This window comes from Antennarius striatus, chromosome 11 (assembly GCF_040054535.1).
Source record: "Antennarius striatus isolate MH-2024 chromosome 11, ASM4005453v1, whole genome shotgun sequence".
In the NCBI taxonomy this organism is placed as follows: Eukaryota; Metazoa; Chordata; class Actinopteri; order Lophiiformes; family Antennariidae; genus Antennarius; species Antennarius striatus.
The window spans coordinates 22,439,520-22,500,371 of record NC_090786.1 but is presented as its reverse complement, the minus strand read 5'-3'; the positions used below and the strand labels follow the sequence as shown (position 1 = coordinate 22,500,371).

General features: G+C 42.8%; 2 protein-coding genes across 3 annotated transcripts; one reads left to right on the top strand and one right to left on the bottom strand.

Annotated features, from left to right (window-relative positions):
* Nucleotides 1-11,210: 11,210 nt before the first annotated feature.
* pop4 (POP4 homolog, ribonuclease P/MRP subunit) lies at nt 11,211-19,438 on the bottom strand. The gene is made up of 7 exons (XM_068327545.1): nt 19,408-19,438; nt 14,558-14,613; nt 13,253-13,479; nt 13,077-13,154; nt 12,709-12,770; nt 12,468-12,569; nt 11,211-12,342 (listed from the first exon to the last, which is right to left on the bottom strand). Exons 1-7 carry the CDS (start codon nt 19,412-19,414, stop codon nt 12,206-12,208), a joined length of 669 nt encoding a protein of 222 aa, XP_068183646.1. The 5' UTR covers nt 19,415-19,438; the 3' UTR covers nt 11,211-12,205.
* A 1,499-nt stretch (nt 19,439-20,937) lies between these two features.
* On the top strand, nt 20,938-47,201 carry kif20ba (kinesin family member 20Ba). Of its 2 annotated transcripts, XM_068328345.1 has the most exons (32): nt 20,938-21,017; nt 22,627-22,723; nt 22,825-22,914; nt 22,996-23,118; nt 23,316-23,454; nt 23,559-23,743; nt 25,155-25,209; nt 25,365-25,571; nt 25,839-25,950; nt 26,762-26,833; nt 27,058-27,204; nt 27,812-27,974; nt 28,191-28,343; nt 28,434-28,544; nt 29,012-29,151; nt 29,232-29,352; nt 29,537-30,684; nt 30,831-30,969; nt 31,712-31,834; nt 31,958-32,015; nt 32,141-32,266; nt 32,511-32,632; nt 33,025-33,180; nt 33,426-33,602; nt 34,016-34,141; nt 35,165-35,269; nt 35,583-35,789; nt 39,965-40,006; nt 41,172-41,243; nt 41,471-41,588; nt 45,150-45,295; nt 46,258-47,201. In XM_068328345.1, the coding sequence occupies exons 2-32, from the start codon at nt 22,631-22,633 to the stop codon at nt 46,336-46,338; spliced, it is 4,857 nt and encodes a 1,618-aa protein (XP_068184446.1). In that variant the 5' UTR covers nt 20,938-21,017; nt 22,627-22,630; the 3' UTR covers nt 46,339-47,201. The 2 variants fall into 2 exon arrangements, with proteins under 2 accessions (XP_068184446.1, XP_068184447.1); XM_068328346.1 differs by lacking the exon at nt 39,965-40,006.
* Nucleotides 47,202-60,852: the final 13,651 nt, after the last annotated feature.

Genomic DNA, 60,852 nt, shown 5'->3' with positions numbered 1-60,852 from the left:
CACTGTCCTATTTTAAAACCCACCTCTTTTCCCTGGCGTCTGACACCCTTTAGAGTGTTTTGTGTATTATTTCACATTATTTTAATTGTGTTTTATCTGTTTTTAAACTTTTTATTTCTGCTTTTAACTTATTTTAAATTGTTTTACTGGATTTTTATTTGATATTTAACTGCATTATGTTCATGGTTTTATGGCGCGTCTCTTCTGTTTTTATCTAGTTACTGTGCAGAACGTAAAAAACTTTGTGTTCATTTAAATTATGTGATATAAATAAAGTGTGTTGGATTGGATCAATTTAGATCTCTTAATATTAATGACTTTAACCGACCGCAGCTGAATCATTTAGTCGGTCAAAGCTTAAAATTAGTTGGTTTGTCTAAAATAAGTGGAATGCTTTTATAAAATAGTAAATAAAGAGATCAACAAGAAATTTAATCTCACGTTTCAAGAGGTTCTAAGACTTAAATGTCGGCTGATACAGAACAATTTGCAGCGCTACTAAACCACAGAGACACAGTCACCCACAATGTAGGAGTGAGCCCCAAAGAGACGCCCTGACAGCATCCCATCATTACTGCAGAGATAAGAACAAACTCTGAGCGACTCCTGGTTTTGTGTTGTGTGAGTCTTGTCTGTCCGTCTCGTCTTACAGTAAAATTAAGACTGTGTATACTGGATCCCCAAGATCAATAACCTTTCCTATTGATCATTAGTGCTTGACTGCCATCATGTTGCAATGTGGCGATGGACAGTATATTTTAACAAGTATAGTATTTTCCGTACTATAAGACGCACCTTCAGCGAATGGCCTATTTTAAACCCTTTCCATATTTAAGGCGCACTGGATTTAAGGCACACTGTCGGTTCTTGAGGAAACTAAAGGCGTTTAAGTGCAGCTTATAGTGTGGAAAATAGTGTGTTCACCAAGAAATGAAGGCATCAACTGTACCCGGGTGTGAAGGAGTGAGATGGAACCTGGTGACAAACTGAGGGTGCGTCACGGCCCTCACACCCCCCCCAACACCAACACTTCACCCAGACTGCAGGCTGCCCAGATTCCTATCACGTTCCCTCTCATATCTGATCCCCAGCGCTGAGTGTCCACACTGTTCTTAGTGTCCACACGGGATCTTAGTCCATCTGACAGGTTGCCGTAGCAACAACTGCAGAGTGGAGGCGTTATCCATGCTTTGTAACGATCAGTGTGTTTGGAGCTGTTCAGACTGCAGTTTAACACTGCTGAGTTAAACTGCTGTGTTTAGTTAAACTGTGTTTAGTTAAACTGTGTTTAGCTAAACTGTGTTTAGTTAAACTGTGTTTAGTTAAACTGTGTTTAGTTAAACTGTGTTTAGTTAAACTATGTTTAGTTAAACTGTGTTTAGTTAAACTGTGTTTAGTTAAACTGTGTTTAGTTAAACTGCTGTGTTTAGTTAAACTATGTTTAGTTAAACTGTGTTTAGTTAAACTGTGTTTAGTTAAGCTGCTGTGTTTAGTTAAACTATGTTTAGTTAAACTGTGTTTAGTTAAACTGTGTTTAGTTAAACTGCTGTGTTTAGTTAAACTGTGTTTAGTTAACCTGTGTTTAGTTAAGCTGCTGTGTTTAGTTAACCTGTGTTTAGTTAAGCTGCTGTGTTTAGTTAAGCTGCTGTGTTTAGTTAAGCTGCTGTGTTTAGTTAACCTGTGTTTAGTTAACCTGTGTTTAGTTAAGCTGCTGTGTTTAGTTAAGCTGTGTTTAGTTAAGCTGCTGTGTTTAGTTAAACTGTGTTTAGTTAACCTGTGTTTAGTTAACCTGTGTTTAGTTAAGCTGCTGTGTTTAGTTAATCTGTGTTTAGTTAAGCTGCTGTGTTTAGTTAAGCTGTGTTTAGTTAAGCTGCTGTGCGTTGACTGTACACGTGGAGGACGGCAGAGATTCCCTTCTGGTTTGTAGTTTATTTTATTACTAACATCCCATCATCTGTTCATCACAACCATCCGGTCACTGGTGGATCTGCAGGCTGTGATTGGCTGCATCACTAGAGCGATTCCACACGGGGACACGTCCTCCTCCACTTCCTCCACTTCCTTCTCCTGGAGATTCTTTGTTTCACATTTACCTCATGAGTACAGTGAGGGACAGTCCATTGGTATTTCCTGTGACTGAGCCAGACTGATCATTTGTAGTTATATAAAGGTGCACCTTTACATTTACCGTGTTATTTAGATTTTGTTCAAGTAGAGCCCAGCTAGTCTGATTAGCGTCCCAGAAACCTGCTGTCGACCCTAAAACGAGAAGAGATCCCTCTGGATGGAGGTGGATGAACGTTCACCCACAAAGAAGCTGAATAAGGTAGAAATAATAATAATAATAATAACTGTTTTTGAGTTGAAATTTTATGTTTGACCTTAATGCTGCAATTGTGGCAGTACAAGGAAACCACAGCGACTCCATCAGACAGAACACAAGTGTTTTGAGTGTACAACACGTCATGAGAAAGATAATCCAGTGGCAGGTTAGGAGCCAAAACCCAACAATTACCTGTGCTTCAAACATGCTGTTCCCTTTGAGTCTGTTTGAGTCACTGACTAACTCCAGAAACTCTGACTCATCACAACCTGCTAGCAGCCCAGAGCAGCTTCTGCCAACCGGGTGAAGCCATGAAAAGTCCTTCTGAAATCATTGTGAACCTTCAGGTTACATCATTCACAGAAACACATCTTTACATTACAACCTCTTCTTTCACAGAAACCAGATCGCTTTGATCGAATGGTTGAAAACCCAAATGCGCTGAATCAGCAGCTGTTCAGCAAGTTGCACAAATGTTAGCGGATCAACAACGTAAAAACGTTTTACTGATGACATCAACCTGTTCTGGGGCCACATCAGCATCACAGCTGTCCTCAAAGGGCCAGATGTAACTAATAAATGTAACTAAATGTAACTACTCCTTAATGTAACTAATAAATGTAACTAAATGTAACTCAGTGTAATGTAACTAAATGTAACTACTCCTTTATGTAACTAATAAATGTAACTAAATGTAACTCAGTGTAATGTAACTAAATGTAACTACTCCTTAATGTAACTAATAAATGTAACTAAATGTAACTCAGTGTAATGTAACTAAATGTAACTACTCCTTAATGTAACTAATAAATGTAACTAAATGTAACTCAGTGTAATGTAACTAAATGTAACTACTCCTTAATGTAACTAATAAATGTAACTAAATGTAACTCAGTGTAATGTAACTAAATGTAACTACTCCTTAATGTAACTAATAAATGTAACTAAATGTAACTCAGTGTAATGTAACTAAATGTAACTACTCCTTAATGTAACTAATAAATGTAACTAAATGTAACTCAGTGTAATGTAACTAAATGTAACTACTCCTTAATGTAACTAATAAATGTAACTAAATGTAACTCAGTGTAATGTAACTAAATGTAACTACTCCTTTATGTAACTAATAAATGTAACTAAATGTAACTCAGTGTAATGTAACTAAATGTAACTACTCCTTAATGTAACTAATAAATGTAACTAAATGTAACTCAGTGTAATGTAACTAAATGTAACTACTCCTTAATGTAACTAATAAATGTAACTAAATGTAACTCAGTGTAATGTAACTAAATGTAACTACTCCTTAATGTAACTAATAAATGTAACTAAATGTAACTCAGTGTAATGTAACTAAATGTAACTACTCCTTAATGTAACTACTAAATGTAACTAAATGTAACTCAGTGTAATGTAACTACATGTAACTACTCCTTAATGTAACTACTAAATGTAACTAAATGTAACTCAGTGTAATGTAACTACATGTAACTACTCCTTAATGTAACTAATAAATGTAACTAAATGTAACTAAATGTAATGTAACTAAATGTAACTACTCCTTAATGTAACTACTAAATGTAACTAAATGTAACTCAGTGTAATGTAACTACATGTAACTACTCCTTAATGTAACTAATAAATGTAACTAAATGTAACTAAATGTAATGTAACTAAATGTAACTACTCCTTAATGTAACTACTAAATGTAACTAAATGTAACTCAGTGTAATGTAACTACATGTAACTACTCCTTAATGTAACTAATAATGTAACTAAATGTAACTAAATGTAACTACATGTAACTACTCCTTAATGTAACTAATAATGTAACTAAATGTAACTCAGTGTAATGTAACTAAATGTAACTACTCCTTAATGTAACTAATAAATGTAACTAAATGTAACTCAGTTTAATGTAACTAAATGTAACTACTCCTTAATGTAACTAATAATGTAACTAAATGTAACTCAGTGTAATGTAACTAAATGTAACTACTCCTTAATGTAACTACTAAATGTAACTAAATGTAACTCAGTGTAATGTAACTACATGTAACTACTCCTTAATGTAACTACTAAATGTAACTAAATGTAACTCAGTGTAATGTAACTACATGTAACTACTCCTTAATGTAACTAATAATGTAACTAAATGTAACTCAGTGTAATGTAACTAAATGTAACTACTCCTTAATGTAACTACTAAATGTAACTAAATGTAACTCAGTGTAATGTAACTACATGTAACTACTCCTTAATGTAACTACTAAATGTAACTAAATGTAACTCAGTGTAATGTAACTACATGTAACTACTCCTTAATGTAACTAATAATGTAACTAAATGTAACTACTCCTTAATGTAACTAATAATGTAACTAAATGTAACTCAATGTAATGTAACTAAATGTAACTACTCCTTAATGTAACTAATAAATGTAACTAAATGTAACTCAGTGTAATGTAACTAAATGTAACTACTCCTTAATGTAACTAATAAATGTAACTAAATGTAACTAAATGTAATGTAACTACATGTAACTACTCCTTAATGTAACTACTAAATGTAACTAAATGTAACTCAGTGTAATGTAACTAAATGTAACTACTCCTTAATGTAACTAAAAATGTAACTAAATGTAACTAAATGTAACTAAATGTAACTACTCCTTAATGTAACTAATAATGTAACTAAATGTAACTCAGTGTAATGTAACTAAATGTAACGACTCCTTAATGTAACTACTAAATGTAACTAAATGTAACTCAGTGTAATGTAACTACATGTAACTACTCCTTAATGTAACTAATAATGTAACTAAATGTAACTAAATGTAACTAAATGTAACTACTCCTTAATGTAACTAATAATGTAACTAAATGTAACTCAGTGTAATGTAACTAAATGTAACTACTCCTTAATGTAACTAATAAATGTAACTAATAATGTAACTAAATGTAATATAACTAAATGTAACTACTCCTTAATGTAACTAATAATGTAACTAAATGTAACTCAGTGTAATGTAACTAAATGTAACTACTCCTTAATGTAACTAATAAATGTAACTAATAATGTAACTAAATGTAATGTAACTAAATGTAACTACTCCTTAATGTTAAGTAACTGAATTCATTACTTATTCAAGTTACAAACATTACAGTTAGACAGAAAATCAGTAAAATGGGCTGAATTACTGCATTGTGGGAAATGAATTTTTTCCTCAAAGCCCACGTTTGACATTTATTTTTAGTCGCTCTCCTTTTATTCTCTCGCGGGCCACATTAAATGGTGTGGCGGGCCACATGTGGCCCCCGGGCCTTGAGTTTGACACATGTGCTCTGGACGGACTTAGGTGGAGAACAGATTTCAGTCAGGAAACAGGATTTATTTATTCACCTGTGCAGTGACAGAGATAGGGAGAAATGGGGGGAGGGGGGAGGAGAGGAGAGATGGGGGGGGGGGTGTTTGACTGCAGAGAAAACAACCTGAGCTCAGGTATCCTCCTTTGGTCCAGACTTCATGTCTGACATCTCTTGATAATCCCTGACTGACTTTAGGTCCCCTGAAGCTGAGAGCTCTTCCATCATTTAGAACTCATGTTATTAAGAATAACAAAACACATAGAGCTAAAATTAACCAACAGATTTATTAAAAAAGTTAACGAGTTTGAAAATATACCCAGTTACTGTTTGTTTTTAATACTTTGCATCCAGAAGACAAGGTCAGTCTAAAAGAATTGTTTTCTAGCTGCAGGTTATGTTCATATTATTTATATTTATTTTTTACAGTTCTGACAACTTCCTCTTTGTAGAACATTCTACCAACTTCTCTAGTCTCCTCTATGTCCAGAACAGACCTTCCATCTTGAAGCCTCTCCATCTGACGTTGGTCGTGTCATCAGCAGCCCCCCCCCAGATGAAGGAAGAACCTTCAAGTGGGACGTGTCAGCAGCTCCAGCCACCTGTTCCCTCCACATCATTGTCCAGACATGAGTGTGATGAGGCGGCTGCAGCGGGTTTGTTTGCTCCTTCTTGACGTGTGGACGTGTGACAGATGGTAGACGACCATAGAGACAGGATAAACAGAAGTCATGTGACCACAGAGACGTTTGATTGTTTCCCTCAAAATCACATGTGTCAAACTCAAGGCCCGGGGGCCAAATGTGGTCCTCAACATCATGATATGTGGCCCGCGAGAGAATAAAAGGTCAAAAGTGTGCTTTGACTAAAAACTACATTTCCCATAATACAGTAATCCTATTTTGAACAGTCAGCGTCCTAGCTTGTGTTATTATTTGTCTTTATGCTCTTGGATAGTTTGATCCTTGATTGATGGAGTTCTGTGGGTTTAATAACCTGACAGATTAAAAGGATTGATGTTAGAACAGAGAAACAAACAAACATGTTTTTTCTGTCTAACTGTAATGTTTGGAACTAGAATCAGTCAGAAATTCAGTTATTTAACATTAAGGAGTAGTTACATTTAGTTACATTACACTGAGTTACATTTAGTTACATTTATTAGTTACATTAAGGAGTAGTTACATTTAGTTACATTACACTGAGTTACATTTAGTTACATTTATTAGTTACATTAAGGAGTAGTTACATTTAGTTACATTACACTGAGTTACATTTAGTTACATTTATTAGTTACATTAAGGAGTAGTTACATTTAGTTACATTAAACTGAGTTACATTTAGTTACATTTATTAGTTACATTAAGGAGTAGTTACATTTAGTTACATTACACTGAGTTACATTTAGTTACATTTATTAGTTACATTAAGGAGTAGTTACATTTAGTTACATTACACTGAGTTACATTTAGTTACATTTATAAGTTACATTAAGGAGTAGTTACATTTAGTTACATTACACTGAGTTACATTTAGTTACATTTAGTTACATTAAGGAGTAGTTACATTTAGTTACATTACACTGAGTTACATTTAGTTACATTTAGTTACATTACACGGAGTTACATTTAGTTACATTACACTGAGTTACATTTAGTTACATTTAGTTACATTAAGGAGTAGTTACATTTAGTTACATTACACTGAGTTACATTTAGTTACATTTATTAGTTACATTAAGGAGTCGTTACATTTAGTTACATTACACTGAGTTACATTTAGTTACATTTATAAGTTACATTAAGGAGTAGTTACATTTAGTTACATTACACTGAGTTACATTTATCAGTTACATCTGGCCCTTTGAGGAAAGCTGTAATTCTGATGTGGGGTGTCACCCCTGATTTAAATAATTCAGTATCTGCTTGTCACCTATTGATTATCCAAAAAAGGGAATAAAGCTCATGAATAAAACAGTTTCAACTTTATTAGAAACTTTATCTTATGGAAACAATATTAACCAATAATCTCATAAATGTTTTACTAAGTGTCCTGGAAACAACCATAGAATGCTGACATGAATATATAAATTACAGAGCACTGGGGGCCAAACGTCTACCAGTGTAAACGATGCAGAATCTTGCAGAAAGGCTGAAACAGAGCATAACCTATAACATTATATAACCTATGCATTACATAACATGACATGACACATATAGTATAAGTCTATGTCATTTAATTATCTTGTGTCAGATCATATTTCCATCATCATGAGTGTCATAATCTCCTGGTTGGTAAAAATATAATCTGGACCCCAGTTGTTCTGTTTCCCCTCATTGACAGTTTCAGTGTTCAGCTTCAGGTGACAGAAGCGCTCCTGCTGTAACCTTCATCTGACACATGCCACAGCAGAGCTGTTGACTGAAACTCCTCCGTGTTCTCAGCGTCCCTCCGGGGTTTTTTCCATCACAAAGCCATAATGTCAAGGTTTCAACATCGCACATGGAAATACCCACCGTGTGTGCAGCTCTGCTTATGGAATACATGTGTGTATTCTGGCTCATCACGTCGGTCCTGGAGTCAGTTTCATTCAACCTGCAGCCGTGATCAGCCTGGTGTAACGCGAGGCACGGAATTCCAAAGAAGAAAACACTATTTTCACTTGAAAGTTAATGGAAATTCACATTATGTATGAAGGCAATCACTTTCTTTTATGCATTTGATGGAAATACACACACACACACACACACACACACAGACACACACACACACACACACACACACACACACACACACACACACACACACACACACATACACACAGGACTACACACTCCTGTGACCACACATAAGCTGGTCATGCTCCCTGCTGCTGCGCTGGTTCAGCGGCCGGTCAGGAGAACTCAGGTGTATCAGGACTGGGACGCTGCCAGTCTGCGATGGGGGGTCCCAGTCTGTTCAGCAAAGCTAAATATCATCCATACATGGACGTAAAGAGCCATGCTGTCAATGCATCTGGTGTAGAATAGGTGATAGTGACCCTGGATGTGAGGCCCCTGTGCACACACAGGTAAACGTATATCGCTTCTTGATCACGGAGCGTTGCATAACAGCCTGGAGAGCCTCCGTCCTGCCCCACATGGGGCTGTCTGAGCTTGTGTGTGCATGCAGGTTTACCAGACGCCCTTTATCACCATGAACAAAGTGCCATTAGCCACACTCGTGCTTCTGCATTTAGATTATGGTTCATGCATTCCCCTGACCACGATAACATCTCCCCTGAACGTGTGTTTGTGTCTGCACCAGAGGCCGGGCTCACGTACGCCACGCCGGGCTCGCCGAGCAAACGTGTGTGAGTTTCATCCTCAAACGTGTGAATATGAAGGAATAATCGGCGTGCACGGGGTCCACGAGCGCCTCAGCCACCCACACAGATGAAGACGAGCCCTGTCGTGCGAGGCCTCTCACGGCTCACACGACAGTTCCACGCAGACATCACTTCCTTCTTCACATCAGAGGGGAATTCCACCTCTCTGCTCTCGGTCGCTCACGTCTCTTTCATGTTTAAGGCCAATGGGAGACGGTTTGGGAGCTCCTTTTCTGCGAGTGTTTAAACACACACACACACACACACACACACACACACACTCCTCTGTACATGCAGGAGACAGGTGATCACCACTGCTGCCTCCGAATCCTGAAGTCAGCGCTCTTCACTCTCAGACGACCTGAGAGGACGGCTCTGGGCTCTGATTGGCTGAGCTGCAGCAGCAGACCTGCACGCTCTCGCGTGTGAACCTCTGGCTCACTGCCAGGAGACAGAACCAGTTAAAGGACAGGTTCATGAGAATCTGTGTGATTTAGTGTGTGTGTGTGTGTGTGTCAGGACTCTCTCACACACACACACACACACACACACACACACACACACCCACACACACACACACACAGATTAGAAGTACGGTAGGACTGAACCGGATGTCCTCATTTCATACACACACTGTGAACAGACTTGGTCCAGATTTAGAGTGTTATCTGGATTAACTGTGGTTAGGACTAGTTAATTTAATCAGACCTACAGTGTTATCTGGATTAACTGTGGTTAGGACTAGTTAATTTTATCCTAACCTACAGTGTTATCTGGATTAACTGTGGTTAGGACTAGTTAATTTAATCCTAACCTACAGTGTTATCTGGATTAACTGTGGTTAGGACTAGTTAATTTAATCCTAACCTACAGTGTTATCTGGATTAACTGTGGTTAGGACTAGTTAATTTAATCCTAACCTACAGTGTTATCTGGATTAACTGTGGTTAGGACTAGTTAATTTAATCCTAACCTACAGTGTTATCTGGATTAATTGTGGTTAGGACTAGTTAATTTAATCCTAACCTACAGTGTTATCTGGATTAACTGTGGTTAGGACTAGTTAATTTAATCCTAACCTACAGTGTTATCTTGATTAACTGTGGTTAGGACCACTGGTTAATTTAATCCTAACCTACAGTGTTATCTGGATTAACTGTGGTTAGGACCACTGGTTAATTTAATCCTAACCTACAGTGTTATCTGGATTAACTGTGGTTAGGACCACTGGTTAATTTAATCCTAACCCACAGAGTGTTATCTGGATTAACTGTGGTTAGGACCACTGGTTAATTTAATCCTAACCCACAGAGTGTTATCTGGATTAACTGTGGTTAGGACCACTGGTTAATTTAATCCTAACCCACAGAGTGTTATCTGGATTAACTGTGGTTAGGACCACTGGTTAATTTAATCCTAACCTACAGTGTTATCTGGATTAACTGTGGTTAGGACCACTGGTTAATTTAATCCTAACCCACAGAGTGTTATCTGGATTAACTGTGGTTAGGACCACTGGTTAATTTAATCCTAACCTACAGTGTTATCTGGATTAACTGTGGTTAGGACCACTGGTTAATTTAATCCTAACCTACAGTGTTATCTGGATTAACTGTGGTTAGGACCACTAGTTAATTTAATCCTAACCTACAGTGTTATCTGGATTAACTGTGGTTAGGACCACTGGTTAATTTAATCCTAACCTACAGTGTTATCTGGATTAACTGTGGTTAGGACCACTAGTTAATTTAATCCTAACCTACAGTGTTATCTGGATTAACTGTGGTTAGGACCACTAGTTAATTTAATCCTAACCTACAGTGTTATCTGGATTAACTGTGGTTAGGACCACTAGTTAATTTAATCCTAACCCACAGAGTGTTATCTGGATTAACTGTGGTTAGGACCACTGGTTAATTTAATCCTAACCCACAGAGTGTTATCTGGATTAACTGTGGTTAGGACCACTGGTTAATTTAATCCTAATCCTAACCTAAAGAGTGTTATCTGGATTAGCTGTGGTTAGGTTCCTTGTTGCCATTTCATCTGGTAAGCGTACTCGTTTTAATTGAGTCAGAATACTTTGTCAGTCATGTCCTTTCAGAAGAAATACATTATGTTTAGCAGAGCCAATGATAATCAAGCCGCTGTGGGTACATTAACTTTATTCTGGAGCTTTTGTCATTTTAAAAAATTGATGTTCCTCCTAACGTGAACTCTTTTTTTGTCATGAATCTGGAGCTTCTTTTATTGTTCTTTACTCGAGGGACGACAGAGTGACTTATATACATCAGATGGTCGGAGTGATTTCAGGGATCATCTCCTCGGTGAAGACGATCTTCATGGGACAGCAGAACATTAGTCTGAAATCCAACTTTTTATTTAGTGGCGCCACCTTGAGGACACAATTTGCACATGTAGTTTAAAGGAAAGTACATCTCCCATGATGCATTTCACCTGTTACTACACCTGTGTTCATGTGTAACGCCGCTTTTCATTCAACATAAATGGTGAATTAATATTTCATAAAACACCAAAAAAGGATCTAAATGGTAACAGGAGCACAAATAAAAATGTTAATATAAATTTATTCCACAATAGTCCAGGAGCACATGACAATCTATAAATAGAACAGGAGGAGAGCTGGTAGCTGATTCAAGCCCACACGGGTCTCAAACCGGCCCCCAGCCCAGGACTGAGTGGACTGGGCAACAGTTTTCTCTTCAGGAAATTGTTCTAATGTGGAAACGTCAGAGGAGCAATAACAATCTTTACTTTAAATTAAATAGTTCTAGATTTACAGAGATACAAAAGTTTTTTTAGTGAATGTGGAGAAAAGAAAGAAATCCACAGATTGAGCGTTCTGTGATCATGTGTTCCAGGAGGAAGTGGGCGTTGACTCTCTCTGTTCCAGGTTCCCATTGATTTGGGAACAGGACACATTCAATGTCTTTACGTGTCAGGATAAAAATGTCCAACATGTATGAACCTTCACCCGTCATCAGCTGCTGTCCACCTTCACTGAGAACTAAAACACAACAAACCACAGCAGAAGTCTGAGTTCACCTCTAGTGAAATGTCGACCAATCCTGAGAGAGAAGAACGGTTCACGCTCAAACCGAAGCGAGGACGGGCGCCTCGGAGGCCACGTCACAGATCGATGGTTCCCTTCACTTTGAACTTCTTGGCTGAGCGTTCGCTGGATCGCTGCTCAAACTTGCTTCCATAGATGAAGGAGGTGAAGCCGCCGAGCTCCACAGAGAACACGCTGTTCCTCTTGGGGATCACTGCCAGGAGACACGAGGAGCAGGCGGTGAAACACTCCCAATACTAACAGGAGCATTAAATACAACAAGTTTAACAGCGTTGGTCTGAGTCCCCTCAGGGGTCGTGACCCTGATCCGTGTCTAACCTTTGAGTTTGTCCTCTTTGGTGATGATTTTAAAGACATGTCTGAACTCCTGGATCAGAATCCCCGTCGTCCCCACGTATGATGGGCAGACAGACCGAACCACTGCATCGGTGAAACACACACACACACACACACACACACACACACACACACACACACACACACCTCTGGTCATCAGGTAGGGAGGCCTGTATTGACGGGGGCTGAAACGACCCCTACAGCCTGATGAGACTAAACCGACCTGTGATGATGGCGCCGTGGAAGTCGGCTTTAAGGAGCTTCTGCTGCACAAACTGTGGGCAGCTGTAAACATACAGGACACCACCCAGGTTAGCTAACGCTGGCTAACGTCCGTTGTGTGAACGTCTGTTTTAGATCTTTTTTTTTTGCCTTGTTTGATGAAACTGTCATTTACACTTATACTTATAACACAATTACTTTCAGGACACAACAGAGATTAAATGAAACAGAAAAAGTGGATGGGAAGAGGATGGGGCAAACTCTTAACAGTTGCCCTGTCAATGTGTGGGAACCATGAGGACGGATGGAAGTGAGAGAATTCATGAGGAAGGTCCAGCTGGACGTGTGTCGACCCCCAGCCCGACCCACCTGGTTGGTTTCAGTCCGCTGCACAGATCAGTGATGTACTGTTTCCACAGGCCATGCAGAGGCAGGAACAGCTCGTATCTATGACAACAACGATGAAGACAGTGATGCCGAGGGAGTGGAAGATAACACCACATCCCAGTTTTTCCTCCTCATGGGGTGTCACACTACAAACCAACCTCTGGTGCTCGGGTTTGACCTGGAAGAGCTTCATCGCTCGTTTCTGCCGAGCGTTCAGCCCTTTGGTTCTCCTCGTCTTCCTCTTTGACCATCGCTCCTTCTTGGGGTAGTTGAGTATGACAGCCTTGTGTCTCAACATGCTGCTCACATCATGGTGCTGCTGCTGCTGCATGCTGTTGCTCAGGAACGCCTGGGTGAAGGTCTCTGCTTTAGATCTACCCTGAGACTGAGGACGAAGACAGAACATTTACACATGTGATCTGAAAGCCGGTCCAGACAGAGGTGTGGTCTGAAGAGCATCTATCTGCTGGGTGGCTTTTTTTAAAAACTTTTAATAATAATACTTTGGAATCATTTAGAATCTGATGTAGAACATTTGGGACAGGATTGTGTTTCCTTCTGTGTTCATGACCTTTTCTTGGGAAAAAACTTTGAAGTATTGAGTAATGAGTTCAGCTCACCAATGTGCAGGTTACCATCAGCACTAATGCACTAAACCTTTGATTAGCCGTAAAGCTCACCGTACAGATCAGGGGAATTCAATTAAAAGTCCAGTTATGAAAATTTCTTCTTAGTAAAAGATCTGAAACCAAGTTTGTGTCTTACAGCCGGCTCCTATGTCCACATTTTCATTTATTATCAATTTTCAATGCACTTCCAGGTGTGTTGAACATGCAGGTAAACAAACAATCTGATTGGCTGAACTGAGTGGAGCTATTACCATATTAACTGGAGGAACAGCGCCTGCCGTCTACGGCCACCACAGTCGGTAAAAATGCGCAAAGAAAATCTACTCTAGTGAACATAGAGTGGTCACGGGTCCGGACAGAACCGTCACTCGGTCTGGATCCGGACCGCGGTCCGCTGTTTGTTAACGCCTGGTAAAGTCAAGTATGACTTACAGAAAAAAAGTAACACATGTAAAGACTTGAGTTACTAAAGCAGACACTAAAGTCAACGTTTCGTCACTGACAACTTTTCTGAAATACTGTATTGTATACTCAATAGCAAAATGGGCACGGCAAAACATATTTTTTGTGCTATTTTCAATCAAATATAGGGTTCATATATTTTATCAACAGTGAAAAACGGTTGTACTGATTGTGTGACAAGGTATGAAATTGTGTTGCAATCAGTCAGTAAACTAACGTCTAAAGATTCTTACCCGCTACCTACTACTGATGGGTTCACCTTACAGAAAACCAATGAATAAATAATTACCAAACTAGTTACTTTAAGCTCATCATGTTACTGTGTGACACAGGTCACAGGTACATCACTCTGAACCTGTTGTGTCTGCTCACCTCCACACCCAGGACCTCCACCAGATCACGAGGAATCGTGGCTCGAACAAGTTCTTCTGTTGGAAACAGAAACAGAAGCAGTGAAGACCAGAGGCCTGTACCCTAAAGCTGGATTACTGCTTAGCCAGATAACTTCAGGCTTAACCCTGGCTTTTTGGTACCACAAAGGTGTCTGACTTTCTATCGCGCTACATTGTCGCGGTAACCTATGCTCAACACTTAACCTGCTCTGGAGCAGGATAAGTTCAGGATAAGAGTTCGGCAGGTATAACAGCCCCACCTACTGACCAATCAGAGCTCAGCAGGTATAACAGCCCCACCTACTGACCAATCAGAGCTCAGCAGGTATAACAGCCCCACCTACTGACCAATCAGAGCTCAGCAGGTATAACAGCCCCACCTACTGACCAATCAGAGCTCAGCGGGTATAACAGCCCCACCTACTGACCAATCAGAGCTCAGCAGGTATAACAGCCCCACCTACTGACCAATCAGAGCTCAGCGGGTATAACAGCCCCACCTACTGACCAATCAGAGCTCAGCAGGTATAACAGCCCCACCTACTGACCAATCAGAGCTCAGTGGGTGTAACAGCCCCACCTACTGACCAATCAGAGCTCAGCAGGTATAACAGCCCCACCTACTGACCAATCAGAGCTCAGGGGGTGTAACAGCCCCACCTACTGACCAATCAGAGCTCAGCAGGTATAACAGCCCCACCTACTGACCAATCAGAGCTCAGCGGGTATAACAGCCCCACCTACTGACCAATCAGAGCTCAGCGGGTATAACAGCCCCACCTACTGACCAATCAGAGCTCAGCAGGTATAACAGCCCCACCTACTGACCAATCAGAGCTCAGCAGGTATAACAGCCCCACCTACTGACCAATCAGAGCTCAGCAGGTATAACAGCCCCACCTACTGACCAATCAGAGCTCAGTGGGTGTAACAGCCCCACCTACTGACCAATCAGAGCTCAGCAGGTATAACAGCCCCACCTACTGACCAATCAGTTCTCCTGAAAACGGGCCGTCCGTTCCCTGAGAACCCGGTGGATCTCGGGTCACAGCTTGTGTGCAGAGCGCTCAGGCAGAGAGAATATTTAGGGATGGCTGTAATCCGGTGGGATTGGCTGAACAATGACTGTAGAAAGGTAGAGGTTTTGGGGGGAGGGGTTACATTACATCTGTCAGCTGCTGGAGCCTCACATCAGGAATGGAACGCACCCCAACCCCGCGCTGACAGCCCCACACAGTGTGCATTGACCTGAGGGTCTTTGAGACAGTTAATATATTTCTGAGTGATGTTGGTCATTATTATGATGTCCTGAAATCCCTCGTTGGACGGGTTACAAGCAAGACACAGATAGAATGTCATTGATCAATGATTTCTTTCAGTAAATCATGGATTGATTGATTGATTGATTGATCGGTACTTTTATGTAGTGATGGCAGTTCGACACTGAAGCTTCGTTACACGTTTCAAACCCTAGAACTACAATTCAATAGAACCACTGCTTCGGAGCTTGCTTTGGGGCGGAAGACAGTCACGTGACAATGACGTCCAAAGCAGCAACTGCTTCGTTTCCCGAGGGAACCACCTGACTGGTTCGCGGTCCAAGGATGTCATTCACTGACACGCCTCCTCACCTGTGACAGTTTTGAATGTTAGCGCCAAAAGTCCTTTATATACGCTCTGGAAAATGCACCGTTTGTGGGTTTTTGTCGGAGAGTTGTTGTTGTGGTTGTTATTGCATTGCGTTGCTTTTTTGGATCATTTGATCATTATGGAGCCAGTCAGGAAGAGAGGTCGTTCTGAAATGTGGGAACACTTCATTCTGATCTCTGCTGGTAAGGTAGGTGTAATGTCACATCTGTAATGAAGGAAGTTACATGTCTAACAGTAACTAGCTATAGCTATGGTCTACCATCCGTGTATATTGATTAATGATAATAAATTATGCTGTTAATGTGACAGCTTTATAGAGTCAAACTGTATTATTATTAACAAATAACTTTCTGTCCAGGTCCAGTTCTTGGTGTGTTCTGCTGAGCTGAAGTATCATGGGATACTTCCTCCATGATTAGGCACTTCACTGCCAAACATGGAGCTGCTGGAAATCAGGGGACCACAAATCAAGGTTGGCTATATTATTATATTATTAGACACACTAACACAATGTGGTCTGGCTGTGTTTCATGAGTCGTAGGCCAGCTTAACTTAAGTGTAGTTTCACATTAATCTTCTGGTATCATTTTAATCATTTACTTTTTATTTCTGTCTATTTGTCCTAGTCGACCGGAAGCGAGAGCTGGATGAAGCTCTGGTAAATCTGGTGGTGAAAGACTCGCAGCCTTTTTCCATCGTGGATGACTGTGGCTTCAAGGAGTTTGTGGGACTGCTTGATCCCTCATACGTTCTTCCATCCAGGCGAGCTCTCAAGAGCATGGTGCTTCAGAGATATGAGGAGGAGAACACCAAGGCCAAGGCTGTAATGGTGAGGGTGGAGGCTGTGAGTCTCACTGCTGATATGTGGACATCCATTAACATGGAGGCCTATCTTGCAGTGACCTGCCACTACATGGAGGACCCCATGAAGCTGGACACAGTGCTCCTGGGAGTGGTGCCGTTCCCTGAAGCACATACTGCAGCTAACATCAGTGCAGCCACAAGATCTCTGATGGAGGAATGGAGCCTTGAGGGAAAAGTGACCTCAATTGTGACTGACGCAGGAGCCAATATGCTTGCTTCTGTCAGAATGCTTAACTTGAGACATGCACTCTGTTTTGCACATTCTTTGAATCTGGTCGTTAAAAAGTCTTTGGATGCAACCCCTGGCCTCAACGAACTACGCACAAGGGCACGGAAGGTGGTGTCTTTCTTTAGAGCCAGCACAACAGCCAAAGAAAAGCTGAAAGAAGTTCAAGAGCAGATGGTCATTCCTGTCAAAAAACTCATTCAAGAGGTGGACACACGCTGGAACAGCACCTTCCTCATGCTGCAACGCTTATACGAAGAGAGACAGTCTGTGGGTGCAGCTCTCAACACTAAAAACTGATGTCATCTTCTGATGAGGATGACACGACAGCAACATGCCTCCAATTACTTTCCCCCTTTCACCAGGCAACGGTCGAACTCTCTGAGGAAAAGAGAGTGTCAGTGTCCAAAGTGATCCCAATGGTAAAAATGCTTATGTTGTATTTGTTTGACACTACGGGAAAAACAACCCATGAAACAGCGAAACAACTGGGACAAAACTTAGTGTGTATGATGCAAAATAAATTTGAGACCGCGGAAAGCCAAACGGCCCTGACAATGTCGACGCTGCTGGATCCAAGATTTAAAACTATTGGATTCTACAATCAAGGACAGGACCAGGCAGCAGTGAGGCGACTGACAGCACAGTGCTTCGAATGTATAAGGAACAAAACCACCCTCCCCACAGTCTCTGAGGAACAGCCCTCCACATCGGCTCAACCAGCAACTGCTGAAACTCTAACATCAACAAGTAATATTATGAATAGTATTTTTTTTCTAATAAGTTAAAATGCTGATGATTGTTGTCGTGTTTGTCTTTCAGATAGGAACTTTTGGGAAACGCTGGATCGAGATGCTTCGGATGCAAGGAGGGCAAGGAATGCGACTGCAGACGCAACTGTGGAGGTGCAGCGGTACTTTACCGAACCACCACTGGCCAGGTCAGAAGACCCAGTGGATTACTGGAAGAACCACCAGAGTGTATACCCAAATTTGTTTAAACTGGCGAAAAAAATTTTATGCACACCTGCTTCATCTGTTCCATGTGAACGAGTCTTCTCCAAATGTGGAGAAATTGTCACCAAGAAAAGAAACAGACTTAACCCAAATACTGTTGAAAAAATTATGTATCTCAATAAAAATCTTTGACCACCCTCATCCCAAATTATCAGCCCTTCCATAGTTGCACAAGCACACCAAACCAATACCAGATTTTCCCTGCATTCTCTACTCAACAACAATCCACACATTTGTCAATTATTATAAGTGCATAGAATATAATATTTAGTCTAGGGTATATCAACATTTAAAATGAAAGATACTTTAAGTGCAAGCAAAAAGGAGGTGATTTTGCATGTGTGTAGCTGAAAGCTTCTTGTCAAACGAACTTGCAGTGCAGGGTTTGAACTTTGCCAGGAGAGGTCACTATAACTGAAGCTTTGAGTAATGAACCCATTTTCAAACCAGTTGGCTCAAATGATTCAGGGCTTCACAAAAGCTTCATTTGCCCATCACTACTTTAATGTATTCTGTTGGCGATGCTGAAAACCTGTGAAGAACACAGTACGTAGAGCTGTTCATAAAGTCACGGGGCTACGATCACATGTCATAACCAAAAATGTGGTACACACACACATTTATGCTTTTTGCCTGGATTATTGATTTGTATTGATCGTATTTATTAATTATTATTGTTTGCTCCTCCGTTGTGGAATATGCGGCTCGGGCCGGTTTGTTGCATGTTTGTGATTGGTCGCATGCAGCAAACTCCGCCCTTTTTATGTGAGCGCGCACAGATCTAGAGTGGACAAGTCTGGATTGAGTTAGTGAGTTGATAGCCGGCTTTATGGGACCGAAAATCCGGAGGGCGGATGTCTGGGTAAGTGAAGCCAGATAAGTAAGAGGAAGCCCGGCTAGGTTAATCCAGCTTTATGGTACAGGACTCTGGGCTGATCGTGACAAACAGATCAACACAAACAACAACATAACAAACAACCTAGCAAACAGAATAATAAACACAAACAGAATAATAAACACAAACACAATAATAAACACAAACACAATCCTGCTGCCCCAACAGTTCCAACTTACCGTCCATCTTCCCGGATACTAGCGTTCTCAAACACCGGAAGCGGAAACCGTTCTTCTTCTGATGCTTTAAGCGGTGATTCAGCGGATAGCCTGCTCACCACTGCCATCTGGTGATTCTGTCCGGGAACTGACCAGATCCAATGAAATCTAGTCTGACAAAGAATTAAGTCGTTGTTATTATTTAATTTGACGGATACAGCGGATGAAAATGAATGAATGTAACTCTTATATTTTTTTAAATATTTTTTTATTTTTGTAGTATATGTACTGTTAATGCTACATGTGTCTGTTAGTGTAGTGTATGTCCTGTTTTGTTTGTTTTTGTTTTTTTCCTGGTGTTTGGCTGAGCAGTGGTTATGTGCAATATTAAAGTACCTATCTATCTATCTATCTATCTATCTATCTATCTATCTATCTATCTATCTATCTATCTATCTATCTATCTATCTATCTATCTATCTATCTATCTATCTATCTATCTATCTATTTCCTGTTAGTGCATTGTAAACGGTGAAAAGCTTTACATGTTATGGTCACGTGATCGCTCTCTAATACCTGCGTCTTCTTGTGTTGTTTCAAACCTGTTCTCTGTGACGTCACTCTTTCCTCCACGTTCCCTCCTAATGCTGGCCCTTTCTTTACTTTAGATAGCCTGCTCCATTCCCCCTTTACGATCTCACCTATTCCTTATTTGCGTCGGTTTAACGTCTTAATATAATTTGTTGTCATATTTTAATCAGACATATTTTAGTTGCCTCTTTTGCACCTTTGCCAATTATTTCCATCGACCTCTGAGTGCGCTGACATTTATATAAATCTCTGAAGTCTTGTTTTTGCTTTACCAGATGGCGCAAGGCTTTTCCAGTATGAGCTGTTTTCTTCTGAAGAACCTGTCCAGGGTCTGCTGAGAGGGGAACATTTAAGTGTTTGAGCTGCTTAAATCAAATGACCCACCTGTTAGGTAGAAACAGTAGTGGCTGCACCAAGTTTCTAAACCTCTGGAGTTTTTAAATCAATCTAATGTATTCGGATGATCAACACATGGGAGACGGAATCGTTTAGGTTGTTCTTAATCTTCTTAATCTTAATCTTATACTGTATACTGATTATGATCCCCGCAGGGAAATTAGTGGCACACTCTTGCTACTGCAAGTCTCACAATAAAACAACAGCATTAAAAACGGGTCAGACTGTATTGAAGTGTTTTAAATAGTCTATAAGAGTGTAAAAAAATTTTTTTTTTAAATCAGAATGTAGGAAAAGGTAAAGCAGATATAAGGTGGTTTAATATCATTCAGAGGACGGTTAATGAACGTTTAAATTATCGTCAATAATAAAATAAGTAGTCCGTCGGTATATGTCGGAGTTTGTTTTTTTGCGGCCGGTCCTGGACCGCGTTAACGGACCGTCCCATCACCAGCTCCCGGATGTATGACGTCAGAGGACGGCCTGAACGCGGCACGTGAAGAGCGCATGCGCGTGAGTGCTTGACTCCGATTGGTCCGTTTCAATCAAACCGCGGAGGCAGTATTTTGTTCGGGGAGCTCGGCGTCGGGCTGGCCGTCTGTAGGCTGTGATCGTCGGGATCTCCGGAGGAAACTCGTCGCCCCGTGAGTGATTTCTGGTTCCACAACACTTTTCTCTTCTCTCTCCGTGTCTCTGCTGCTTTTAGTCCTCCTGGTTTTTCTTTCTCTTCTTTTTCGTTCTCTCCTCTTCCCTCCAGTCCTCTGACGTCCGGCCCGAGCGACAGGTGGAGCTTGGCGGCTAAGCTAGCTCGTTACACAGGACGACATTTCAATCAGAAAGATTATCGATAAAGAACAATAAAGCATTACAACGGATTGGTTACGATCGAAGAACCTTTGCTTTAGTTCGCTAAATCCACACCAGCATGTCCTGTCGCTTCCCCAGACCGGACACAGCTAGACCGGAGATGTCAGACTCGGTCTCACCGGGGGCCACATCAGCTTCACGGCTGTCCTCAGAGGGCCAGACGTAACTACTAATGTCACTAAATGTAATGTAACTTAATGTAATGTAACTAAATGTAACTACTCCTTAATGTAACTAATAAATGTAACTAAATGTAACTCAGTGTAATGTAACTAAATGTAACTACTCCTTAATGTAACTAATAAATGTAACTAAATGTAACTCAGTGTAATGTAACTAAATGTAACTACTCCTTAATGTAACTAATAAATGTAACTAAATGTAACTCAGTGTAATGTAACTAAATGTAACTACTCCTTAATGTAACTAATAAATGTAACTAAATGTAACTCAGTGTAATGTAACTACTCCTTAATGTAACTAATAAATGTAACTAAATGTAACTCAGTGTAATGTAACTAAATGTAACTACTCCTTAATGTAAGTAATAAATGTAACTAAATGTAACTCAGTGTAATGTAACTAAATGTAACTACTCCTTAATGTAACTAATAAATGTAACTAAATGTAACTCAGTGTAATGTAACTAAATGTAACTACTCCTTAATGTAAGTAATAAATGTAACTAAATGTAACTCAGTGTAATGTAACTAAATGTAACTACTCCTTAATGTAACTAATAAATGTAACTAAATGTAACTCAGTGTAATGTAACTAAATGTAACTACTCCTTAATGTAACTAATAAATGTAACTAAATGTAACTCAGTGTAATGTAACTAAATGTAACTACTCCTTAATGTTAAATAACTGAATTTCTGACTGATTCTAGTTCCAAACATTACAGTTAGACAGAAAAAACATGTTTGTTTGTTTCTCTGTTCTAACATAAATCCTTTTCATTTGTCAGGTTATTAAACCCACAGAACTCCATCAATCAAGGATCAAACTATCAATCAATAAAGAAAAATAACATCAGACACAAGTTAGGACGTTAACTTTGTTCACAACGTTCAGTCAGAGTTAAAATGGGCTGAACTACTGCATTGTGGGAAATGCAGTTTTGGTCAAAGCACACTTTTGACCTATTTATTTTTAGACAGTCTGACCTTTTATGCTCTCGTGGGCCACGTTAAATGATGTGGAGGGCCACATGTGGCCCCCGGGCCTTGAGTTTGTGAGCTAGACCGTATCAGGAGTTCTGCTGAAGAAGTGGAACCAGCTCCTGGTGGACAGTAAATCCCTCCTAAATTCACATTATTGATGATCAATAAAGGTGTGAGGATCCAGTGTGACATGATGTGGGCTTGTTGCTTGTTTGCTCCAGGGAGATGGAAGCGATCAGAAGTTCCCTGAAGGACGCGAGCGAGGAGGGGAGGACACCGGCTGAACATCTGCAGACAGATCCATCACCAGACCCACAGGTACCCCGACACTGACAGCCACCATCAACAAACACTGATCTGGTCCTGAAGGGAGCTTCACGTTCATGCTGCTGTTTTGGGTTCAAACCCTCGTGTCTTAGCATCCCAGTGTGGAGGAGAAGCAACATCTTCAAGTCTACCTCCGCATCCGACCCTTGACCTCAGCAGAGAACGATAATGGAGAGCTACAGGTAGAATTCTGAGGGACTGAATGCAGATCATTTCATTAAATCCAGAGGATCTGACTTGTGTTTTCTTTCTGTTGACAACAGGACTGTGTTTCCATCCAGCCTCCTGACACGGTTTTACTGAGGCCCCCCAGTCTGTGTCTGTCAGCGAGGCTCAGCACAGACAGACCTCTTCCCCACATGGGTCAGCGTTTCCAGTTCTCCCAGGTTTGTGTTTCTGAGCGGAGAGCAGATACAATCTAAACACAACTTCCTCTGGCCACACAAATCTGCACCTCCATCACTCACACCTTTAAATGTTGTGTTAAAAGAGACCGTGTGCTACTGGATGTGATTCTGGACCCACAGTGACCCCGTGAAGGTTGAACCGTCTCCTAAGATGATGTGTTTCCTCCCTCCAATAGGTGTTTGGTCCTCAGACGACACAGAAAGAGCTCTTTGGGGGGACAGTCAGGAACATGGTGAACGACGTTCTGGAAGGGGGGAACTCTTTGGTTTTCACTTACGGGGTCACCAACGCAGGGAAAACCTTCACGTTCTTAGGTCTGTGTCTCTGATGGGTTTAAATAATGCTGTCATTTCACCAGAAAGTGTCTGCCACCCTGAAGCATCCACACCAATCCAGCAGTGCTCGTTGTCATTTTCAGGTCCTGATGCTGATGCTGGAATCCTGCCCAGGTCTCTTGATGTCATTTTCAGCAGAATCGATAATAAAGTTTTTAGCGGGATGAGCATCAAACCTCACCGCTGCCGGGAGTTCACCAGGCTCACCAGGGAGCAACAGGCTGAGGAGGCGGCGTTCAAGAGAAGCCTCTTCAGGCAACTTAAAGAGGTAACGTTAAGGGTGTCATGATGGCAGGGCAGCAGCATCAGTGTCACAGGGTTTGATCACAAACAGTACCGCAGTCCAAGTCATGTCTTCAGAGGTCAAGGATTTCCATACATGATCATTGTTGTTACAGTTCAGGTCAAAATTATCAGCCCCAAGTGGGATTTTTTTAAACACAGCTTTTCCAAAAATCCTGGTTTTATTTGGGATGCTTACATTAATAAACTTTGCACTCAGAAACAAAATCATTTCACAAAAAACAAAATTGATAGCCCCCTTTAGAACAGACCTTTTCATTGAGCCAAAGCACAAACCACTGTCTTGTAACTTTTTAATGCTCACAGTTTGTAATCAATCAATGAAGCTAAAACTCATAGTTGTCCTACATGTTACACACAGGATTAAAACCTCATGAAGGGTTTGATCTGTCACTGATGAAAACATGCTGAGAACAAAAGAATTCAGTGTAGACCTGGGAAAAAAAATAGAATCCTGTGGAAATCTGAGCACTAAAGACCATCGAACTGGAGGAGTGTGAAAGATTTCTACAGAGGAATGTGCCGGGGTTCCTCTGGAAATGTCACAGTCTGCTTCCAAACTACAACAAACGGCCCCTACAGCAGTGAAACCCTTTGGTTACTGTTAGCACATGAAAGGATCCAACATAAAAATAGGATATTTTGAAAATGTTAAATATTTGTTGATTTGCTTGACAACAAATCACAAATTAAAAACAAAACAACAAAAAACTATCAAATATAACTTAAAGCTGTTAGCTACCAGGTGGTTCCTCACCTGGTTGGACCAAATATGGGCAGAAGGGCGGAGCCAGGGTTGAGCAGAAACATGCTGAACAAATTAACATGTAAATGTGTAAAATGTAAATTTAAAATGTTATTTCAATGTTTGGTTGTGTTTGTGCCCCCCACCCCAACCCCCACTGAGGGGAGACATACTGAAACCTGTGACCTGATGGGTTTTCTGTCAGTGATCAGCTTCATTGCTACAAATCGTCTTGGTATCCGGTGGAGACCTGAGTAATCGATCACAGAACAGATGAGTGGCTCAAGGCCACACTGTCAATCACTGATGACATGCTAACATCTGTATTTTATCGATGACAAATTAAATAAACAAGGAATTATCTCAACTTTTTAACATTTTAGTTTTTGAACCTTTTATAAACCACCGACTTTTGTTTTTAACCCTTTTAAAACCCATTTTACAAATTATTTCTCGTTATTAAATGTTAGTGTTATTATGGATCATGAAACAGTCTTTTTAAGCTTACTAGCTTATTATTGTCATTTTCACTTGTCACCCACTTGTAATCATTTTAAATTCAGTGGGCTGAAGCAGTCTGACTGATATGATCAGGTCTGAAACTGGTTTGTTTTCATTCTTTACTTTGCAGAGCGAGAAGATCAACACCACCCTGTTGAACTCCACCATAAAGAATGTCCATGAAGGCAAGTCTCGTGTTCAGCCACCGCCCGTTTCTGACTGTTTTTTTCTTTTGCATCTTTATAATTAACTGCTGAACTTGAGGACAGGGATGTATTTTTAAAACCCTCCACTGCTTCAGGACAAACGTGAAACAGCTGTTTTATTGTGTCATTCCCAGACTCCTCCATGTTGGGGGCGACTGCTGCAGCAGAGGAGACCGGGGGTCTGGAGGTGGACGCTCTCACCAAGTTCTCTGTTTGGGTTTCCTTCTGTGAAATCTACAACGAGAACATCCACGACCTTCTGGAGGTGGCGCCTGGGGGGGCTCTGAGGAGGACCATTCTCCGTCTGTCGCAGGATGTCAAGGGCAGCGCCTTCGTCAAAGGTGTGAGACTGAGGGTCACATGATCAGTGATGGGAGGCAGTGGAGGAAGCCCCAGTGCTGCCTCTCAAATACCCACCAAATGATTGAAGTTCAATGAAGTCGATGTTAAACTTCAGTGATTTTGACCTGCTGTAGTGTTTCAGTTTGAAACAGACTCAATTGTTGTCCAGGCTTCTTTTTTAAAAATGACAGTAATTTTTTTAAATTAGAAAAATACATTGTAATAAATGTAATGAACTTAGTATTTTAGTATTTTTGTATTTGCAGGTCTGCGCTGGGTTCAGGTGACCAGTGCAGAGGAGGCTTACATGGTGATGAAGCTGGGCAAGAAGAACCAGAGTTTCTCCTCCACCCGGCTGAACCAGCTCTCCAGCAGGAGGTGAGGACCACACCCGCTGCTGTTGCCTGTTGTTCTCTGACCCTCTAGAAATGAGAACAACACACAGTTTGTTTCCATGTTGGGATGAATTTTATTAGTGATCCTCTTCTTCATGACAGGAATCCTGTACTGTATCTACTGTAGCCTCTCCAGAGGAGTGGAGGATGGATGTGTGGTTTACTGGGGGTCAGACTGCAGCACATGACATTGCTTTAGATGCCCCTCGGGGAAAAAATAGAGAGAAAACAGTTCAGTCAGTGTACAGAACATTTATATAGACTTTTGATGAGCGTACCGTGCAAACTAAAAACCCCCACACCAGATATATAGCTTAATGCCCTACATTGAAGCAGTAATTACACATCTGTAGGTTCTGGTTCAAAATAACACAAACCTGATCTTCAGCCATCCAGTAGTTCAGTAGTGGTGCTTCCTGCAGGTCGTCCTCCCTCCTGGGGAGAGGATGGGGCTACAAGGAGCCTGGGATTATTTTCCCAGTCTTATGTCAGATGGTGGCTTTTATTAGTGGATGTTCTACATTTAACTGCTGTACTTTAAAACACCCAGTGAGACCCTCAAATAACGGAGTTTGATAAACGTCTATTAGTGTGATGGTCCAGGCTGCCCTTCAGTGTGTCTTTACTGCTGAGCAGTGCATCGAGCTGTTAAACAGCACAGTACTAAGATGGCCTATTGCTGAACTGTTGAATCCGTGTGTGTGTGTGTGTGTCTGTGTGTGTGTGTGTGTGTGTGTGTGTGTGTGTGTGTCTGTGTGTTGTTGGGCTTTAATGACATTCATTCTTTTTTGCAGTCACAGCATTTTTTCCATTCGTATCCTGAGGATTGAGGACGTTGGAACTCCGCGGGTTCATGCAGTCAGTGAGTGAGTGAAGTATCAGATTTGATTTATTGAACTCTGTTGTGTGTGTTGAGCATGAAGGAGGCTGAATAAATTCATTTTGTTGAGCGACCAGTTTAAGGATAAATAAACTTCCCTGATGCTCGTGTAAAAACAGTTTTTGGTTCGTAGCTGAACGATCGTGAAACATTTGACTCATTACTTTGAAGCAAACCTTGCATGTGAGCCTTCTGCTGTCCTGTCATCAGGTTGAGTCTGTGTGACCTGGCTGGTTCAGAGAGATGCTCTAAGACTCAGAATAAAGGAGAGCGTCTAAAGGAAGCAGGAAACATCAACACGTCTCTGCTCATCCTGGGAAAATGCATCAACGCGCTGAGACACAACCAGCAGGCCAAGTGAGATGTGGAGCTCATCGTTTTGTCTGTCGGCCATCATTTCCATCATGAGTCACTTGTGTGGTTCAGATTTAATCCTGACCCCCCAGGGGCAGCTGGTTGAAACCACAACACTGAGCCCAGAACAACACACAGTCATATTTACAATGAAGTAAATATTTTGCAGATGACAGCATGTTTTAATCAGAAGTGGGGGTCGCTCTTGTTTAACTACAGACACAAGCCCTACCTCAACCGTATTAGAAATGTTATTTATGTACATGGATGCTTTTCCTCCACTTGGCTGTCGGTAGTTTGAGTCTTATTTAACTTTTTAGATTAATGATTTGTTATTCTCTTCAACGCGTTTTATGCAGCCGCCTCCTCCTGTTGTTATAGTTTGTAGAATTGAATTCCCCATGAAGATCAATAAGTCTGAGTCGGATGTGTTGACTGGAAGCTGCTAACATATCTTCAGTGACTATAAACCTGTGTGATGGCTTAAATGCACACATTGAAGTCCACTGAAGCTGCTCAAATGTGTGCATCGTTTCATCTTGAACAATCAGAATCAGAATCCTTTAATAATGTCACAGCGTTAAGTGGAAATGTGTTTACTCTGCTTCAGATTACTTCAGCACGTTCCGTTCAGAGAGAGCAAGCTGACCCACTACCTGCAGGGCTTCTTCTGTGGTCGAGGTAAAGTCTGCATGATCGTCAACATCAACCAGTGCTCCTCCGCGTACGACGAGACGCTCAACGTCCTCAAGTTCTCCGCCGTCGCACAAAAGGTACGCAACCACTTTCACTTTGTGAGCGCTCCATCGTCTTAGGAATCATCCCCAGTCCTTAAAGTGTTCGTCTTTAGCTCATTAGGCTGTGCAGACACTCCCGGTGTCGATATGTAAATCATGAAATAATCAAGCCGTCACGACCTCACCCGAAAGGATCATCATGAAGCTTCGGTCTCAGTGGTTCTATCATCGATTCTTCTTGTCTGGTTCCAGGTGGTGGTTCTGTCCACACGACCGCTGTCTGTCCTCCACCCTGAGAGGAGCAGCGGTGGGGTGTCCTTCATCAACAACACTGAGAAGGAGACTCTTCACAACAGCAGGAGGAGCTCTCTGATTGGTTGGGATAGTAGTCTGGAGGATGTACAAGTGAGCTGGAGACGCTTTCTTATAATCTACAATTTTTCTTTACGCTCCACAAGATATATTTTAAGTTTTTTTATTAACATTATTTTCCAGGAGTCTGACGAAGAAAATAACTTGATGGAAGACACTTTGGCGGAAACTGAAAATGAAGAAGATGACGATGAAAATAATGAGAAAATTCTTGTGTGTAAACAGACGTACCAGGTCAGTGCTTACATTTTATTGGCATGTAATAAATTAGATGAGAAACCATTTAGGGAAACAAATATGTGGCTGGAAAATCAGATTTTAACAGATTTTAAGATTAAGATAAAAAAAAAACCCCTCAATATATTCAATCTGATCTTCATTTTAGTTGTAAACAGTAAATGGAAAGCAGGTCAAAAGGGTTCAACTCTAGATGTCGGCTCTTAAAAGCCGGTCTTCAAACCCTATTGTTTACTGTCAGATAATATATTTTCTTGACTTTTAATGCACTTTCATTGCTTAACCTGTTTTATTTCTTTTAGTTTAATGTCTACCATTAAAATTTATCATCATGAATTTTGAAGTTCTGTCCTGAATGCTTTTCTTTTCCTTCTTAAAGCACTTTGAATGTGTCTGAACTTGCCTTTTCTGCACACGTACAAATTAAAACGTCTTGCCTGTTTACCTCTGGTGGCGCCCCTCAGAGGCAGGCGGCGCTGGTGAAGGAGTTGCAGCTCCAGCTGAAGAAGGAGCAAACGGAGAACCTCCACATGGAGACGCAAGTCAGAGAGGACGTCAGCAGAGAGTTCTCCACACTCTTCTCTGAGATGCAGAATCACTACAAGTGAGCGTGGTGTTTTATTTACGCCCCAGATCCTTCTGGGTGTCATCCTTATCGGATAAAAATGTGTGTGTTTGCTGCAGTGAATGTCTGGTGAGGGAAAGGGAAATCCTGGAGGAACGAGCAGAGAGGAGAATGGAGATCTTCAAGGATCTCACTGACAAAATGTCCACAGCTGGACCCGGTTCAGACACACGGGACACGGTAACACCAGAACCCCCCCGGTCACAAGAAACACGTTTCACTGATGCTTTGGTAGAGTTTTATCCCTGTTAAGTAGCAGTCAGAGCTCATCCTGAATTCCTACAGACTAGTGGTTGTTTCTGTGTGATTGGTGGTTTTAGTTGAACAAAACTAAACGATATTCATTGATCCTGTGTTACCACAGGTGAATATCCAGATGGAGAGAGCTGGACCAGCATCGCTTCATCTCAAATCTGCCCTGATGCAGCTTGTAGAACACGACACGGAGGAGAAAACATCTCGAGACCTGATGCAGAAAATCCAGAGCGTGGAACAGGAAACGCAGACCTCAGCATCGTTTGATGGTCACACTAATCAGCTGACAGACGCGGTGGATGTTGGGACGATTCTGGCTGAGGAGGACCAGACCGAACGAATGCAGACGCTAGAGATTGAACTCTCACGAGCAAAAGAGCTTCTGGCGAGCAAACAGCTGATCTTAGAGCAGCAGCTGAAACGTTTGACTGAGACGCTGCTTCAGCAAGAAGAAAAGTCCAAGCGGGAGGCCGAAGAGCTGAGAAAGAAACTTCACGAGCAAGAAGAGTCATCACGCCGACAGCTGGAGGAACTCCGACTAAAGTACGAACAACGAGAACATTCATCTAAAGAAGAAGCACAACAGCTGAGGATAAAACGAGAAGAACAAACAAAGGTCTTGGAAAAGCAGGTAGAAGAACTTCGAGAGAAGCTGCAGGAACAGGAGATGGTTTCCACTCAGGAGTTGGAGGACTTAAGGGACAAACTGAGCAAACAGGAAACGACCTGCGGTGATGTTTCAGACGTCAAGAAGAAGCTCAGCGAGCAGACAGAGCTGCTCAACACTGAAACAGAAGATGCTGAGGATAAAGATTTAAATAGAACTGCTTCTGAAGAACGTCTCCAGAGACTGAACTCTGTTCTCCAGGCTGAGGTGGAATCCCTGAAGGAAAAGCTCTCTGACCTAGAAACAACAAAGGAGCTTTCAAACGACGCTCCACGAAACTCAGTGGAGAGTGAGGGAACGGTGAAAGAAAAGAGCACAGAGGTGCAGGAGGAACCCTCACAGCCGGAGGAACGGCCTCCAGGGAGGGAGGCAGACCTGCAGGAGAAGCTGCTGGAGAAGGAGACGCAGATATCATCCCTGCAGAAAAGCCTTCAGAGAGCGCAGGAGCAGCATTCGGACAAAGAACGGCAGGCGGTGGAAGACACCCGGCGCAGGGAGGTGGAGAGACGCAGGGAGCTGCTGGCTGTGGCTCACGAAGCCATCCATCAGAAGGACGAGGAGCTGAGGAAGAAATCACAGCAGATCGATGGGTATCGGAACGTTTCCTTTGTTATCAGCGCACCACATTTCAACATCCTGTTAATATAAACGCTGCTTGATTAATGATTAATTAATTAATGATTAGAAGTGGTAACAAAAGCTTTACAGCTGTCATTGCTGTGGTTTTCACCCTCAGTCTGCAGGAAAGGGCAAAGCAGGACCAGGACACAATCAGGGCACTGACCCTTGACCTCCAGAGGAACGCAGAGGACACGTCAGACCTGAAAGAGAAACTCGCCGACTACAAGAAGCAGACCCATCAGGTCCAGACGGAGGTTTGGACGCCGTCTTTTTGAACACATTGAAGGAATGATTCGTGTCCCGTTCTTTGTGGTTAATGGGTTCCAGAACCACACGCGATGAACGAATTCCGCTATAGAGCGGCAAACTATTTTATTATTTACAGTAATTTAAACTTAGTTGAAACCCCCCCCCCCCCCCCAGAATGGGGGGTTAATATCAGAACCCCCCCATCCTGATATTAAACCACCTTCTATCTGTGTTACCTTTACAACCCTCTGATAGACTGTTTAAAACACTTTGTGTCTCACGGACGTCCGAGCGTTGATGCACGACCTTACGAGGGATTATGTCTGTCATGACCTAACCTCCTGTTGAAGCTAAACTCAAATGTCACAACTTTATTCATGCAGGTAAACCTCGGTTTAAGTCGTCTCCAGTTGCATCGTTCTCTCTTATTTGATGGTTTATTGGAAAAAAAATACAGGGAAAAATAATAAGTTGACATATTTCCTTTATAACCCTAAAAAAGGCTTTTATTTCATTGGTCATCATGAATAAAGCGACCATGATGTATGGTAAACATCGCCACATTGTAATTTACAATTTTTTTCTGTACTATATTAAAAACAAATTTTGATTTGGTTTAACCTGGAGACGGTTTCATTCGGTCATTTTTGGACTTGTTCTCCTGGAGCCAGTTAACAGCATAGGGTGAAGTCCACCTGAATGGAGCTCTAATGTGTTTTAACCTTTATTTCATTTTATTTTCTCCAGATCTCCTCCATGAGAGAAGAAGGGAAGGTTTTGAGGCAGAAGCTGTCAGATATGGAGAAAGCTAAGAAGAGTCTACATTCTGATGTCGCTAACAGAGACAAAACCATCCAGCAGCTCAAAACGGTGAGTCTCTGTTTCCAAATGAAACGGGACGCCTGGAGGCTGTGACTCTGTTCTGAAGAGTAGCGCCACCTTCAGTGTTGACGGGTTGATACTCATCACCTTTTCTCTTCCTCCGTTCCTCAGGAGAAATCATCTAACACCAAGTCTGACCAGACGCAGCTCCACCAGAAGGCCTGTAAAGGTAAAATCACTACTCTCTGAATGTGGGTTCCTCCGTCTCTGTTCTCTGTCTCTAAAGATAAAAACAAAAATCCAAACTGAATCTTTCATCTTTTGTGTCTGGTTCTTGTGGTTTTGTTGCTCCAGACCTGGAGGCCACCCAGCGCGTGGTGGAGGACATGCGTTTGGCTCTGATGGAGCAGGAGGAGACCCAGAGCCAGATGGAGCAGGTGTTGGAGGAGAAGCTGAACCTCATCCAGGAGTTATCCAGTGGTGAGATACCACAGCCTTCCAGGCACAATGGAAAGATGAGAGCAGTTTTTGAAGACCAACCAGTCATGTGGGGGCAAAAAGCCCAACATGACTGGGGGTCCTGGCATTAAACGAATGAGGAAACCAACTAACGTCGTTCAGAGCGTCCAATAAACTCTAAACTGAGACCTTCATCAGTGAAATGTTAAATCTGTGAGTCACCTGCTGCTCTTCATGTAATATATTCACATTTTAACCCTTTCAGAGGTGGAAACATTGAAGGGGATGTTGCTGCAGCAGGACCGGGGTCATCATCAGGCTGACAGCCAATCAGATGACCTAAAAGAGGACAGGATGGAAGCAGCCCGGGTACAGGAAACCCTCAGGGTAAGGGGAGGAAGTTATCGTCAAAAATAAAGTTCAAGTAAAGTAAATATCGATCATATTTCAGTTTCTGCAGCCTTCTAATAGAAATGTAGTAATCAACTGGAAATAAATCAGTCACTTTTGAAAATAGTTTCTAGAAAATATCTCACTTGTGTGTTAGAAGATTTTCAGTATTTTCTATCCAGATAATAAAACCTGACATTTACTGATTAACGTTAATGAGACGTAGAAATACCGTTTTTTTTTAGTTGTAGCTTTTTTGTTATTGGTATCTCAACATAGAGGTACTTTGTCTTCGCTCCTAATTTCATTTTTATTTCAGATCAAATAAATTCTCAGTATTTGAATTGATCTCGATATCCAGCTAAAAATAAATGCACATTTTGTTACAGCTGTGTACGGAGAAACAGCAGGCGGAGCGCAAGAAGTGGCTGGAGGAGAAGCTGTCCCTGCTGGCTCAGGCCAAGGAGGCCGAGGACAAGAGGAACCAGGAGATGAGGAAGTTTGTTGAAGACAGAGAACGCTTCAGTCGGCAGCAGAGCCAGCTGGTAGGACGTTAGCATTAGCATTAGCCACGCAGCACAGCCGCAGCTGAACACAGCTCAGTTTCATGTTAAACTGTTTTCACATTTGTAAGAAACAAATTCATTGTTTTGAATTTACTTGATTCATACCAAATGTGAGAGTAATGACCTAGATGACAACTTTCTACACATAATTTCACTCTAAATCATTTGTGAGCGATGGAAAAGCTTCATGGGGGGGTGTATATTTTCTGTGTTTGTGTGTTCAGGAGTCTCTGTCGGCCCAGATCGCTGATAAGGAGGGGACGATGCAGCGGTGGAGGCAGGAGAGAGACGCCCTGGTGTCGGCGCTGGAGGTCCAGCTGCAGAAGCTTCTCTCCAGCCTGGCAGAGAAAGACAAACTGATCCAACAGCTGCAACAAAATGACACTCAGCGACCAGCAGAGGTCAGCGTGACACAAAGATGATGGTGATGGGGGGGTGCTGGGCTCATACTAGGGATGGGGGTTGAACCAGAGAGATTTGGTTGAGTTAAAGTCGGGGTGAAGCCGTTCCATCCTGAATCAAATGCAGTACAAACTATAATTCATTGGATGTATTTCCCTGTTCAGTTGAAACCTTCTGTGTCTCTTTCATACATTTAATTCAGCCTGTTTGCAGTGAATCGATGTGTTGTTTTTCACGTGTTAAAGTAAATAACAGATTTATAGACCGTTTCCTCAAAGGATCTCATTCACAACTCGCCTCAACTGGTCGCTTGTGAATTGTTTTCTACCAGATTTTATTTTTTGTTATTTGAGACTCCCAGAACAAAGCTTAAGGCCTCGTGACACGGGAGCATTAATGATGTGTGTTACAGACGGGTGGGGCCGGAGACGGACCGGCAGACCCGCTGGCTGCTGCGTCTGAGAAGGAGGCATCGAACCCCCCACTGGAAGAGCAGCCGGAGCCCCCGACGGGGAAAAAGGGGGACACGATCCCTCAGGTCAGCCTTAAAGAAAGGTCAAACCCAAAACAAGCAATTATTGTTATCCTCAGACGTTAGGAGTCTGAGGTGGAACCAGTCAGCACCGATGAGAAGGAACGGACTCTGACAATCCTCTTGGGGGAATCAGTTTTTCCACTCAGTCTATACATGTTTCACACGTGAACTGACACCCCCCCACTGACAGCTCACACTCTGATCTGTTTGGGCCACACGGGTCTTGAACCGGTGACCCTCCGGTCTCCAGCCTGAGATCCTTCATCGTCCTCTTAAGGTGCTTTTAGAAGTATCACACATGTCTCTGACTGAGTGGACACACTGTGTGCCCCGATGGCTCCGTGTTCCATCTTCGGCCCCATTAGAGGATGTGTTGGACCTAACAGATGGATGTAGAATGAAAAACATCCATCACTACGTCGTATGCACTGCAATCAGACATTAACGTTAATGTACATTAACAACAAACACTCATTGACTTTATTGTACACAATGTGGAACTTTGTCTATTGGTGCAGATATTAGAGGACAAAGTACATTTATAAGTACAAACGCTGCAATTTGAAGGTTCCCAAACAGAACGTGTTCCGACATGCGTGTTCACGTGCATCGTACCAGAAAGCCCCTCTATGTTTAATGTCATTTATAGCATCTACATACAAGAGAAACATGACCTAGACTGATACGAGACCTGTGTAGCACTTAAATGAATTCTATAGGTTCCTGTCTGACTTCAGTAGTGTGTGCGTACTTCCTGTAGGTAACGGTTCAGACTGGTGGGGGGATGAGTCACCAACAATCCTAATATTTAGTTGTGTAGTCTGTTTGGTGGTTTCCTAGGATTTCACTGACTTTTGTAGCAGATTTTTTGCTCTTATGTTCACATTTCAGTACTTCTCATTGCTTAGTATCTTATACAGTTTATTTGACAGCGTACTAGTAGTTCTTGGTTCTTTCCACTTTATTCGTTTATTCTTTATTCTTCTTTGAATTGCATTTTTTTAATCTATTTTTTTCCTGTGACAGAGTGAGAACTGTGAGAACTCTGCTCCGTTAGCTGGAAAACCTCAGATTCGCACCGGAAACATGAAATCAGGAGGAAAGGACACCAGAGCGTCAGCCAGCAGTCGGGTAAAGCGGTCAGATACATTTAACAGCAGCTCACAAGTACTGGACCCGTATTTACACATTAAGACATGAATTCACTGAGGTCGGATTCATCTTTTTTTGTTAAACAAATTCACATTTTTCACATTAAAAATGAAGCAGTTGGTTAAACTGCATCCAAAACTCTTTGGACGTTGTGTAAAATTTTAGATAACAAACGGCGTCCAATTATTTTCCAATCGCTGAATCCTCTTCTGTAATCAATAATAGAGCAGATGAGGTGAATCAGTGGACGCCACCAGCAAACCTTCACCCTTCATCTGGTTTCATCCCTCAGGGCTCCGGCTGTCCGTCGGTGCTCGACTCCTCTGAGATCTCCATGGAGAACGGCCGGACGAGCCGCTTCCCCCAGCCGGAGCTGGAGATCTCCTTCAGCCCCCTGCAGCCCAACCGGATGGCTCTGCGTCGCCAGGGCGACGACAACGCCGTCACCATCAAGCTCAATCGCTCGGCGCGGAAGAGGAAGAGCGGCGAGATGGAAAAGGTGAGCGGAGGGCGTCATTTTGGTTTTTACCAACTGAGAATCTGCAGCTGTCGATGGTTATGTGTGTTAAAATAAACCGAGTTAGTCAAGCTGACCAGAAAACTAGGTCAAGGTCAAAGGTCAATTTTTGTACATTGTTTTTGCACACATCTCAGGAACAGGATAAGATAGAAAGATGAAACAAAAGGCGTTATATTCAGGGAGGAAAGGGGATGAAAACTAGATCACAACCTTGACCTTGAAAAACTAGGTCAAGGTCAAACTTTCACTTTTATGCCTTTTTAGCTACACGTCTCTGAAACCTGATGAGATACAATCACAAAACAAGAAGCAACATTTTCAGGAAGCCTGAGGCACAAACATGTGTAGGTCAGGGTCAAATGTTGAGTTCAGGGGTGTCACAGGATGTTTCAGTCTCTGACTGCCTTGTTGTCATTTGGGTGGAATTGGTTAACCCTTCACCTGACAATGATCCAGTAAAAGTGTACCTAGAAGACTTGATGCTGTTCTGAAGGTGAAGGTTGGTCACATCAAATATTGGTTTGATTTAAAGTTTTGTTTGTTTGTTCATTTTAATTGAATTTAGTATACTTTAGTAATCCCCGAAGGGAAATTAATAGCACACTTGGCATTTAGTAAAACAATAAATTTAAAGAATTAAATGTATTTTGAAAGCAGTTATTTTTACAGCCTTTCTTCACTCCTGCCAGAGACCTTTATACAGTAGTGAATGTCCTCCCCAGTCATGTGCATATTGCATTTCCTGGCAGGATATAGATTTTTTTTTCATCTTAATAGATTAGAAGTCCCAAATCAAATTTACTAACTTGTAATTTTTTAATTTAAAAAAATATTATAAGATCACATTTCCAGGTACGTCCTAAGTAAAGATGTCACAGACATTGTGCCAAAAAACTTCATCCTGTGAAAAAGACGAGCATCCCACCACTTCAGCTTTGGTCCATTCACCTCGTGGGGTCAGGCACCACGGATGCAGGAACTTGTAATCAATCAGTCTGTATCAGGCTTTAATGGTAGCTAACGACCTGCTGCAATATTATTTTGACCAAAGCTGTTGATTATTAAACTCATATTTGACTCCCCATTCACTCTACATTTGTGTAGTTCCTGCTTTGGGCCTTCTATCACCAATACGGAGTATATTTTTTAAATCTCCGCTAACTTTTACTTAAAATTAGTTGAAACAGCTGCTTCAGCGGAGGCTTCTGGTACCATCGATCCGTCTTGTTCTTAACGTTGAGGTGACAGTTTTTGCTTCTGAAGTTGGCTGTGAGATAAAATACCTGTTTGAACGACTGACTTTTGATTTCCTTCTTCTTTCTCTGTCTCAGCTCACTTTCTGATGGAAAGTTGGTGTCGTACGTTCTAAGAACAGTCCAAAAACGCTGCTCCAGGTTTCCCTTCTTTGGTTTGGAGATGGTTGACTCAAAACCATGTCACAATGCCGTAGTGAAAAATGAAAGTCCTCTCATTCTGTATGAAAGTGTTCAGTTTTTGTTCTTCTTACTTGGTCCAGCTCCCCCAATCATTCTTATACTTTTTCTTAAGTTTAAGACAAAAAACGAAAGCTAAAAATTGCAGGTACGCTATCTGTTTTAACGTCATGCAGTCTACCCAGTGGCTAGCTGACTTGTTAGTGCTGCTGCTCGTAGCGCTGCTGTTCGCACATGTGTGGTCACCTCAATTCAAGATGTGTATTTTTTAATGTTATGGACTCCATCCAAAATATTATCTACCATAACTACCGTATTGATACCCCTGTTCTGGCACGGCGTCTGCACATTCGTCAGGAAATCTTCAAAAAACATTTTACGTAAAATAAAGACCCAAAAAAAAAGATTTTTAAATGACTATATTAATTATTAAAGCAAGAAGACCTGGTCGTGTGATTACGGCTTATGGCTGCAAATCGTATGTAAACGTTCAGTTGTGTAAAGTTGGTGTCCTGAAACACGAGCCGTCTGGAAGGAACGAGGAACATGGATCCCAGGAGGGATAAAGGAGATGTATAAAGATAAGATGAAGGGACACTGTTGTGCTGTCTGTCATGATTTCAGTGTATTCTGGTGACCGTAGCAGCTTCTGAGGGGCGACGTAAATGCTGCACAGGCCTGAGTTATTCATGTCATGTGATGTTAAAGTAATTTGTTCTGACTTTAGTTTCGTTCATCACACAGAACAGATCTTATTCTGAAACAGAAGTTAGAAGTGATGTGTAGAAGGGGTACATGCTGTAGACATGATGCTATGTTTCCTGTCTTAACTACATTATTTACTCACATCTATTTGATTTATGACGGTTTGTGCCTGGTGCAGACGGTTCTCCCTCCCGCTCTGCTCGTCTCGTTCTTGTGATCGCGGCTCACGCAGTGACCCAGTTTCCACCGGTGAAAATCCATTTCAGTTTACCTCCATTTGATCAGTGGCTCAGTCAGCCTTCATGTCATGGCAGACAAAAGGAAAAGTGTTTTAGTAACATTCTGTATCCCATAATATAAAAGGGAGAAAATAAGCTGTCAAAAGGAAACGGCTTTGAAAGGTGTCGTCAGTGGTGAAAGAGGCCGACATGAGCAGGAGAAAGGAGAGCGGAGGCATACAGCAGCGGAGTGGGGGGGTGGGGACGGGGGAGGGGGGAGATAAAACGACGTGTTTGAGGCAAAGATTTGGGGAGTTAGATGCCAACATGAAAGGGGGGCGATTAAGGGAATAAGAGCAGGAGACGCTGTGACCATTACAGCTGAGAACGCTTCCATCCCAGTGGATCTCGATGTTCAGCCTGTGTTGAAGCCCACGTTCTCATCATCACACATTAAATTAGGAGGTTTAGATGTCTGCTCTATTTTTAAAAAAAATATTTTTTGACAGTTTCTGTCAAAACCAGAAAACACAAACACACCCTCCTGGTGAGCCTTTATATTTGAATGTTTCTACTTTCATCACCAGCAGTAATTTTATCCGAATGAGACCACCTGAACCCCAATTATTCTGGCAGAACGCGTAAAAAAATAAGGACGTTCATATTAATCACAATTTCTACATTTAACTGTGCACTGAGACCGTTCATCTTCTCATTGTTGTCTGTGTAACAATCATATAATAATATGTTAAATAAAAACAGGTTCAGTTTTATTATCATTGATCCACATGGAAGTTGCAGCAGTTCTAAGTTGAAGTTCTTCCGTGTTGATTACAGTATTTTCCACACTATAAAGTGCACCTGAAACACTTTAATGTTCTAAAAAACCGACGATGTGCCTTTAATCCAGTGCGCTTTATAATCCAGTGCGCTTTATAATCCAGTGCGATTTATAATCCAGTGCGTTTTATAATCCAGTGTGCTTTATAATCCAGTGCGATTTATAATCCAGTGTTATTTATAATCCAGTGCGATTTATAATCCAGTGCGCTTTATAATCCAGTGCGATTTATAATCCAGTGCGCTTTATAATCCAGTGCGATTTATAATCCAGTGCGCTTTATAATCCAGTGCGATTTATAATTCAGTGCGCTTTATAATCCAGTGCGCTTTATAATTCAGTGCGCTTTATAATCCAGTGTGTTTTATAATTCAGTGCGCTTTATAATCCAGTGCGCTTTATAATCCAGTGCGCTTTATAATCCAGTGTTATTTATAATCCAGTGTTACTTATAATCCAGTGGGTTTTATAATCCAGTGTTATTTATAATCCAGTGCGATTTATAATCCAGTGCGCTTTATAATCCAGTGGGCTTTATAACCCAGTGCGCTTTATATGTGAAAAAAAGTTTTGAAATAGGCCATTCATTGAAAATGCATTTGCTCTTTGGGTGTGTTCAGTATTCTGTTTCTGTTGCCATGGTTACATTTGGAATTTAATTACTGTATATGAATGCTATTCCAGATGATATGCTATATCAGGGTGTGTGCAGCTCCATATGCTATCAGGCCAATGCTAACAAAGAGCATAAGGACTAGTGGAGACCAAAACGTCTCTACTGATGCCAGCCATCATCGCTGTTCAAAACCCGTTGTCATGGAAATGACAACGGGTTTTGAAACTATTGTGACACTATTTCACTACTTTTGCACATCAGCTCACAGTTCTGCGTCAGCTGTGAAACACTTTAACGATACTTTACAGGATTGTTTTTAACCCAACTTTCTGTTTTTGAAGTCTTTGGCTTTGAGGAGGAGCAAACGACGAGCCGCACGAGAGGTACCTGCTTTGTTTTTGTCTCACTACATCCCATGATGTGTTCTTCACCCTGAAATCACGAGCAGACAGAACCCATTCATCAAAGTCTTCATCATCATTTGACACTTCAGTCTAGTCTAAATGGATCGCTCATCATCATTATCATCATCATCATCATCATCATCATCCAGGGGTGCTCGGCTGCAGGAACGTAGTGAGGAGAGTTGCAGTGAGACTTTCACGAGTGTGATAACTGTGTGAGAACACGTCTTAATGTGTGGAGGTGAAAAATATTGTAACTTACAATTATATTTAAATTAACTGCATTGACAAAAAGACTTTTGTCTGGAGCGTACCATACAGCTGGGGGGTCATCTTTCACAGGTCTTACTGAGCAAACCATTCAGTTTGATTCAACAGTCTCATTTATCCATGAAATGTAATGAAGCCTTTAAATTAGTTTTAAACATTGAGATTTAATTTTCCCATTCAAGGATAATTTGAAAAGTTTTTCCATCATATTAATAAATATCCTGACCAACATCCACCAGTCAGGGCTCACCAGGAGAGGGTGAGCGGAGTGCTGGGGGAATTAGAGGGATAGTTCATCTTTGTGTCTCTACATGCTGGATCAATCACATCAGATCAAGTCCTGAAACAAAACAATTTTTTTTAATCTAAACTTATAAAACTTTCAAACTTGAGTTCATAGAAACAATGTTTTTATGACCAGGGGGGAGATTTTCCTCCAAAATGACACTAAATTGTCTAAAAACTGAAGAATGATCAGACACTCGTTCTGTTGTGTTTTACTGTCATCAGTGTTCTGAAAGCTTTTACCGCTGACATCATAATCTGTTCCGATTGGAAACTGAGGGTCGTTTGGGCCCCCAGGCGGCCTGTGTAGATGGGTAGCGTTTGACCCCCGTCAGCAGCTGGAGCCCCCCTGACAGCTAAACAGCCTCTGATTGGAGCTGTGATTCCTGTCCTTTGGTTAAAGTGGGTTCACCCCCCAGTGGAGGATGTTTCCTCTACCCTGTCTCGTCCCATCCATCCCTCCATCATGAAACCTTTTACCTCTTTCTACATGTCAGCCCCCGGTGCAGATGTGTGTTTAATGGTGTGTGTGTGTGTGTGTGTGTGTGTGTGTGTGTGTGTGTGTGTGTGTGTGTGTGTGTGTTGACAGGAGGAGGTGGAGGCTCAGAACAGAAGGAACACGAGGACCAAACTGACACCAAAGCTGAGCCCCCATAAAGAGGTGGGAAGAAAAAGGACATGACTTGTAACCAGGGGTTACCGGGTGTCCACAACATGTCATACGTGTCAGAGTGACTTTCATGTGTAACGTTCAAGGACTAATGTTAGACACATTAACGTTGTGTACGATCAGTCTGGACAGAGTAAACAATGCATTCAGACTTTATTATTTAAAGAGCGATGCTGTTCTCTCCAGAAGCCTAACCACTCTCATCTCCCTCTGATCAGCTCTCTTCCCCGGCGGGTTGCCATGACTCCCAGAGCAGCATCAGCAGCAGGAAGGAAGGAAAACTCCAGAAAATTGGAGAATTCCTGCAGAGCTCCCCGACACTGCTCGGCACCAAAGGTTCCTGGATTTATTATGATATTATTATTTTACCTTACAACAGTTTAGTGAGAAGATGGGATGAGAAAAGATTGAAGAATCAGCTTCACGTCACCCAGAACTGTGTGTGAGATTTATTCCTAGTTGTGAAATAGTTTGCCAAACAGGTATTACAGAAAAATCTTCTGTCTCTTGGAGTTTTGGTCAAACAGCCAATAATTTATTGATGCTAATGATGAGGCAGTACTATTGACAAAGTGGGGGTGACGGGGAACTCGTCCCCCACGGGTGGAATACTGACGGAGACATTCTGGGAGATGTTCGGTGTTGTCTCTCAGTCATTACACCAGACTCAGGGGAAAATGAGGGAAAAGCTTTTTTAGAAGAAAACGAGGCAGTCAGGCTAACATCCTGCGACACCCCTGAATTAAAAATGTTACCCTGACCTACTTTCATGGGTCAGGGTTTGTAATAAAGGACCTATGATCCAACATGTAACTGGTTCATTCTATTTCAATCAATCAATCAATCAAGTTTTATTGATATATCTCTTAATCATGGCAGCAGACATTTCAAAGCGCTTTAACAGACAGAGAAACCCAACTGAACCCTCCAGAGCATCAGAGACAGTGGAGGGAAAAACTCCCTCATTGAGGAAGAAACTCCGGACAGGACTCAGACTCTTTTGGGCGGCCATCCGCCTCGACCGGTTGGGGGGAAAAAAATCAAAGGAAGATAAGAACAGCATCAGAGAGAGAGTGACAGAGAGAGAGAGAGTGACAGAGAGAGAGTGAGACAGGCCAGAGAGAGGCAGTATCAATATGGTTCAGGTTGATAAAGTCAAGGCACAATTACAGCTGATTGGATGACTGTATGGAGGAAGGAGGAAGAAAGGAACCAGGACCCCAGCCGATGGATAGTTGAGGGGGGGTACTGGTGGGCTTGGAGGATAAGGTCCACAGCACATGGAGAGATGGGGGTGATACTGGTGGGCTCGGAGGTGCAGGTCCACAGAGGAAGGTCCACGGCGGCTGGGTGGATGAGGGGTGGAACAGTAAGATGACACCAAGGAAGAGAGGCAGCAGGACCCCAGTCGATGGTTAGGTGGGGGGTGATACTGGTGGATGGGAGGTGTAGGTCCACAGCAGATGGTCCACAGCGGATGGGTGGATGAGGGGTGGAACAGTATGGTGGCGCGGAGGAGAAGGGAAGCCGGACCCCAGCTGATAATTAGGTTAGGGGTGGTCCTGGTGGGATGGGAAGAGCAGGTCCATAGCAGATGGGTGGATGAGGGGTGAACCTGAGAAAAACCTGTGAGGACAGAGAGCACAGAGACTCCAGGGAAGAAGTTTAGTTAGTACGGTGTGATTGGAGACTTGAAGAGTGAGGTCAGAGAGGAGGAGGAGTAACAGAGATGGTTGGAGAGAAGGGGGAGGAGAGAGGAACTCAGTGAGTCTGGATGTTGAGTCTCCACCAGAGTAGGTCCATATGAAAATAAACGTAGTAACCTGAGTTACCATTAATTGTAAAATTTATGAAAAAGAAAAGTTTTAAGTCTAGTCTTAAATAGTGAGAGGGTGTCTGCCCCCCGAACTGAGGGAGGGAGGTGGTTCCACAATAGAGGGGCTTGATAGCTAAAGGCTCTAGCCCCCGTCCTACTTTTATAAATTCTAGGAACCACCAGTAGGCCAGTATGCTGAGAGCATAATGCTCTAGATGGATTATAAGGAACTAAAGTTCCTTCAGGTAGGTCGGTGCCACCAAGGGCTTTGGGAGTGAGGAGGAGTATTTTAACATCTATCCTAGCTTCACAGGAAGCCAGTGCAGAGAAGCAACACAGGAGAAATATGGTCTCTGGTACTGGTCCTGGTCAAAACCTGGTCTCTGGCACTGGTCCTGGTCAGAACCTGGTCTCTGGTCCTGGTCAAAACCTGGTCTCTGGCACTGGTCCTGGTCAGAACCTGGTCTCTGGCACTGGTCCTGGTCAGAACCTGGTCCCTGGCACTGGTCCTGGTCAGAACCTGGTCTCTGGCACTGGCCCTGGTCAGAACCTGGTCTCTGGCACTGGTCCTGGTCAGAACCTGGTCTCTGGTACTGGTCCTGGTCAGAACCTGGTCTCTGGTACTGGTCCTGGTCAGAACCTGGTCCCTGGCACTGGTCCTGGTCAGAACCTGGTCTCTGGTACTGGTCCTGGTCAGAACCTGGTCTCTGGTTCTGGTCCTGGTCAGAACCTGGTCTCTGGTACTGGTCCTGGTCAAAACCTGGTCTCTGGCACTGGTCCTGGTCAGAACCTGGTCTCTGGCACTGGTCCTGGTCAGAACCTGGTCTCTGGCACTGGTCCTGGTCAGAACCTGGTCTCTGGCACTGGTCCTGGTCAGAACCTGGTCTCTGGCACTGGCCCTGGTCAGAACCTGGTCTCTGGCACTGGTCCTGGTCAGAACCTGGTCTCTGGCACTGGTCCTGGTCAGAACCTGGTCTCTGGCACTGGCCCTGGTCAGAACCTGGTCTCTGGCACTGGTCCTGGTCAGAACCTGGTCTCTGGCACTGGTCCTGGTCAGAACCTGGTCTCTGGCACTGGCCCTGGTCAGAACCTGGTCTCTGGTACTGGTCCTGGTCAGAACCTGGTCTCTGGTACTGGTCCTGGTCAGAACAAGGGCAGCAGCATTCTGAATTAGTTGAAGAGTCTTCAGCGACTTTTTGGGGCAGCCTGAAAAAAGTGCGTTACAGTGATCTAGTCTGGAAGTGATGAAAGCGTGGATTAATTTCTGCATCACTCCGTTTTAAAATATGAGTTCTGAACTGCCAGGCAGGAGGCCTAGAGGAAGACCAAAGAGGAGGTTTATGGATGTAATGAGGGAAGACATGAAGGTAGTTGGTGTGAGAGGAGAGGATTCAAAGGACAGGGCTAGATGGAGGACACTGATTCGCTGTGGCGACCCCTGAAGGGAAAAGCCGAAAGGAAAAGAAGAAGAAGACTCCGTTTTAAAATATGCCTGTCATGAGGTTTCAGAGATGTGGACCCAAAAAGATATAAAAGTGAAAATGTGACCTTGACCTAGTTTTTCAAGGTCACGGTATTGATCGAATTCTCACCCCCTTGTCTCCCTGAATATTACAGCTTTTGTTTCGTCTTTCTATCTTACCCGGTTCATGAGATGTGTGCAAAAATGTCTCAGGATAGAAAATGTCTCGGACCATAGATCAAAGCTAGTGCTTTGATCTATGGTCTTACTCACACTGGCCTTCCTCGTCTTTCTAACTTATCCAGTTCCTGAGTGTAAAAAAGTTGAAATTCGACCTTGACCTAGTTTCCTCAAGGTCATCGTCTCCTCTCCACCCCCCTCCTGCCTGAGTCACGTGTTTTCAGCTTCATCTTCCTGTCTGAACGGCTGTGGAGACGTTTGGTGGACCAACGATCAAACACACGACACTGACATGACAACACGTCTAAACTACAGCCAGTGACTCTCCAGCAGGACTTTAGGCCATCACACCTCTGTGGGAGGTGTCCACTCTGCATGTGGGATTAATAAAGTATCTATCTATCTATGTGTCTCTTTTCCAAACTGTTTGTCTCTCCAGCCAAGACGCTGATGAGTCTGATGAGCGGTCGAAGTGATGCTGACACATCAGCCTCCTCCTCATCCCTCAGTCTGAGAGCCAACAGGAGCAAAAAGAAGCTGTACAGGCCCGAGATCTCGTCCCCGTTGGACTTCCCCTCACACCCAGTAAGTCTGTCTCCCTCAAACATGCAGTGTTTTATCGACATGTCCTACAGTCGGGGGGGGGCATAAGTTAACGAGCTCAACGGGAGCTCATTAACATTTAACGACCAGCCCTGACTAACAGATCCTTTCAACAGGGAGATCATTTGATCAGTTTTCAAGAATTAAATTAGATAAAACGAATGGACGACTTAAAGTTTGGGGCAAAACATGTCAGATCCAGTGTCGCTGGACATCTGGCAGCTGTGTGGCATGAATTAAAACCAGTTTGGATCGCAGACATCCTTGAAGGTGTCTCTCATGCTGAGAAATTAACTGAGAAAACTTTGTTTTGATTCTTCTGTGACCAGAATATTTATTTAATTCCTTTTTACCCAGGGTGCACCAGCAGTGCAGCAGTAGGGCACTTAAGTTTGGACCAGCGTCTTGTCAAAGGAGACAAAGCTGAGGAGATGAGGAGTTTAGGAAAATCAATACAAATTATCAGCTGATAATTGAGCATCTGGTGTATCTGGTTATTGGAAATGGAAGCAGGGTTTCACTGCTTTTGGGCGATCTCAGGATAATCTGCCTGAACTTTAATCCATACCAGCAGCTGTGGACACTTCAGTTTAGGGTTAAACTTCAGTTTAGGCACGTTAATATTCCACATTTCTCCATCATTTTGAAGTGGCAGTACTTTATCCAGTCAGTCTTTCTCTGGGGACCGGAGGGTTGCTGGTTCAAGACCCGTGTCGGGCAAAAAATAATTTCCCTCCTAGAGATGAATAAAGTTCATTTCATCACACACACCAGGGACACACGGAGGAGCGCTACACACATGGTAAACTGTTTAGGATGAACCCTGTTCCCAGCAGCAGTGAGCTGGATGTGTTTAACGTTCATCACATGAAAGTAAAACGTGTGACCCGACGCTCCTGATTGGTCCAGGAGCTCCACAGGTACTGAACCGTTCCTCCTTTCAGATCATCAGCAGAGAGCCGCAGCAGAAGGAGAGCAGCCACCAGATCATCAAGAGGCGTCTTCGCTCCAGGATGGCTAAATAACTAGCAGTTAGCATTCATATCATTTAGTTCTGTATGCCTTTATGTTTATAAAACTAATGAGTCTTACTGTTAAATGAATCTGTAGCTGACTGTTGGTTTGTCTCAGACCAGCGTCTTCAGTAGAAATCATCAATTATACAATATTATTACACTACAATATTATAGATTTCAGAAGTGAAACCAACCAGTCTTTAGCTTAGCCTAGCACACTGACTAGAAGGAGGACAATGGAGGAACTAGTTAAGCTTCCAGTTCTTCTGCCTCCAGTCTTAATCGACAGCAAAAGTTTGGACTGAATGCAAATAATATTTATGTATTTTTCTGCTACACTTTATAAATAAAACTGTTTTTACGTGCATGTCATTAACTGGTCTGGGCTTCACTTCAGCCCAGAGTTTTATTTTTTACTTGATAGGAGTAAAAGTTAAACATTTAAAAACATGTATTTAGTACATCTGTCAATCGTCTGTAATGCCGTCCTGTTTGTTACAGATGCACTTTGTGGATGTTAACTCTGTTATAGATGAAACAGGTGGATTATATATTCCTTCTTTGTGGAAAAATCTGTTGTGCACTTTAGTGTTTCAAATTTTGTCTCCATTTCTGTTCCACTTTCAAGCCATTTATCTGCAAATTAAAAGTTCCAGTGCCTCAGCATAAATCTGCCTGCCTTACCTGAGATTCAGAAGAATGATTATGAATTGATTGCAGCAACGTGATGTGACTCCTTTGGTATTTATCTCCTGTAAATTGGCTTCTGCACAGACTTTTCTGTGAAACTGTCACTGCATAACGACTCTTGCTGGTTCTTTAAAATCCCTACAGAAAACCTGGTTGAGAGACTGAACCAACACTGATTTGATGACCTAGTACATACAATAATATATACATTATTTCATACCTTATTTGAATTTAAAAAATATTATTTTTATATTTTATTTTTTTTATATTTTATCTTTATTTTTAGATACACTCAATAAATAATATGATTATGAATCAAAACGTGAAAATCTAAGTGACTTTGTTGTGAATGAGGATTCTTGTGGACTGGAGTTTTTTTAAAGAATTTTTTTTTTTTTTTAAATGTTTCCAGCAGGGCGGCACGGTGGCGCAGTGGTTAGCGCTGTGGCCTCACAACACAGTGGGTCCGGGTTCGAGTCCCGCTCTGTGCGGAGTTCTCATGCTCTCCCCGTGTCTGCGTGGGTTCTCCCCGGGTTCTCCAGCTTCCTCCCCCCTCCAGAAACATGCCGTTCGAAATTGCCCGTAGGAGTGAGTGTGTGTGTGTGTGGTTGTATGTCTTTGTGTGTGGCTCCGTGGTGCACTGGCGTCGTGCCCGGAGTGTCCCCCGCCTCATGCCCTATGCCGCTGGGATAGGCTCCTGCTCCCCGTGACCCGCTGCAGCCGATGTAGCGGTGGTGACATGAAACTGACTGACTGTTTCCAGCATTTTAAAACTGGGTCTGTTTTGATGGAACTTGTCCAGCTGTAGAGAAACCGCTCACACACAGGACTGATGGGCCTGGGCTTCACTTCCTAATATCACAGTTGGGCACGTCAGCGCCAGTTGGAAACAGTTCCTGTACTGGTCACATGATTTTCTTAATGTGATTCGCGCACAGACACGGGGTTCCGCTGACGAGCTCGACCATCAGTGTTGATGGACCCATCACTAGTTTTACCAGGATTAGTCCCGACTCCTGTCTCTGATTCTGCTTGATTCCTGGACTCTGCCTGTTTGTCTGCCCTCATCTGATTAGTTTGTCTGCCCTCATCTGATTAGTTTGTCTGCCCCTCATCTGATTAGTATGCCTGTTTGTCTGCCCTCATCTGATTAGTTTGTCTGCCCCCCATCTGATTAGTCTGCCTGTTTGTCTGCCCCTCATCTGATTAGTCTGCCTGTTTGTCTGCCCCTCATCTGATTAGTCTGCCTGTTTGTCTGCCCCTCATCTGATTAGTCTGCCTGTTTGTCTGCCCTCATCTGATTAGTTTGTCTGCCCCTCATCTGATTAGTCTGCCAGTTTGTCTGCCCCTCATCTGATTAGTCTGCCAGTTTGTCTGCCCCTCATCTGATTAGTCTGCCTGTTTGTCTGCCCCTCATCTGATTAGTCTGCCTGTTTGCCCCTCATCTGATTAGTCTGCCTGTTTTGGGCTGATTTACCTTAATGAAGTATTCTGACACTGGACCTGCTGCTAGTCTGTCGTGCTTTAGGTTCCCTCTGCCAGTCTTGTAGGAGTCGGGACAAACTCCTATCCCTAACTTGTCAGTCTTGGAAGAGAAGGGAAGCATCCTCGACTACCCTAAAGCAAGTCCACTTCACTGTTTTTTTCTCTTCTCTTTTTGATTTACCACATTCTGGATGACAGAACGTGCAGACACACACCCTTAGTGGTTAGTCTGAGAGTATTCTTCACTCGTGTGTAGCTATCACAATGTTTGCATCACTAGTGTACTGTCGGTAGTGTTTTGTGTGTCACTAGTGTGTACCCAGATCAGTGTCTCTGGTACTGAGGTCTAGTTATTCAGAGCAGCTCAGACAGACTCTCCACTGGGCTTCATCCACTGTTCCTCCTTTGGTCTTAAATCTGTTTTCTTCCTCTGAGGTCACCCAACTGTCGATCTGAGTGTTGCAGAGAAGAAATGATCTGTTGATCATATTATTTTCTAACAATATTTGACTATTCCCGTGTTCGGTCAGGACACCAAGGCTTTAGGCCGACACTGTTTGGAATCTAAATTTGTGTCGATGCTGAGGCGACATCAGAGCTGTTCAGGCCGTTTGTCCAAACTGGTGGTGTGACTGACTCACGCTGTTCCACCCAGCAGTGGGGTGGTGTTAGGCCAGATTATCTGTGGGTATGTTTTTGTGTGTTTTCAGGGGATGTTGTTTGCTAGAGTGTAGTATTTTCCAAAAAAGCAACAGAGTGTCCTCCATGTGATGGAACTTTTGAGCTCATCAGATTTTAGTGTCTTGCTAAAGACGCTCTGGTTTGTGTTTCTCTCAACACACTGACTACAGACGGGAGGTGGTGACGGATGAGCCGAGCTCAGTGCGTGAGGCTGTGACTGCTCAAACCCCAAACAGACAATCACTGGACATACATTACAAATGAATTACTGAGAATGAAGAAAATCACAAGGTTGGTTTACATCACATTAATTTTATTTTTACTAGCTGCAATCAAAATCCCACCAAGACTAGAATACCACTAAAAGAGGATTAATGTAATTAAAACACACAGAAAGGGATGAGGGGATGATGAGGGACTGAGAACTGCAGGACGTCAAACTGATCACCAACCAATCGACACTTGATCAATCAGTTGATCACACTGGTGTGAAATTGTAAACCAAACTCTAAGGAGCCTCATAAAAACACAAACATGACAGTCAGAGACTGTAATATCCCCCGACACCCCTGAATTCAGCATTTTACCCTGACCTACACATTTTTGTACCTCTGGCTTCCTGAAAATATTGCTTTTTTTTGTGATTATATCTGGTCAGGTTTCAGAGATGTGTACCTAAAATGTCTAACAGGGAAAATTTGACCTTGACCTAGTTTTCTCAAATTCAAGGTCATCATCTCATTTTCATCCCCTTTGCTGTCCGAGTCTTTCTATCTTTATATTTGCAAATGTTGTGAAGACATTTGACGGACGAATACACAAACACTGACAATTACATCACCGGTGAGCGGGGTGTCATCAGCATAGAGGCGTCATTTTAAGATGCTTTGACACAAACAGAATTCAATCCTTCTAAATCGTTTTATAGTACATTGAATGAACAATGGAGTCCTGCACAGCCTGAATCTTGTTCTTGTAGGTCTGGTCATGACCCTAAACAGATGAGGTGATATATCAGCCCTTATTTCTGACTGATTGTTAAATTATGAGTCACATTATGGAGATGTGGTGCTGAAATGCTTTCGCTCTGCATTTTTATGCCTCATATTAGAGCTTTCAAATAGTCTGTAGTCTGCAGAGTGCAGATGGTTTCTGGTTGTCATAAAGGCGGTTATTCAGAGACAGCATTTGGAGGCAGCGTCATTATCACAGCACAGCAAAGTGAGAAATGACAGCCAGAGAGGAAATGCATGAGAGGCTGGGGAGGAAATTCAAAGAACAGGATGGAGAGAGCTAAATGAATAAATGAGATGAGAGGAGTGAAGTGGCAGAGAGACAGTGAGGATTCAAACACACACACACACACACACACACACACACACACACACACACACACACACACACACACACACACACACTCATCCATGGCCCAACTTGATTTTCCTTCCATTTCTTGTAGAGGATGGAGAAAAAGAAACCCAGTCATGTAGAGTAGAGTATAACTTTATTTATCCCTTGAGGTTCCGTCATGGAAATTAATTTCTCCATCACAAACACACACACACACACACACACACACACACACACACACACACACAGCACAGTGAGTACATAAAACACATAAAAATACACAGAAAGCACCAGCACATAGAAAGTAGTACAACACCAAAAAGAGTAATAAATAACCCATCAAGAACACATGAATAGAAAATCATAAATAGGTATAGAAATAAAAATGAACGCTCCTGGTTACGTATGGCTATAGTGAGTGTCTCTAGTGTTTGTATTGTTTTCCTGTATTGTCTGTGTCGTCCCTCAGGTCTCCTGTGGACTTACTTCTTCTTCATCTCCCCCAGAGAGGAGTTGAGCAGTTTAATGGGTCGGGGGATGAAGGAGTTCTTCAGTCTGTTGGTCCTGCATGTTGGGGGGGTTCAGCCTCTGGCTGCTCAGGCTCCTCTGGTTGTTGGTAACGGTGTGCAGAGGGTGGCTGACATTGTCCATGATGTCCAGCAGTTTGTCCAGAGGGTCCAACTTCATCCCGACCACCGAGCTGGTCCTCCTGATCAGCTTCTCCAGCCTGGAGAGATCCGCCTTGGTCACGCTCCCTCCCCAACAAACCACAGCGATGCTGGCGACCACAGACTGATAGAACATCCACAGGAGCTTCCTGCAGACGTTGAATGCCCTCAACCTCCTCAGAAAGTACATCCTGTCTGAGCGTTCTGGTCCAGCTGCCTCGTGTTGCTGGTCCAGTCCAGCTTGTTGTCCAGCCACAGCCCAGGATATTTATAGGTCTGCACAACCTCCACCTCCTCCGTTCCTATCAGAACTGGTCTGGGTTGGGGTCTGTCCCTCCTGAAGTCAATGACCAGCTCTTTAGTTCTGGAGGTGTTGAGCTGCAGACTGTTGCTGTGACACCAGTCAACAAAGTCCTTCACCAGGCATCTATATTCCCCCTCCTCATTGTCCCTGATACATCCCACGATAGCTGTGTCGTCTGCGTACTTCTGGATGAAGACACAGTTCTGAGTTGTAGCAGAAGTCCACCGTGTACAGGGAGAAGAGGATTGGGGACAAGACAGTCCCCTGTGGAGCACCGATGCAGCGACCACAGTATCAGACGTGGCGTCCTTTAGCCTGACGAACTGTGGTCTGTTGGTGAAGTAGTCTTGGATCCAAGCAACCAGGCCGGGGTCCACTTGCAGTTGTAGGAGTTTGTCCTGTAGGATACAGGGCTGGATGATGTTAAAGGCACTTGAAAAATCCAGAAAAAGGATCCTCACAGTGCCGCTGTCCTTGTCCAGATGGGAGTGGGCTCGTTGTAGCATGTGGAGGATGGCGTCGTCCACGCCCACCTTTTCCCGGTAGACAAACTGTAGGGAGTCCTCAGCATGTTGCACCTCAGGAGACTGAGGAAGAGCCGCTCCAGAGTCTTCATCAGATGTGATGTGAGCGCCACCGGACGGAACTCGTTCAGCTCGCTGGGCCCGTTCTTTTTGGGAGCTGGAACGATGCACGATGTCTTCCAGAGGGGGGGCACCTTCCTGAGATGCAGGCTCAGGTTGAAGACCCGTTGTAGCGGCTCCCCGAGTTCAGCGGTGCAGGTCTTGAGTAGACGGGGGTTCACCACATCTGGTCCTGCTTCTTTTGGGGCCGAAGCTTCCTGAGTTCTCCTCTCACCTGGTCCCTCGTGAAGATGGGAGGAGACTGTGATGGTGGTGGGAGCTGGGGGGTGGAAGGGGGTGTCTGTGGTAGAGAGGAGGGCTTGCTACGATAGGTGTAGGTGGGCTTGAGGGAGGTAGAATAGGTGGTGGGATGGGGGGAGGAGGAGTGCTCGTGGGAAGGGGGGTTGAGGGGGACAGCTCCACTGCTGCAGAGGGGGGGTCAGTAGGTTTGGAGCAGAAGGAGGGACTGGGGGAAGAGGGATGGTGGGGGGCTCCCTTGTACCTACAGATGTGTGGAGTCTGTGGGGGGAGGTTGAATGGGGTGAGGGTGGGGGACTGGGGGGGGGTGGAGAGGGGCCACTTTGCTGCTGTGGAGGGGGGAAGGAGGCCATGGGATGGGGTTGAGGCTGGTGAGCTGCTGCTGAGGTCATGAGGGTGAAGGGTGATAGGGGGTGCTGCGGGGGGGGCCTGGTTGAACCTATTGAAGAAGCCGTTCAGGTCGTTGGCTCTCTGCACCCCTCCCCCTCTGTTCTGGTCCTGGCTTTGTGTCCAGTGATGTTCCTCACACCTTCCCAGACGTCCCTCATGCTGTTGGTGCTCAGCTGCTGCTCCACCTTCCTCCTGTAGGAGTCCTTGGCCTCCTTTATGCAGCGCCTGACCTCTGACCTCTCTCTGTGCTTCTGTCATCTCCTCCTCATCCTTCGTCCTGAAAGCCTTCTTTTTCCTGTTGAGGACATCCTTGACGTCGTCTGTTATCCACGGCTTGTTATTTGGATAGCACTGAACTGTCTTGGGGGGGGGGGACCACATCTACACAGAAGTTGATATAGTCCGTGAGACAGTGGGTCATCCCATCGATGTCCTCTCCATGTCCCCCCAGCAGTACGTCCCAGTCCGTGGTGTTGTAGCAGTCTCTGAGAGCCTCCTCTGCTTCAGGAGTCCTGATGGTCCGTGTAGAGACTGCCTGTCTTTGGACCAGGGGGGTGTACTGGGTCTGGACGTACACCAGGTTGTGGTCTGACTTACCCAGTGGAGGCAGGGCGGTGACTCTGTACGCCTCTTTAACATTGATGTACAGTCAACAACCTGGTGGAAGGTAACCAGGCCGGTGTCCAGGGTGACATGGTTCAAGTCTCCAGAAATAATCACGAAGGCTTCAGGATGTTTGGTCTGCAGCCGTGCAACGACACTGATGTTCTTCTCACATGCAGCGGCTGCGTTGGCCGACGGAGGGATGTAAACACAGAGGGAGATCACGTGACTGAACTCCCGGGGTAAATAGTACGGCCGAATGCTAACAGCTAGCAGCTCCAGCTTAAGGCAGCATACAATCGCCTTCACTGATACATGGCCGGGGTTACACCAGCGGTTGTTGGTGTAGATGATGAGTCCCCCACCTTTGCTTTTCCCACATTCCTTTGTGTTTCTGTCCGCTTTCACCGCAGTGAAACCTCGCAGTTCTACGTTAGCGTCCGGTATAGCGTCGGTCAGCCATGTCTCTGTTAGCATGAGCGTGCTGCACTCCCAGTAGATCCGCTGGCTCTCTAGAGGGGCCCGCTCGTCCATCTTGTTCAGCAGTGAGTTGACACTGCCCATGATCACGGAGGGAAGCGATGGTTCAAATCGCCTCCGGTTGTCTGCCTGCCTAGCCTTTAGCTTAGCCATGTGTTGTGAGTCTGATGGACGACCTGCCCTGATACAGCTTCAGCGTTCATAACATCATCCAACCCCCAGCACGAGTCAGCAGCTTTATGTTGCCCCCCCTCCCCCCATCAATGCATGATGGATTCAAACCATCCAATGACTTTCCCCTCCCTCCCTGCCCACCTTTCAAGTTCAAAATCCGTCCAAAATTTTATGGTGTCACCATCGATGTCATGATGTGATGCTAAAGATCATGAAGTCTACAAGTACATCCAGAGAAATCAGAATATAAGGACAAAGTTGAATAATTTTTGACTCATTTATATTATATAGATTCAGTAAACATCGAGTGAAATATTTCAAGCCTTCATTTCTTGAAATTTTGAGAATTATGGCTTACAAATAATGAAAACCCAAATTTTTGTGTCATGAAATTAGAAAATCACATGAGATCAATTTTTTACAAAAGGATATTTTAAACAGTAATGTCAGGATTAATTTGTATTCACTGGATAATTATGTGGGCCTACTTGAGCATGACTGACTGCACGACGATCAGTGTGGTGTACAGGTGACCGTTACACCTGAGTGGCGCTGCTGAGGTGTCCTCGAAACACAGGTTGATCGTGGCCTTCAGGTCTTCTGCATCATTGGGTTATGTGTCGTACCTCCCCTGTGACAACACTCCAGAGATTCTCTGGGGGGGGTGCAGGTCAGGACAGTTTGATGGCCAATCAAGCGCAGTAACCGTGGCAACCAGCTTTTGTTCCATTCAGGTGACAACTGCTCAGCAGGAGGAAGCAGGAAGTGTTCTGAGCCCTCCTGGTAGAAGGTCTGTTGACTCTGGACTTCAGAAACCACATCGGACCAGCACCAGCCGATGACACGGAAGCCCAAATCACAGCAGGACTGACTGCTTTTTATCGGCTTTGATGTCCAGAAGTTAAAAATCTGGAACAAACTTTTTATTCTGGGTGAGTCTGCTGCTTTGCATCAAGGCTGTGGAACCTGACATCTTTTATTGGGCACCACTTTCATAGAAGACGATTATTATTCTCCTGAGAACTCTTTCCAGTGGAACTGGATGAATAATAAATGTCACTAATTAAAGAAAAGGGCAGACTCTGCCAAGGCCTCCCCCAATGATGGAAACACTGATCCAGAGCCCAAGAAGACGCTGTGGGATCAGGGATCCTCAGGGTCTGCTGGTCGTTCAGTCCAACGTTTGTCTGCTGACCTTCAGGGATGGACAGAACCTCTGGGACTCCTTCAGTTCTGTCTGTTGATCAGCTTCTCCTGCAGTAATGCAGTCCGTTATGTTCTTGAACGCTGAACTACAGGAAGTCAAATTCAACAGGATGAGCTCAGCTAAAAGAGAGAGTCTCTGCCACTTCCTGTTTTCTCCTTGGCTTAATCCATCACTCATCATCATCCTCATCCTCATCCTCATCCTCTCTCCCTCAAAGCTCAAAGTTTTCCTGTCTTTCCAGAAGTGTTGGCAGGAAGGTGTTAGGTCTGTCGTAGGAGCAGATTTATTTCTGTAATGACGATGAATGATTGTCAAAAATAATAAAAATCATTAAAAATTAAATCAATCATTTGGATTGATGTGTAGGTCGGTGCTCCACTGCAGGTGGTCCTCAACCTACAAACGCAATTGGTTCCTAGAGGCTGTTCTTAAGCTGAACTGTCCGTGAGTTGTTAGTTATTATATTTAAATATATAATCTTCATTTCAGGTCATTTAAATGTCATTAATACTCTAATTATGAACTTAATTTTCTGTAAGACTGAGCAGAAACAAAAAACATCAAAACAACACATCATGAAGTATAATTCTTGATTATACGTCGGTTGTCAAGGAAAAAAAAAGAAATACATAGTTCCAATATCTACCGTTAAGCATCACTCTTGATTCACGTGCTTGTTTTAATCCAGATTAGTTTACGGTAAACTTTTGCTCCTTATAATTTAATCCTTGAGGAGAAAACACTTCAAGAAACTCTCCACCAGTTTTTAAGATCATCCAACAACAACAGTCAGAGTCAGCTGTTGATGCTGACGATGCACTGTAAGGTACTTTAGCATGTAGCATGTAGCATGTAGCTTTCCTTTAGAGTGAAGGCAGAGGGGGAGGAGTTATTGTGGGTCAGAGTCAGAGTTGTCATCAGAGATGCAAATGTTCGTAAGTGGAATGTTCATAAGTTGAGGACTACCTTTATATCTGTGTACATGGCTCAGTTCATTGTAGTGTGGTCTCCCCCAGTGTTTGTATGTCTGCAGATGAACAGCAAAAACAAAAGACAAAGGAGGAACTGATCTGGATGTTCTTTAGGGATGAAGGGTAAAAACGACTCGACGTGTTCATGAGGTTCATTTCGAACTACAAGACCCAGAGGCAGACATAACCAGAGGCAGGAAAGAGTTTAAACCACAAACAACAATGAATGAATGAGGAAAGTTCAAAACAGGAATCCAAACAGGAACTCAGTCAAACGATCCACCAGGAGAAACCTTGCGGTTGGTCCTCAGGTCTGCGGCTCCTCCAGGAGAACCATCTCATCCAAAAAGCCACAGGTGGATTTGTTGCAGAAAGCATGTGTGCACCTTCACAGGCTGGTGATCACAGCACCTCAGGGCAGCCCACTGCTGTTCACTCTGCACGACCCCCCCTCCATCAGCCCCCATCCGCTAAGAGTGTCCATCATAGACAGACAGGAACACTGGTGACCACAGGGAACGTAGTGGATGAACTGAAATCACTCAACGTGTCCAAAATAATCAGCCTGATTAAAGGTGCAACCTTTATCAGGGCTAAACTACGTAACATCTGAGGACATGCTCCAGGTGGACGGACTGACGACCAGACTACCTGAGGAGGGTAACCCCAACCCTAAATTAATTTTAATGACTGACAGATAAAAAAAAACACATGTAGTGAAAACAGGAATAGAATAGAAGTGAAATAGAAGTGAAACAGGAAGACAGACACCCGTTTCTATTGTTAGCTGCTCCACCTTCCTCTTTAGGGTTCTTACCACAATTGTTAAAAAAGTAGTCAGGGTAGTGTGAAGTAACTGGTGCATTAGAGCCTCTTCTTCTGCACCGTCCATGATGAGGATCTTTTACCATTCTGGTTACTGACACTGAAGGTGTCTTCTCAGGTTGCCACTGGTTTTGGTCGTGACCTGAAGCTTTTGCTGAGAAGAGTTTGGATTCCTCCTGAGCAGCAGCATCCGTCGTCCAGATGGGATTCTGGCTTCTCCTCTCACTGTCTTCATGTTTGTTGGCAGTAAATACTTGTGCTGGATCTTCATCACTTCTCTCATTCCATTTTCTTTTTTCCATCCTTCCTCCCATATGTAGAACAGACCCCCCAGTAGGAGTCCCGTGTCATCATGTCTAACCACACCTGTCTCCTGTGACCAGTACAACCCCACTGACGAAATTATTAATCTAAAGTTTGTATCAATCACTCTATGTAAATTTATTATCATCCAAACATACATTATATACAGTGATGATGGTAAGAACCAGAGAGGACATCATGGGAAGCAGGTGGTGGGGGTGGATGGATGGGTCAAACTCAGAGACTTTCAGTGGAGACAAAAGTCAGTGTTGACCTGTTCAACCTTTTGCAACGAGAGACATTCAGGATTATTAGAACTGAAGCTTGGAGGAAAATAGACTGAAGCATTTACTATTTGTTTAATTCAAGCTTCATTTGTTCACAGTAGCTCCCCTGAGGTCCGTTTAATCCAATACAGAAGAGGCCAAACAGCATCAGTAGCAAACAGGATTAGAGCAGAGACACACACTTCATTTGTGAGTCACAGTGTGAGTCACAGTGTGAGTCACAGTGTGAGCGAGAGCCTCGTGAACCGCTGACTGAATCACACCGTGATCACACATCGATCTCTGGATATAATGAAGTCATGTTTACCTTCCTATCAGATTTGATTGAACAGATGTAGAACAGCTCTCCTCAAAATCTAATCCAGCACACAGTTTTCCTGTCACCCAATCTAGTAATCCATCTGAACTACTCTGGTGGACCTTTGTTGTTAACCTTCATCTCTCCAAATTCCACAAGAATTTACTTTCTCCTTATCATGACCTGCAAACTCAGCAGTGTGTGTGTGTGTGTGTGTGTGTGTGTGTGTGTGTGTGTGTGTGTGTGTGTGTGTGTGTGTGTGTGTGTGTGTGTGTGTGTGTGTGCGCGCGCGCGCGCAACTTCATCTATATGAAGAGTTAATATTTCACTATATCCTACTTCATTGACATGTTGCACCAAAATATACAAAAAACAATCAAAAAACTTGTATTTAATTCAATAGAAACCACAAAATGTTCACTGAACTGTTTTGGAACTTGAAAAACTAAACATAGGTTGTTAACATGAATATAAAAGCAAAGTTGAACTATAGTAATACAATATAAATATATTTACAATAAAAAGATGTATTTTTACTTTTAGCTGAAACTCTAAACAAACAAACTTCTTATGTAAAACATCGAGAAACAGTTGAGATGTGTTGAAGGATTTTTGTGGCGTGGACCAGTGGTCGGTTTAGCAGATTAGCAAATTAGGGAATTTAAATTGGGGAGTTCCGTTTTCACACATGACAGAAACACACATTTTCATTTGTGTGTTTCAGTCAGTTTCAGTCCTCTTTTGCTCTCCTATTACTACCCCTTGTGCCCCTCACTTTCTGACTTACCCCTCCAACCTCACTTCAGTAGTGGTTGAAATCTTCATTGAGGAAACACGATGCCTCTCCTCCTGTCGTCAGGAGATGAGTTTCATTCTGGTTCAGATTATTATCAGACATGTCTGCATTTGCCAACAAACCCAACGCTCAGGTTTTTGTTTCCCACAGCAGGTTGGCAGCAGATTTTATTTTCTGATGGAAATCAGATTAGATGAAAGGTTTGTTCAGGTGTCCCCTGAAAACATGATCTAGTTCAAACCATAAACTGCTGTCATTATCAACTAATCTGACCTCATTTATTATGGAGAACAACAAGAACAATGAGAAAAAGCTAAAATAATTCAAACAGCATGCAGACAATAAGTCTTTATTCTCTCTGATTACTGTTACCCTCTAATGCATGAGAATAGTGGGTAAACAATTGGGTAGTTCTTTTCTTTTCAAATGGAACCCAATTAAGTATTCATTTACTGTACATCTCGATTATCACATATTCCTCCAAATGAACTGTTTACATTTTCAAATGCTAATTAGAATATTACATTTACATGCTTCATTTACTGGAGAAGATGACCATCTATGATCAGTCTGAGCACAGAAGCTGAGACATGTCTCCTCTGTTTGATTTTTACGTGATTTAAGTCAAATGTGTCCTGATAATCACAGACTGTCATTGGTCAACAATAAGATACAACTGCATCGCTGAAACCCAGGCCTACCTACCCCGGGGTGGGGTCGCAGTGGCCATCCTTCAACAGAGGAGGAAGACTTTGCCATCGGCTGTCCTCAGTGCACAACTCACTTTTGCCCCCCCCCCCCCCCCCCCCCCAGGAAGTTCAACCCTCATTTACTCGACTGCGGGAAGCAAACGACACAGCGGTCAACTGATTGACTTCCAGGGGACTCCAGCCTCCTGAGGAGGGGGCAAATATAATGAGGAAGGGCAGAAAGAGGAAGGCCTAAAAAATGGGTTCCATCACTAGTGGTGATGACTCAGTGTGTTCTGGTCATGTGACCTGAGCAGGACATCACTCCAGTATACACAGAGATACAGTATATAGCAAGGAAGAGTGTAAAAAAATTAAACACTGTAAAACATTACAACCAAAGATTTATAAAACAATATAATACCATATACATACAATATGAATATAATACGATATATATACAATATGAATATAATACGATATACATACAATATGAATATAATACCATATACATACAATATGAATATAATACGATATATATACAATATGAATATAATACGATATACATACAATATGAATATAATACGATATATATACAATATGAATATAATACGATATACATACAATATGAATATAATACGATATATATACAATATGAATATAATACGATATATATACAATATGAATATAATACGATATACATACAATATGAATATAATACCATATACATACAATATGAATATAATACCATATACATACAATATGAATATAATATCATATACATACAATATGAATATAATACCATATACATACAATATGAATATAATACCATATACATACAATATGAATATAATACCATATACATACAATATGAATATAATACCATATACATACAATATGAATATAATACCATATATATACAATATGAATATAATACCATACTGTTGATCCGTCCCCTTTTGAAGATGTGAGCTGGAGGCTTTTAACCTAGTGACAGTGAGTCTAGGTGTGTATTTCCACAGTGTGGTATATCCACAGATAATTGAAGAGGTTAATTAAAGAGTCTGGTACAGGATGTTGGGGGGGGGGGTCCTTACCACTGTTTGTCTCCAAACAAAAAGACTATCACTTTACGGGATGAGGCCTGGACTTTAAAATTGCAGAGTGTGCACAAGGAGACAATTACAAACCCAGTGTGACAGTGAGGAGAGTATTTTTTAAGTGCAGGAAGTGAAACAGTGTAGATTGTGTTGAGTAAGGTAGTTAACCTGCAGATGTTTCTGCAGTGACTCTCAGGTGAACAGCTCAGGGGAGATCTCTGCCTACGTGTCCATGTCCTGTTCGGTGTCAGTGAATCAGACATTTAAACATTTTAAGAATGTTTCAAGAAAGAAAATTAAGGCTTCAGTGTTAGAAATGCTTGAAATGAAAAAATTGTCTT

Excerpts from the sequence above, each read along its gene's own strand:
- kif20ba (XM_068328345.1), top strand. The coding sequence starts at position 22,631 with ATGGAAGCGATCAGAAGTTCCCTGAAGGACGCGAGCGAGGAGGGGAGG. Across the intron at positions 29,152-29,231 it reads GAGATGCAGAATCACTACAA|TGAATGTCTGGTGAGGGAAA; the intron begins GTGAGCGTGGTG and ends TGTTTGCTGCAG. Across the intron at positions 32,633-33,024 it reads GGGTACAGGAAACCCTCAGG|CTGTGTACGGAGAAACAGCA; the intron begins GTAAGGGGAGGA and ends ATTTTGTTACAG.
- pop4 (XM_068327545.1), bottom strand. Across the intron at positions 13,480-14,557 it reads TGGAGGTCCTGGGTGTGGAG|TCTCAGGGTAGATCTAAAGC; the intron begins GTGAGCAGACAC and ends CTTCGTCCTCAG. Across the intron at positions 13,155-13,252 it reads GTCAAACCCGAGCACCAGAG|ATACGAGCTGTTCCTGCCTC; the intron begins GTTGGTTTGTAG and ends TTGTTGTCATAG.